The sequence below is a fragment of the Zootoca vivipara genome, chromosome 2, assembly GCF_965207765.1.
Source record: "Zootoca vivipara chromosome 2, rZooViv2.hap1.1, whole genome shotgun sequence".
Lineage (NCBI taxonomy): Eukaryota > Metazoa > Chordata > Lepidosauria > Squamata > Lacertidae > Zootoca > Zootoca vivipara.
Window position 1 is genome coordinate 17,359,792 of NC_142584.1, and position 72,089 is coordinate 17,431,880.

Below are 72,089 nucleotides of genomic sequence, written 5' to 3' on the forward strand. Positions count from 1 at the left end.
CATGTTTGTTATACCTGAGGGAGCGTCTCCACCCCCATCGTTCAGCCCAGACACTGAGGTCCATCTCCGAGGGCCTTCACTGCGAGAAGCGAGGTTACAGGGAACCAGGCAGAGGGCCTTCTCGGTGGTGGTGCCCGCCCTGTGGAACGCCCTCCCATCAAATGTCAAGGAAATAACCAACTATCTGACTTTTAGAAGACATCTGAAGGCAGCCCTGTTTAGGGAAGTTTTTAATGTTTGATGTTTTATCGTGTTTTTAATATTCTGTTGGGAGCCACCCCGAATGGCTGGGGAAACCCAGTCAGATGGGCAGGGTATAAATAATAAATTGTTGTTGTTGTTAGTTTGTTAATTTGTTTGTTGCCTATCCTTTGCCCTAAGGTCCCAGGTCTGTTCCGACTAAAAATCAGGAAGAACTTTCTGGCAGTAAGCGCTGTTTGAGAGTGGGACGGTCTCCCTCGGGAGGTTGTGGACTCTCCTTCCCCTGATTGGGACAATTTGCTGTGGCCCAAACTTTACGTCCTGACCTGGGTTCAAGATGGGTGGTACTTGGGCAGCAGTCCTCCCCGTGGTGCTCCAGATTCTACACACTCAGGTGGCCATGCTCCAGGCGGAAGTTCGAGCCCTCTAGACGTCTGCTACAGCAGCTGCGGCCAGCTAGTTCCAGCTGAAAAAAAGCCTTAAATATACTATTTAGCCCAGAGAGACTTCCGGGTTGACTTGCACACCTCTCTTTGCCCCATGATGTGGATCTCAGGGATGGATGGCATGGATTTAAACTACAAGAAAGAAGATTCCACCTAAACATTAGGAAGAACTTCCTGACAGTAAGAGCTGTTTGGCAGTGGAATTTGCTACCAAGGAGTGTGGTGGAGTCTCCTTCTTTGGAGGTCTTTAAGCAGAGGCTTGACAGGCATATGTCAAGAATGCTTTGATGGTGTTTCCTGCTCGGCAGGGGGTTGGACTGGATGACCCTTGTGGTCTCTTCCAACTCTATGATTCTAGGATTCTAGGATTCTATGACTTGCACTATCTTGCAAACTCAAAAGATGCAGATAAGAGACGGGTTCCTTTCCCTTGCTGCAAACTCATTTCAGCCACCAACTCATGCAAGCCAATGTGCCACCTTTGACACTGAATTGACATCTAGATGTGAAAGGAGTTCCTGGTGAAGATCTAACCAGGGCCACCCATTGTCGGATTCCTGGGCTTAGGTGTGTTCACCATCCACGTCTCCCAAGCTGCTATTTTCAGTAGCCGGCTAATCCATTGTTCCCTGCCCCTGGGTGTCAAGCAAGTTGCTCATGCGTTAGCCTTTGGACTGTCAATTTGGCACGAATGACATATTTTTGGTTTTATTTTTAGAGACGTGGCAGTGAGGATGTGTCACAACTTGCTGTGGTTGTGATCACATCTGAAGTGAATGTGCAATTAATCCTGCCTATCACCACCTCCTCCATGCTCCCCTTTCTCCAGTGATCGCGCATATGCACATGTACCATACCAGCAAGCAGAATACAGGGAGCATATTCGTACATCTCCAATAGATTAGCTGTTGGCTGCCTGGAAAGCTTCCAGCAACATCGCATTCTTATAAGCAGCTTAATCCCGAGGCTACGCCACCACTTGTGAACAATTGTAGCTCTACAGAAGAGCAGTAGGACTCTTGGCACCCCACTGTCATGTCCATAGGGATGCGGAGAAAAACATCCTGATGAGTTTTGCCTTCTGTGTGTATGTTTAAAAGATCTTCTCTTTTTCATTCTCATGCCAATGCCTATCAAGTCTCAACCTTGGCTGAGCTAAGGGCAATAAGATGAAAGTATTTGCACAATGTGGGCATTATCCCGCCTACAGTACAGGGTGCAAACATTTCTCTGCTGAAAATAGGGGTGTCCTATTCAATTGTTGTTGTTGTTGTCGTTGTTGCCCCAGCCACTCTGGGCGGCTTCCAAACTATATAAAAACATAATAAAACATTGAACATTGAACAACTTCCCTATACAGCAGGCATAGGCAAACTTGGCCCGCCAGATGTTTTGAGACTACAATTCCCATCATCCCTGACCACTGGTCCTGTTAGCTAGGGATGATGGGAGTTGTAGTCCCAAAACATCTGGAGGGCTGAGTTTGCCTGTGCCTGCTATACAGGGCTGCCTTCAGATGTCTTCTAAAGGTTGTATACCAGTAGTTACTTTTCTTCTTGGCTTGGGGAGTGGTACAACTCCAACATTTATCTGGTGAAAATAGGGAAGTCCTAAGAAAAAGTGGGACATTCCAGGATCAAATCAGAACCGGGACAGCACATCTGTAAGTCCAGGACTGTCCCTGGAAAATAGGGACACTTGGAGGGTCTGTCCCATTCATTTCCATGGAGGAGTAAATTACATGTTTTGATCTCTCCTACTAGAATAAATGGCAGTTTAAAGTACAGTGGCTGCAGAGTAGGTTCTCCAGATTCCACTGAACTCTGACCTGGGCTTGGACCTTCCAATCTCTCAAAACAAACTTTTATTGTAAGCACAACCCAATAATGTGGATTGAGCAAGACGCATTTCCTTGGCACTGTTTTCCTCCAGCAGATACCACTTAAGTCTGCCCCACTGGAACTGACACCACCGCCCTGTATTAAAATAGATATTAGCTAACTCAGATCTAAAGACTCCGGGCAGTTAATTTTTTTTGAAAGAAATCACCCTGTACAACTATGAAATATGACTTGAACAAAGGAGTTGGAAGAATTGTGGCATCACTGAGCATCACCTTAGGAACAATGATTTTCAATTAAATGCCAGCTCACATGCTAAGTAGGCAGCACAGTAGTCAAGTTTAGAAAAGAAAAGAAAAACAAATTAAGTTCATACAAATGTGAAGAAGTAGCTTCTAAACACTCCAAAAACTAACATCAATGGGACTTCAGCAGACATATATTAAGTACTAAGTCACCTTATTATGCTCACTAAAAGATATATAATCCGGACAAAACTTTTGAGCACGTAGCCCATAATGTCTTATTTAAAGGAAGGGCTGACACATGGTCAAGAAGTAGCTATGAAAACTTTCAGAGAGGCAGCCATGTTTCTCTGGCCATTGTGCCCAAAATCAAGAAAAGGTCATGTGCCACTTTAAATTATTATCAAATTTATTGTGGCACAAAGTGTCAGGGATTATTGGCCACTATATCAGATGCATGACATGTTGTCCCTTCAGTCAACAGTGCTCTCTCTCTCTCTCTCTCTCTCTCACACACACACACACACACACACACAATGTGGAAGAGCAAACCATTGTCTCAATTCGGGTCTAACTGAATGGAATAAAAACCATGTTAATTTGTTACCTGCTGGACAGCTCAGTTGGTTAGAGCATGGTGCTGATAATACCAAGGCCACAGGTTTGATCCAGTTGCATATTCTTACATTGCAGGGGGTTGGAGTAGATGATCCTCAGGGTCCCTTCCAGCTCTATGATTCTATCATTCTAATATTCTTATGTAAACTAATGGCTTCTTCTTCTTCTTCTTCTTCTTCTTCTTCTTCTTCTTCTTCTTCTTCTTCTTCTTCTTCTTCTTCTTCTTCTTCAATACCTGGCTTGTCTATGTATAGATGCTGAAATCTATCTGAAACACTTTGAGTTGGAGAGGAGGGGCAGTGACAAATAAAAGTGGATAGATGTGTCCACTGGTCATTTTAAACCCTATTTCCATTTCAAGGCTAGGCAATCACATCTGCTTGTAATAGATGGAAGCATTCCCAAACTGGTTCCATTGAGCACTGACTTCAACTCAGTTTCTAATTGGATTGGAGCTGTCCCCAGTTTAAGGTGGCCAACAGTGAAAATGGAAGGAATCAATGGAAAACAACTGCAAGAATTAAAACAACTGGCACCAGGGTAAAAGGGTAAAGGACCCCTGGATGGTTAAGTCCTGTCGAAGGCAACTATGGGGTTGTGGCGCTCATCTTGCTTTCAGGCAAAGGGAGCCAGCGTTTGTCCACAGACAGCTTTCCGGGTTGTGCGGCCAGCATGACTAAACTGCTTCTGGCACAACAGGACACCATGACAAGTGCCAGAGCTTTCAAACTGCTAGGTTGGCAGGAGCTAGGACAGAGCAACGGGAGCTCACTCCATCGTGGGGATTCGAACCGCCGACCTTCAGATCAGCAAGCCCAAGAGGTTCAGTGGTTTAGACCACAGCATCACTGGCTCCCACAAACACACCTCATGACCCTGAGATGTGTGTTTTCAGGGGCCACCCTATTCTACAATTGCAATCTGTTTTATTTACTGTATTTATTTTAAATACTGAATTATGAATTGTAACACTCTGTGGGACCTTGCTGCTGAAAGGCAAGTAATAAATGGAACAAATGGGGAGTCACTACAGAGAAGGCCCATTCCCGTGTTGCCACCCTCCGGACCACGCGTTGAGGAGGCACATGAGGGCTTCAGATGATGAAGGCAGAGTCCGTGGTGGTTTATATGGGGAGAGGGGGTAATTGAAAATAAATGAATTCTGGGTTGACTTGACTGACGATCAAAATCCCAGATGAATAAGACTCCACCACTTGAGTCCGCCTTCTTTTTGAAGATATTTTAGAATGCAGTAATACCGGGTATATACAGGTAGGCTCTGGGCATGCATTCACACAACCTTTGTGCACGCCATAAACAAAAAGGGGGGGAGTGTCATATTGCACTGCGGTTCCCGTGGTTGTCTGTGCTTTAAAAACATGGTGCGTGAATCAATCGCACGATATAGATCGACTTTGCTACTGCTCAGAGGGCGGGGCACGCGATTCCGAGGAGAACCCTGGATCTCCGCAGCTTTTACCACTAGGAGGCAACCTCTCCCCTTTCTTGCAGCCGAAAGGCAGTGAGACCGAAGCGCGGGTGGGGAGGGTGTGTGGAGAGAGAATCACCCTGCTCTTGAATGCTCAGATGGCAGCAAAGGGGGGCGGGCGAGAGGCGAGAGCGGGGAATACTGGAAACACGAAGGTGGTGTCAAGATTCCGCCCGAGGGAGCGCGGCATTCCGACGCGACTGTCCTGCCGGATTCCTCGCGAGGACCCAGCCGTGTGTCTCATGGAGCGCGGCGCGCAGGGCGTGAGCGCAAAGAGGCGCTCGCTCCTTTTGGATGGCGGGCGGCTCCACTTTGCAAATGTGCCAGGCGGAATTGCACCATCGGAGCGGGCTCCCTGCAGGGGGGTGGGGACCCGAGGGCGCTTCCTTAAACAGGCACCAGAAGGAGAGCGGGCGGAGGGAGGCCAAGCACGCCGCGATCCTCCTTCCTCCTGGGCGGCTGCAGTCGCTGCCGCCGCTGGATTTGCTGCTGCCGCTGCTGCTGTCGCCCAGCCCTGCCCTGCCCAGCCCAGCTGCAGCTCAGGCTTCTCTGCATGTGTCATCGAACACGTGGGGCTCTTTTTGCGCCGCGGAAACTTTCGAGGGATACTTGCTTCCAACTTGGACTCGCGCACGGCGACATCGGAATGGGGAGGCGCGGGGGGAGAGAGAGAGAGCTCTTCGATCTACTGCACCGATCCAGACGCCTCTTTCCTTGACGTGGTCGCCTCGCTGCCTTCCCTTTCTGCTCGCGCTTGGAATTGCGCTCCCGCGTCTTGAAACCGCGTCTGGACACGCCAACCCGCTTCTTCCTCCTGTCCCTTGCCCTCTTCTTCACGTGTGGGAAACGTGGCGTGCGTGTGTTTGGAAGGAATGGGCTCTGGGTATTGGGGTTTTGCTGTCTGTTGTTTTTTTTACCCCGAGTGGTGAACCTCGCCCTCCCTGCACCTCCCTCCTTTAGTTCCTTCCCCGGTCCGTTTTATAGTTTCGAGAAGATCTGGAAGGCCATGCAATTGACGCCCAGGAGACCCACTTCGTTTGCTTCCACCCCCCGGACCTAAGGTAAGCGGCGAGGGCTGGGGTGGAGGGAGCGTGTTTTGCGTGCGCATGTCAACTTTTCAGCTGCGTTCGCTTCGAGACTAGGCGGTCGTTGTCACTGCCCCGTTTGATCCGTTTCCTCGCAGCAGACGGCGATTAGGGAGACCGGGTCCCTTGCGAAGGGTTGGGCGATCAAGCGTGCGCACGTTCCGACGACCGGGGCGTGAGGAGACGCGATCGAGGACCGGTGTCTCGTCGGAATGCTCAGGGCGTGCTCGGCGAACCTGGCGCGGACGCGGGTCCTCCTTTCGGAATTAAAAGGACACCAACACACGCCCCTCTCTGACTCTGTCGCAATAGTGCTCTGTTTTGGAGAGCTGCCCGTGCCAATTCAATTTTGCCCCAAACACGTTTCCTAAACGGGGAGATAGCGAGTTAAAAATTAACACGCGTTTGAAACAAACCGAAACGAAAACAGAGTTGACCCCCATAACATCAGTGAGTTGCGCGAGGCTGGAGTTTGTCTCAAGTTCTCCAGAACTTCCTGATCGAAATATCTGGAGTTGGCCTATTTGTTTTTCTGCCTTGACTATCTTTCAATCGTTTTTTTTATTTTAAAGAACAACAACAGCAACAAAATGTTTCAAGACCTCCTGAAGGTGCGTCACGTGTGAACGATCGAGCGGCGAGTGAAATGGGGAGTTTGGGGCTGGGTCTTTGCGGGCGAGATGAGAAGTTTCTGCCTTCAACTGGCCTACAAAGTCCCATTTCTCGGCTCCCAAGTCTGCGCTCTTGTCTGCTGCCAACCTGAGGTCCTCTTCCCTCAGCGGCTGAAAGTTTTAAACGTGGGGAGCTTCCTAATATTACAGGCCGGGGTGAGAGGTGTGGGGGGGGGATCTAATGCATCTTTGCAAACGCAGATCCCCAAACGAGATCTCCCCTTCCTTCCCATCCAAAGCTGGCAATGGCTTGGCGTGCTTCTGCTCCAACCACCCTAACACTTGGGGCAGGGCATACAGTATTGATCAAGGACATGATCCAGCCACCGTGGAGCACTTTTAAGAGCACTTGCTAAGCTGTCAGTGGGTTTCCACTCCGCTTCGTTTTGACTCTAGTTTTAGCAAATGACCATAGCTGTAGTGACCGGCTCCAAACCAACATAGAAATCAAAGAAAGTATAAGAACAGATGCCAACGTTTCAGAGGTTACACTTAAAAAAAAAGTTTTAAAAAATATTTTAAATTAAACTTGCTCAGAGACCAGACTTGTTTTTTTTTTTTGCCCTGTAATTTGCTATTCAAAATATTAAGTACAGGACCAACAGGGTGTCGCTGTCAAATGAAAGTTCGAGGTTGTTTTCCGCTAAAACTGATTTCGCAGGCCCATGAGGAAAGATATTTATGTCTCCTCAATCTGCAAGTCATGCTAATCAAATCTGGTTCAAGGCCTTCATCTCTTTACCTATGCTTTTTTACTTTGTCTTTTAAAGAAACTCTTCTCCATATATATATATATATATATGAAAATAGAAATTAATTACTACACATGTTGCCTCCATATAGTTCTTTTGGCTAAAAGCACAAATGAGCTGATGATCTCACTTTTACGCCTAGAAAAATTAGGCCATCAAAACTTTATATACTGCCTGCGACAATGAATATCTTTTTGCTTACATACATACTGTATAACGTAAGTATTTTAAAAACAGAAAACCTAACATCCGATCCTTAAAATAGTTAAATTGCTTATTTTAAAGATTGTCTTCTTTTTTTTAAGGTTGTCTTTTATCATTCCTATTAATAACATGAAGATGATTTTTTTAAAAAAATATGCGGCCTGTATTCATAATGATGGTGGCTGTTTCATTTACGTATGTTTGTGTATCTGGTGCAATTTGGAAAACCTTTCACTGAAATGAAGTTACAGGCAACACTTCATTGCTATGGAGGAAAGGCAAAGGCTGAGTCCATGTGTGTTACGCAGAAGTAAGCCTCTCTGAGTTCAGTAGGGAATAAGTAATTGTACGTACGACAGTAGCATTTAAAAGTCTCTCTCTGAATTTAAACCCTGAAGCAAAAGCTACAAATCAGCACGATAAATTATTCTTACCATAACTAATGTGCTCATTACGGTATACTTATCCAAAGTCCCATGACATGTAACTTACATTATGTACATTACTTTTGTACATAAACAGGTAGATAGATGGATAAATAAATAATTTTCCTCAGCCTGGGAGTATTCCCCTGCCCCAAACCCCATCCCATCTTCAGTTAAATATTTCAAATTCCTGCAGATTTATTCTAAAACAATCTTGATGATTTTTCCTTTTCTCCTGTATCTTTATGAGCAATGGAAAAAATCCTGGCCCAATTCCCCTAGATCTGAACTCGCATGTTCAGATGACGCAACCGATGAAATTTGTATCCGGCCTTTGCTAATTAGATTTAAACTGGTGCGTTATGAATTCACCCACACCCCAATTCACGAATAAAACAAAATTAATGTTTCCCCAGCTTTTTCAAAACTAGTCCTCCTATTTGGCCTTCGCTTACCGTGTGTGTGTGTGTGTGTGTGCCCCTGTTAATCTGTTGCAGTCACACATTTCTTTGGGTAAATATATTTTTTTTTCAAGTCCTACACAGTTCAAGAGAGCCATTTATTGTTATGATTATTTTGCTAGGAAACAGTTTATAAATGTAAATAATAAATAATATGAATAAGTTAGTTTGCAAAGGCTTTTAAAAAAACCGTTGGGAGCTTGGGATATGATATTAAGAGTGTCCCATCCTCTGCCCTCCCCCCAAAAAACATAAGGCCAAGGAGCCATAAACATACAGAACGCCCTCTTTAATTAGGAGGCCACCAATGTGACGTTAAGTGGACATGTTTGGAAGACTAGGCCATTGAAATCACAGCAATTCATTTCCAAGTGACACATCACCTTTAGGATCAAAGTGCCAGTTTTTGATCCACAGGATGGAATTTAACATTCTCGTAACGAAATTATGCCAAACGATTCAAAAGCTCTAGATTCAGGTAGGTAGCCGTGTTGGTTGGACGCAGTCAAAATATTAAAAATAAAAATAAAAAATGTCCAGTAGCACCTTAGAGACCAACTAAGTTCTTGGTACAGTATAAGCTTTTGTGTGCATGCACACTTCTTCAGATAACAGATTCAAAAGCGGACTTGGGATACAATTTCTACGCCGTTTCTTTTGGCTTCCAAAGAGCTCCATTTTTTTTTTTTGCAACTGTTTGTTTCAAGTAACTTCTACTAAGATACAAACCTTTTACAGTATATCTTGCCTGTCATTACCTTTTTCAGATGAAGAATGCCAGCTAGATGTGGCAAATACATGCTTGGAAGAAAATCCCACTTTAGTCAATGGGACTTGATTCTGAGTCCACTGCCACAGAACGGCAGGCATGAAGCCCAATTCTATACATTTTTACTCGGAAACTCCCATCGTAGGGCAAGGTGCTGTCAGCTGCATTTAGGCCGCAATTCTAACCCTCTTGCCTTGAAGAAAAACCCCTAAAAATTCAACAGGTCTTCAGTAGACATGGTTAAGATTGTGCTGTTCCTTTGGAATGAGCTGCACTGAATTTATTCAGAAGTTAATAGGCTGGAACGACATTAAAAACATTGCTAGCTCATATATGTTTTCATCCAGACCCAGCGATATAGGTGTGTTCTTGTTCGATGGCCTTTCTTGGACATCACCGGATTGAAAGGCAGGGTGTCAATTTACTTAAATAAATTATTTTTAAAAATCCGAGTTGTATACCAAAGCTAAAGCTACTCGGTTCCAGAGTGGTCTGGAAATCTGTATCTTATGATGTCCCAGACTTAAATTATTTCACGCAAGTCATCTTACAAACGGCAACCAAAACTTATTTTCAAAGCCGTTATCGGCATACTTTAGCGACATCTTATTGAAATAATGTGTGTTCGCGCAGAGTGTCAATGCACAGAGTTGCATACCGCAAACTTATTGCAAAAGGGTCGCCTAATATGGCCTATACAGGGATACATTCCAATGTGTATGAAATGTCGACTATTTCCATTCATAGGCCCCCAGCCTCTCCCTGTTGTATGGACTAGGCATACAGGAAAATGACAGGGATTTTTGCTGCTGTCCAAAATAGCCAGATAGCCTTGTAGCAAAATCATAATAATAATTTCGACTTTTAAAAATCTGTTTCTCTTGCTTTCTTTCCCCCTGATTTAAGTTTTGTTGCTTAACGCAGAAGTGTCGCAGATGTGCAGAAAGGCAGGGGGTGGGTGAGAGAGAAAACGACACGAACTTGGGACACTTTTGCTGAAACACTTCCAAAAGTGTGGATTATAAATTCTCTTTAAATCTATAAGAATGGGCACCATTTATTACATTAGGAATTCTGTTTGGTTCATGCTGTGGTCACAGAAAGGGGAAATGTGCAATGGATTGGGCTGTTGATTATTATTATTATTATTATTATTATTATTATTCATCAAAATAAGGGCATGATGCAGCACATAGTTTACCTGTGTTTAAGTTTCTTTTAAAATCGTCTGCAGCAAACAGTAGGATCACCAGGCCATGGTACTGTAAACCACCCTGTGAGGTACATACATTTAATACAAAATACAGTCATACTTTGGTTGCCGAACACCTTGGAACTCGTACGTTTCGGCTCCCGAACGATCGAAACCCAGAAATGAGTGTTCCGGTTTTCAAATGATTTTTGGAATGCCGAATGTCCAGCGTGGCTTCCAATTGGCTGCAGGACACTCTTGAGTCCAATCAGAAGCCGCGTCTTGGTTTTTTAATGGTTCCGGAAGTCGAACGGACTCCCGGAACACATTCTGTTCGAGGACCAAGGTATGACTGTAAAATAACAAATAATAGGGTAGTGCTCTGGAGCCCCACTCAGCAGAATGAGCAGGAGACACTCCCCCTCCTCTCCCACCACATACAAAACAAGTCATTTATGAACATTACCATCTGAAGAGGGGGAATCCTGACACCCAGAGTCGAAAATTGCCTAAGTGCATGATGGACATCAGAGCAGAGTTCTGTTTTGTTCACTGGCTGCCTGCTTACATGCAGGCCCACTGGTGTGGGGTTTAGGGCCAAAACAGACATGGGGGGTGGGATCTGCAACTAACAGAGCAATCCTATACATGCCTAACTCAGAAGTAAGCACTATTGACTTACTCCCAGTGTGGTGTAGTGGTTAAGAGTGGTAGACTTGTAATCTGGGGAACCGGGTTCGCATCTCCGCTCCTCCACCTGCAGCTGCTGGGTGACCTTGGGCTAGTCACACTTCTCTGAAGTCTCTCAGCCCCACTCACCTCACAGAGTGTTTTTTGTGGGGGAGGAAGGGAAAGGAGAATGTTAGCCGCTTTGAGACTCCTTCGGGTAGTGATAAAGCGGGATATCAAATCCAAACTCCCAGGTAAGTACGTCTAGGATTGCAGCCTGAGGCAGGCACATTTACTTGGGAGTAAACCCTTTTGAGTCCAGCGGGGCTTAACTTTGGAACAAACATGAACAGGATTTGACTATGCACCTCTTTTTTATTATTAACTTCAGTGGCGCGCGCGCGCACACACACACACACACACACACACACACACACACACACAGAACTTGCATTTCCAGAAGAGTCAGGAGACGTTTTGCCCCACCTATTTATTAGATTTCTGAAAGAAATAATGGCATTTCATTCCATTCCTATTTTTCTCGGAAGCCAGTCCCGTTGGTTTTGATGGAATGAACTACCGTAAGCATGCTTAGGTTTGCAGCCTTATTTTCATTTCCAGTTTATGAGTCAGTTATAATTTGTATGTGAAAAGTGCCTTTCCTTGAAGTCACCGCAGGAGTCCAGCAATGGAGGGGGGAGGAGTTGCTTGCTCACTCACTCCGTATGTGGCCCATGCTAAACTTTGCAGTAGCCTCTGGTGTTTATACCTTTCCCACCTATGTTGTTTCCCCAGTATAGATCACCCACCGCACCCACCCCCCAAAATTTATCAAATAGAAATACAGGGACGATATGTAGATTCCTCACTGTGAAAAAAATAAACATATTCATTTGGAGTGATGTTCCTGAGAATGAGAGGACTTTGTGCACATACCGTGTTTCTCCAAAAATAAGACACCGTCTTATATTTATTTTTCCTCAAAAAAACCCGTGGTGGCTTATTTTCAGGGGATGTCTTATATTTTTTATTAAGTAGGGTACAGTGTAACCTACAAGGTTAAACTGCCTATCACTATGGCTTATTTTCGGGGTATGGCTTATTTTCGGAGAAACACGGCACTATCACTGGATCAGGGCATTTAGGAAGAAGAAGAAGAAGAAGAAGAAGAAGAAGAAGAAGAAGAAGAAGAAGAAGAAGAAGAAGAAGAAGAAGAGGAGGAGGAGGAGTAGTTTGGATTTGATATCCTGCTTTATCACTACCCAAAGGAGTCTCAAATCGGCTAACATTCTCCTTTCCCTTCCTCCCCCACAACAAACACTCTGTGAGGTGAGTGGGGCTGAGAGACTTCAGAGAAGTGTGACTAGCCCAAGGTCACCCAGCAGCTGCATGTGGAGAAGCGGAGACGCGAACCCGGTTCCCCAGATTAGGAGTCTACCGCTCTTAACCACTACACCACACTGGCTCTCTCAGGTAGATGGATGATCGATAGATATCACACATACACAGAAACATAATTATGACCACCGCTCCAATCAATGGGAAACTCTCTGATGGTCAAAATTACAGAAGATTTATCCATCCTCAGATCATCTTCTCCCGTAGAATAGAAGAGGATTCTCTCCCCTCTCTCAATTATTTCTTTGAAACATTACTTCTTTTCTCCCCTCCAGCCAAAAAGTCTCTCCCAAGCAGCTTACATGAAATCAATAACACTGTCTTGCTCCAGGCTGCTCTTCAGTGTTGGAATCCCTGCCTGGCAAATTTCTCCCTCTATCAGTTACACACAAGACTCTTAACTGGACTCTGGTGGGGGTTTTACTTTCTTTTATTTATTTTTTTAACTTCAGGCAGACGGGCCAAAGGCTTTCTTTATGGGGGTGACATTGCCTTTTGTCTGCTAATGCTGTTGGGCTTCATTCTCTTTCCGACAAACTGTATGTATAAGTTCTGCTTCGAAGTTCTCCATGTTATCGTTGTCATAGACATTGGTTGTAAATAAAACAGGCTGGTGAACCTGGTGGCACTTTGAAGACTAAGGGTGAGATCCAACGTTGTGCTAGTTGATCCCCCTCCCCTTCATCAACCCCTTGTGACTCCCCCCCCAATCTGTCGCAAAGAATGGCCCCCAACTCTCCGGACCAGATCTTGGGAGCGTAAGTCGTGTTTTTGTGCAAGTGAGATATTACAAATGGACATTGCCCTAACAAATTTTTAACATAGCACAAGCTTTGTCCATTTCATCAAATACAGGCAGGATTATACTTGCTTGCAAGTCCAGTGGTACCTTGTTTCTCAAATGCCTTGGTACTCAAACAGCTTGGAACCCAAGCACTGCAAACCCGGAAGTAAGTGTTCTGGTTTGGGAACTTTTTTCCGGAAACCGAACATGCTCCATTTTGAGAGTTGCGCTTCCGATTTGAGTGCCATACTTCCGTTTTGAGTGGTACGCTGAGGTATGTCTGGTTTTGCTTTTTATTTTGCGTTTTTGCTTTGGTGGCTTTTTTTTGTGACAGTGTGGAACGCAGTTCAGCTACTGATTGATTGTGTGACTGCAGTACATTGTTTACTGCTTTCATTTTATGGATCAATGGTTAAATTGCTGTTTTAGGGGGTTGTTTTTAAAAGTCTGGAACGGATTGATCCATTTTGCATTACTTTCTATGGGCAAGAGTGCCTTGGTTTTGGAACGCTTTGGTTTTGGAACGGACTTCCAGAACGGATTAAGTTTGAGAACCAAGGTACCACTGTATGTGGTTGCAGGAAAGGGGGGTTGTACAGAATAAGGTTTGAAGGAAATTAAATGTGGAAAAGGACAGAAGGTGATGTTTATGTCATTATCAATCATCATTGACAAAAGCCAGTTGCTGTTGATAACACAGGTATTCTGGCATCGGTATGCCCATTGACACATGCAGTATGCGATTTAAAAACAAACATAAAGCAACCCTTGTCACAGTTCTGTCCACAAGTGATAGAACTGAACTGCTTGACAAGTTATAGCGCAATAGTTTCATACAGTAGCCTCCCTTTGAAGTTTTGATGTACCAGTATAGCCATTTTAAGATCTGTTACAGGATGGGAGGCTGAAGTGTACGGTTCTGACACATCTTTTGATTCATGACATTTCTTTCTATTTCATACACAATATTCCTTTTGATTCAGATTTCTGGGGATAGTCAAGCTATTTTTATTCGTCGTGTAGTTTTCCACGGTATACTTGATTGCTTGTGGCACTTTGGAGTTGCCAAGGCCCAAATACTTTTAAGAAGTATTTTTATATCATGGGCTTCCATGTGTTCTGTATCACAAGCTGACTTGTCTGCGCGGACTGTGAATGTTTGGACAAAAGAGAAGGCTCTTACTATTAAGCGAGGTTTGCATGGGGGGAAGGTGCCAAAGGAGATCTGTAAACATACAGCGGGGGGCATGTTCCACACACTCTGCAGCAACAGTGCTTGCCATAGCTGAACGGGGGTTAAATTAGCATTTTCTGCAGCCAACCGGCAAAGTGTGAAAGGGAGAAGTGTGTTTCTGTACGACTATTGGACATGGCGGTTGGGGCAGATGGGAGACAGAGTTCATCTCAAACTAGAGGGCTATGGGATCTAGGGTTGCCAGACTCAATAGAGGACAGGACTTCTGTGCCTTTAATTGCCCTGCTCTCTTTTGAGTCTGGAAACCTTAAAGAGAAACCAGCAGACCCTTTGTATAATTTCCAAGCAAAGGGCCTGCTGGTTTCTCTAAGGTTTCCAGATTCAAAAGAGAGCAGGGCAATTAAAGGCACAGAAGTCCTGTCCTCTATTGAGTCTGGCAACCCTAATGGCAGGCACCCCCAAACTTCGGCCCTCCAGATGTTTTGGACTACAATTCCCATCTCCACCGACCACTGGTCCTGTTAGCAAGGAATCATGGGAGATGTAGGCCAAAACATCTGGAGGGCCGCAGTTTGGGGGTGCCTGCCTAATGGGATCCTCAACCCTGCAGCTAGCAATACTAGGCTAGATCTGCTTTCCCCAAGGTGACTGTGTCCTCTGGGTGACATTGGACTCCAGGGTCCGTCAGCTCCAGCCAGCTCCAGCCAGTTTTAGAAACCCAGATATATAAGCCAGGTGCCAAATGGTGTTACAGTCACCAAAATGGAATGTCCAGTTGCCATTTGGGGGTAAGACAACGGGTAAGACAGCGGGTGGTGCTGTGGTCTAAACCACTGAGCCTCTTGAGCTTGCCGATCAGAAGGTTGGCAGTTCGAATCTGCGTGATGGGATGCAGCGGCGGAGCTTCATGCTCCGCCACCGGGGGCAGAGAGCAGGCGTGCTGCCCCAGGGGCGTGGAGTGCATTTTGGGGGCGGGGCAGGACGCACGATTTGGGGGCGGGGCGGGGAGCTGCCATGGCGCTACTGAGATCGCGCCGCTCGGGGCAGCCCGCCCCCACTTGCCCCTATCTTCCTACGCCCCTGATGGAGTGAGCTCCCGTTGCTCTGTCCCAGCTCCTGCCAACCTAGCAGTTCAAAAGCATGCCAGGGCAAGCAGATAAATTGGCACCGCTGCGGGGGCAAGGTAAACAGAGTTTCCATGCTCTCTGATATCTGTCACAGTGTTCTGTTGTGCCAGAAGCGGTTTAGTCCTGCTGGCCACATGACCTGAAAAGCTGTCTGTGGACAGACACCGGCTCCCTTGGCCTGAAAGTGAGATGAGCGCCGCAACACCATAGTCGCCTTTGACTGGACTTAACCGCCCAGGGGTCCTTTACCTTTTTTTTACCTTTAAGATGGCTCTAAAGTCTTTTTTCCCCAGCTGACTGTGATTGATTCTCAGTTAAGCATCTGGCTAGTTCAGATGAGAACCTTGAACTAGCTTAAGAGCTTTGAGAACTTAAAGGAGAAAAGTTGTTTGATCCAGGGTCGGCCACATATATATTGGCCTATTCCGACATCTTTTTCTTAATGGTGACATGGATCATTCATAACGTGAGAATATTCTTCACAACTGTGTGCAGGGGAGTGGGGTGGGGGAAGTGAAGACAAGTGACAACAATCAACGATAATATTATTCACCACTTCTGCTCAGGCTGCACAGAAAAAGCATTTTGGTTCCTGGAATTCTTTCTGATGGTGCAGATAAAATATAAGCGATAGAATTCTACAGGATGGGTTATTAGTGTGTAAAAACAACCGTGATCCAAGGATCCCCAGATGTTGGAGATACCTGGTGGCATCCTGGCACCTGGGCATCTTCACTTGGTTGCAAGTGGCTGATAGCCAGTTGCAAAATGTGCTTGGCACCTGGCTAATTTTGAACACTGGTCAGAGATGATGTGAATGCAAGGTCCACCACTATCTTGTGGGCACCAGGTTGGAGAACATTGGGCTACATAGACAAAAGGTCTGACAAATAGCTTATTGTCCCTATATCATTGAAGCAAGCCCCAAGTAAAGTTGGGGTAGCAGTTAATTTGTCTTTGGACTTTACAAGGCAAACGCAGATCAGGCCAGGCTTCCCAGATCTGTGTGTAAGAGGGGTTTGCCTAGGCATGTCTCTCACGATTTCTATATTATCTCTGAGAAATAGCAATATAACACCAGGATGCACGCAGCAGTCATGTCTGCCTTGTAAACGGCGGAGCCATTCTGGAGAGGTAGCTTTCCTTAGGTTTTCCATATGTCTGGAATTAGCGTCTGGGGGGAATTTTTTGAAAAATTGGCAAAATGTCTGGGTTTTTGGCAACAGAAACAGGTGTTTGACTCTTTGCCTTTGGGGGGCAATTCCCCCCAAAAATGCTCAACAAGTTTTTGAGTGATTCCCCCCCACCAAAAGCCCAACAACTTTTGTGTCCGGATTTTTAGTTCTTGAAATGTGGCAACCCTATCTCAGCATGCTAGATGCAGGCTTTTGAGTCACACAGGGCTCTTCCTCAAGTTGCATGCTTTTGAAAGGGGGAGCTCCAAAAGCACAGGCGAATAGTGGCGACAGTCCTGCTCAGCTATGCAGCAGGCATAGATCGGCAAGGACTCTTGTAGACTGTATAATGGAGAAGCAGCAGCCTAAAAAGAAAAAAAGTTATTCACTGGAGTCATTCAAGCCCTATCACCAGGGTTTCATTTAAAATGAAGTATATTATGACTCTAGGGTGGTGGAAGTTGCACCTTCTGATATGAATGCCTTTCTGCCTTAGGCTTTAGTTGAGACGATGTTTTGCAGGTAGAGGCTGGTTGCGATTTAGGATGGGCACTTTGATGCGTGAGCAGAAAAAAAGAAGGACGCCGATTTGCCTGAAATTTGAGCATGCTCGTTTGTAAGTACAGATGACACTTTATCAGTAATAATTACTATAATTGAATAGAAATAAGTCTCTTGCTGGGATGCCGTGAGCCATGTGTCTGCTCAATCTTGCTCTTTATTCCGCTGCTAACTGTGGACGGGTAACATAAAGACGTCCTCTGCTTCCTCGCTTCTGATGCTTCTTTAAGAGTAGACAGGGGCCAAAAAGTCCTGCAGATAGAGGGCGGTCTTTTGCAAAGGACGTCACAAGCCCCTCAGCCCCAGTTGTGGTTCTTCAGCAGGGCTACCAATTGACCAGAAAAGAAAGCCATACCTGGCTTTGTTCCTGTGCCTCTCGACAGCGTCTTGATGTGCAAAACTCAGCAGGGGGAAGCTTTTCACAGCGCAGAGACACACATTACCTACATCTGCACGCCAAGCTGCCGTTTTAAAAAAGCAGAAATTGCGAGGCGAGGGCCAGCTGAAAAATGGCCAGCCCTGTGACTTAGTTGGCACCAGTTCAGGTATATTAGAAAACTCCTTCAGAGATAGCCGGCTGAGCAGAGCCACAAAGCTCTGATGCGCAATGCGTGGATATCGAGAGGAGTGTGGATCGGTACACAAGATGTGGTCAATATAGGGGCTGTTTGAGCTCATGCAAGCGTGGCCTTTGGGTGGCGGTGCCCTTTGAAACTTGGCTGCATTAGAACAGAATGATGAGCCGCCTCTCCTCCTCCCAGTATTGTGCTTTCAGGTACAAAACGTTTCATCCTCCAAGGAATGCAGTCTGCACATGCTCAGAGTCACTTCCTATCATCTGATGAGGCTGCCATCTTCTGTTTCCAGAACTCCAGCCGTTTAGCTTGAATGCCTCGTCAAATGTGGGAACACTGGATAGTTCAGTTGGTTGGAGCATGATGCTGATAACGCCAAGGTTGTGGGTTCGATCCTCATATGGGACAGCTGCATAATCCAGCATTGCAGGGGGTTGGACTAGATGATCCTCCGGGTCCCTTCCAGCCCTGTAGTTGCATTTTTCCAAGTTGCCTTGTCCTTTTTGTGATTATAAAGAAGCAAACCAGCATTGAAGCCCAAGTGCCTGTAAGCTTGTGCAGGGCCTTTCCCCCTTCTGACAAGAAGCAGTTTAGCGCATGATGCATTTGAGCATGTGCAGAGTGCACCCTCAAGGTACCACATTTCTCTTTACTTTAAATGCATCTTGTGGTGGTGGTGGTGGGGAAAAAATAAAACCAGTAACCAAATTTCCCCCTGGTTCTTCATCCTCCTGGGCTGGCAATCAGACTAGACAACTGGGGGTATTGGCCTACTGGTGTTGAGCTGGGGATTTTGGAGTTGTTGCAGAGCAGGAGGAGAGGACACAAATATCCCCGACAGCATCCCCCCCCCCGCTCCCATGGTGCAATGCCACTTTGGCCTTCTTGCCCTGCCTTTTCATTTCTCTACTTGTTAAACAGATTCCAGACCTCAGCCCCCTATCTCAGATTAATCCCCGTCATCCAGCTCGTACAATAAGGGATTCTTTCTCTTGAGATAAAGATGCAACCCGGAGTCCTTGGATTGGACCCGGAATGAAATCTAAATAAACAAATAACCTTGTGGTGCTGCAGTTCCCCCCACGTTAGAGCCCTTACGCAACCTGGTCCTAGTAACAATGTGGCCCCAGTAGCAGAATTAATACTGGCTGCTTAGCTCTCTAAACAACAACCAGGAGAATCAGGCTATTAGCTATGTTAAGTAAAATAAAAAAAAATCCTTCAGTAGCACCTTAAAGACCAACTAAGTTTATATTTTGGTATGAGCTTTCATGTGCATGCACACTTCTTCAGATACACTAGAAACAGAAGTGTCAGACCCTATATATATACAGAGGGTGGTGGGGGTGGTTGGGAATGGGTGATGGGCTGATGGGAGTGGTAAACCTGTAGATGGCTGTTAATGGCTGCTGATGGCTGCAATTAGTCCTGGGCTGAGGTGCTAAAGAAAGCTTGATCATGCATAATGAGATAAGAATCCGATGTCTCTATTCATCCCAAGTGCTTCCATGGTTTTAAGCTTGGTAATGATTTCCAATTCAGCAACTTCTCTTTCCAGTCTGTTCCTGAAATTTCTCTGTAATAAAACAGCTGCTTTGAGATCTAGAGCTATGTTAAGTGTTTCACAAAGGGAAGAATCCTAATTATTATTTATTTATTTATTTATTTATTTATTTATTTATACCTCACCCATCTGGCTGGGTTTCCCCAGCCACTCTGGGCGGCTTCCAACAGAAAAAGGAAATAAAATAATCTATTAAACATTAAAAGCCTCCCTAAACAGGGCTGCCTTCAGATGTCTTCTAAAAATCTGGTAGCTGTTTTTCTCTTTGACATCTGATGGGAGGGCGTTCCACAGGGCGGGCGCCACCACCGAGAAGGCCCTCTGCCTGGTTCCCTGCAACTTGGCTTCTCGCAACGAGGGAACCGCCAGAAGGCCCTCGGTACTGGACCTCAGTGTCCGGGCAGAACAATGGGGGTGGAGACGCTCCTTCAGGTATACTGGACCGAGGCCATTTAGGGCTTTAAAGGTCAGCACCAATACTTTGAACTGTGCTCGGAAACGTACTGGGAGCCAATGTAGGTCTTTCAAGACCGGTGTTATGTGGTCTCGGCGGCCGCTCCCAGTCACCAGTCTAGCTGCCGCATTGTGGATTAGTTGTAGTTTCCGAGTCACCTTCAAAGGTAGCCCCACGTAGAGCGCATTGCAGTAGTCCAAGCGGGAGATAACCAGAGCATGCACCACTCTGGCAAGACAGTTTGCATATTTACTCAAAGAAGTAGGTCTCACTAATAAGCAGGGGTGTAGGAAGGGGGTGGGGGGGGTGCGGGCCGCCCCGGGTGTCATCCCTGAGGGGTGGAAAAATGGCACACTGCAGGAGGTGGCACTTACTATGGGGCCTGCAGTGCACCCAAGCCACTCATCTCTCTTGGGAGTGACGCAGTGGCTCAGGGCCCCACACTGCCCGAAACAGCAGTGTGGGGCTTGCATCCGGCAGGCGGACTCCGTGGGCAGCTCGCCGCGTGCCCCTGGGTGGATCGCCGCCCCGCCCCCTGCACAGATCGCCCCGCCCCTGCCGCTCCGGGCGCCAGAGCAGTCAGCTACACCCCTGCTAATAAGCCATGCCGAAGCATTCAGGCATACTACTCTGGAAGTAAATGTCATTGAACTCTACATATTTTGGATATTAGCATTTTTTTTAAAAAAAAAAGAGTAAAATGGACTGGCTTCTTGCACAGCAACTGTGGGAATGAATGGATTGCACAAACAAAAGTGTGAATGTTAAAAGATTTATAATTGATTGATTTAAATGCAAACAGGGCGTGTTCGCAATGCCTCGCTCTCCCTGCTTTTTTAGCCCAGCATGAGTCACCTGTCTGAGTGCTGTGAGTGAGGGATAAAAAGTAGAATTGATCCTTGTATGGATCAACTATTCAAGGGGCTGCCAACAGGATGAGTCCCAAATGTTGCTGGCCATTCTGGCTAGAAGGTAAAGGACCCCTGGACAGTTAGGTCCAGTCAAAGGTGACTGTGGGGTTGCGGCGCCCATCTCACTTTCAAGTCGAGGGAACCGGTGTTTGTGCACAGATAGCTTTCCAGGTCATGTGGCCAGCATGACTAAACCGCTTCTGGCGCAACGGGACACCCTGATGGAAACCAGAGCACAGAGAAACACCATTTACCTTCCCGCTGCTGCAGTCCCTATTTATCTACTTGCACTGGTGTGCTTTTGAATTGCTAGGTTGGCAGAAACTGGGACAGATCAATGGGAGTTCATCCCATTGCAGGGATTCGAACTGTCAACCTTCTGATTGGCAAGCCCAAGAGGCTCAGTGGTCTAGACCACAGTGCCACCTGTACCCCATGATTCTGGCTAGAGTCTAGGGCTGGGTGATATATCAATATATTGTCCAAAACCAGTTTGAAGTCCATACAGTAGTACCTTGTTTTGTGACCGGGCTCCGTTCGCTGGCTAAAAAGGACGCTGGACAAAGTGCTGTGTCTGCGCACTTGCACAGAGCGGTTTGTGCTTCTGCACATGCATGAGCGGTGAACCCAGAAGTTCCGGTACTTCCGGGTTTGCTCCGGACGTTCGATGGAATGGGCGCTCGACGAGGTACCACTGTATTGTGATATCACTTTCCTGATTTTTGACCTGGCAATATATCATGATTATTTTGTGTGTGTGTGCTATACAAAAATTACAATGCAGGAAAAACCATGAAGCCAGCCAATGCCGCTACGGAGCTCCATCCTTATTTCAGACATCGTGATATATCGGTATATCGCGATGTTTAGCTCGTGATGTATCACAATGTTGAAAACCAGATATCGCCTGGCCCTACTAGAGTCCAATAACATCTAGACGGTGCTATATTGGTTATAGACTAACCATTTAGAGTGGTGCCTTGGTTCTCAAACGCCTTGGTTCTCAAACGCCGAAAACTCGAAAGTAAGTGTTCTGGTTTTCAAATGTTTTTTGGAAGCCAAACATCCGATGTGGTTGTTGGCTATTGTTTCCGGGGTGTCTGAACCAATCAGAAGTCTTGCCTTGGTTTTCAAACATTTTGGAAGTCAAACAGACTTCCAGAGTGGATTAAGTTTGGCGCTTTTGTTTTTGCTATTTATTCTGCGTTTTTGTTTTTGAGGCTTTTTCGGTTAATTGGTTTTTGTGACTGTGTGGAACCCAGTTCATCGATTGATTGATTGATTGATTGATTGGTTGATTGCGGAAATGGATAAAAAAAAAACCCATCCAAACAATGACTACCAGCATGCAGGTAAGGGGGGAAAAAGATTTTATCATCTACATTCTACAACACTGTCTTATTTATTTTATAGTACGGTACATTGATTATTGCTCTCATTTTATGGATCAATGGTCTCGTTAGATAGTAAAATTGATGCCAAATTCCTGTTTTGGGGGTTGTTTTTAAAAGTCTGGAACGAATTAATTCATTTTGCAGTACTTTCTATGGGAAAGCGCACCTTGGTTTTGGAACACTTTGGTTTTGGAACGGACTTCTGGACCGGATTAAGTTTGAGAACCAAGGTACCACTGTACAGTGGAATTGCAGATGCAGGGAATGCAAAATGTATGCAGCTGAACATTGCTTGTGAAACTGGCTGCCTGTCCAATGCCAGTGGCTCTGGTTGAATTGCGCTGCAGGCGGGACGAAACCGCCAATCACCTTTGATGGAGTATCTAAGAGTGTCTAAAACTAGCTCCCCCACCCAGTCCCGTTCTGAGCATCTAATTGGTGCTGCTGCTGATTAGTGGCCTGAGGCGATGCACATCTAGGTAGAAACGGAGAGATGCAGCGTGAATGAATGCCATTTCCAAATTGATGCATAAGCAGTAATTTATTCATGCTTATACTTCCAAACTGGCTCAGTACAAATAAATCTCAAAGGGTAATCTCCTCTCGTGACTGTTTTCCTAGACGTAGACAACCTTAGTGTACGGTAGGAAAAATGCATACTTTACTGATATTCAGCGTTTGCAGAACTGAGCACTTAGTTTCGCCATTTTAGCCATTAACGCTACTATAAAATACAGTGGTACCTCGCAAGATGAATGCCCTGCAAGACGAATTTTTCGCAAGATGAATGCATATTGCGATCTGACGGTGATTCGCCAGACGAATCCACCTTGCGGAAAAAATCGTCTTGCGAATTGCGGTTTCCCATAGGAATGCATTGAAATTTAATTAATGCATTCCTATGAGCAAAATAATAATAATTCAATGCACTCCTATGGTAAACCGCGATTCGCAAGATGGATTTTTCACAAAACGAATTGACTCGCGGAACGAATTAAATTAGTCTTGCGAGGCACCACTGTAAAAACAACCTACCCATCCATTGACAGCAGCTTAAAATCTAGTCCGTACAATCCATGATTACAAATCATCTTCCAGCTTCCCTGGAAAGGGCGATTCATGCAATTCATTTTTGGATCTTGCGAGCAGCCCTGGGCAAGCAGATTTTTTTACATGGTGAATTGTATTGTGAAGTAGGCACAATCGAGCTAAAGTCAGCGATTCGTAAAATCCCGTTGAAACCAGTGGGACTCAGATGAGTCCTCCTGACTATCTTTTCCCATGGCTTTCAGTGGACTCAGTCACAGCAAACTTTAGCTAGATGAGGGCTGTTCAGCAACAATTTCCATGTCATTTCCCCCCCAGCTTCCTCAATGTGTATTTCGGATGACCACCCACTTCACACAATTTATTTCCCAAGCACATGTAATACTCGGTTAGGGGATATGCAAGACACTTTGCACATTCCTCAAAATGAAGAATAAAATGTGTAGGGTAACCAAATGCGGGGAATAACCAATCAGTCATATGGCTTTATCCTGATCTATTGAAATAATAATAATAATAATAATAATAATAATAATAATAATAATAATAATAATAATAATACCCTGCCTATGTGGCCACACCTCCCCAGGTGATAGGACACAGCTCAGTCAGTAGAGCATGAGGTTCTTAATTTCAGGGTGGTGGGTTCGAGCCCCACATTGGGCAGAAACTCTGCAATTCTGTGATTCTAAGTCACTGGCTTAAATGTTGCCTGACAGTTATAGGATTGGCAAGATGACCTCCCTACCACTTCACAGCTATATACTTGAATGTTTTTAGCCCCTTAAACAGATGGCACACTGTTATTTGCACTTCGGGCGGCCTTTATTCAGCAAGCTTGCAATCTTCTTTGCCTTTTTTGCTGTCCATAAAGGAGTTTCGCTTTGTTTTCTCTTCAAAACATGACATTGCTTTTGCTAGTGAACAGGGAGGGAGGCTCCCTTCAGCAGCTGTGACAGACAGCTGCCACACCATAATGGTAAGACTTCGGGGGTGGGGGTGGGGTGGGTCAGCTCGTCCTCTTCTCCCTACCTCCAAAACTTAAAATCCTGCAAAGTTTTATTGTGCTGCAAAGGTGACATTTCCAACATTCTGAAAGGATTGGTAAATATTTGGCAGAGCTGGTTCACGGGATGCAGAGGGTGGAGTGGGGTACGGGGAAGGGTTGTATCTTATCTGCGATAAGAGCTGAAACAAAACTATCTGGAGTGATCCAGCGCTCAAATTGGCAACAGGACAGGGGGAGGAGAGGAAAGCTAGGGAATGAAATGTGTCAAGCTGCACAGCATCGATGGGAAAAAAAATTCAGGGGAAGAAAAACTATGGAACATGGAAGTTTTCAAATGCAGGAGAGCAATTTGTTGACTGTTGTGTTTGCTGTTTTTAAATCTCTCTCTCGTTCTCTTTCTCTTTCTCTCTCTCTCCTTCCACGCCTCCTCTTTTTTAAATATTAAGTTACCCTTGAACATTCTTCTGCTAAGTTCTGATATTTTAAAAAATTCCTTCAGTAGCACCTTAAAAGACCAACTAAGTTTTTATTTTGGTATGAGTTTTCGTGTGCATGCACACTTCTTCTGATTTTTAGAAAGTGAAAACAGCAGAGGGTTTATTTAGCCACAAGGTTTGAAACAGTTCCCCCGAGCAAGGGGGATTTGGGCCTCCTTTGGTATCTTTTGATGATACGGGTAAATCTTGAACAAGTCGCAGCTTCTGGCAGAGAAGCCCTAATTTTTTTAAAAAAAAGCTTTTGCATGAAAATAGCTCTTTATTTCAGGATCTCAAATATGTGTACGGCGTAAAATAATGGATGCCTCTCATATCGGGAAACGAAAAAGCAAAACAAAATCCCCATCGACCCCCCTTAGATTTTGAAACTTTGTTTTGGAAAACTTCACAGTAGGGATGCTTCCAGACAACCACTTGATTGAGAATTCATCCTGATTTGTTCTGACGGAGATTAGACAAGCATTTGTTCTGATTTGTTTTGGGGAGGTTAGACGATGATGCCTCTGAGCAACTTTCCCCGGGTACAGCTCCATCACTTTCACCACTGCGAAAAGTTCGGTATTCTAGGAAGCAGGTTTGTTGCACGAGGCCTTGCTATCGACTCTAAACGTGCAACCTGGATTGGCCAGTCTGTAAATCTATTGCAAATCTCAATGTTTTATTGGCAGGGCATGGGTCTGAAGCAGTGCTAGGCCAGCTGAATTTTGTGGGTTTCCACCTTTTTAAATAATGTTTCTTAGCTTTGAAAAAAAAACACCCAAAAATGTCATTTATCCAAATGCTATCAATTCAGTTCATTTTCTGTCTGAAAATGAAATTGTAACAGAGTTCAAAAAGTTTTTGGAAGTTCAACAATGAGATTACACAGCTTTAAAATAACACACTGTACCACATATTAGTTAGATTTCAATGTTAATTTTCTCTCCCCATAGAAGAAGCTTCCTTTGAATATAGGATTTCAAATTCAGAGTATTTCTAAGATAGAAAAAAGCTTTATTAAATTCAAAGTTAACTACAGGGTTAAATTCAAGTATGCAAGTGCAATAATGAAAGGAATAAATTCCAGAAACTGCTAAACCCTCGGCATTGTTACAGAACTGTGATGGGTTTGCCTTGTGCGGGAACATCTGGAATAATATTGTATTTCCACCAAGCGGAATTTTCTTCAAAAAGAGCAATGATGGGCTGAGATTTGAGGGATAAGAAATCCTGATTTATTACCCTTTTAAACTGAAGTACTTCAATTTATTCAGATTAAGGGTATATTCTCTAGCCCACCCTTGCATTCGTTACGTTCATTTTAGCACATTTTCATCACCCGTTTGTATTAACAATCCTGGTGATGCCTAAATAGTTGTGAAAGGGAACAGTAGTTATTCCAGACTACTAATTAAACCTGGCTAAATTAACATGGAGTTGAGGGCATTGTCTACGTCATGGCAGGAAAAAAACAACACAAGTATTTCTTCTTAATTAAGGCTGTGGGGTGATCTAGGAGTTGGGGAAAACCTTTTACATGCTATCAAGTATTGCACGATAGTGATGGTCTGATAAAATGCTCAGGAACGTTATTTTGTATTATTAAAAATGTGTTGCACATTGCCAAGACACCAATTTGGCAGAGAGCGTACCTCTCAAGTCTCCAAATCAGAACAAAATTAATTTGCACATAAAATCTCTTTGGTAACATCAGTGGATTCCAGGGCACGTTCCGACGTAGCAGCCCAAAGGAAGATAGTTTCATGACTCACAATTCAGCACTACTAAACCTAAAGTTTCACTCATTTCAGTCGCATTGCCCTTTTCCAAATCGTCCACTGGCCTGATGAAAGCACTGATGCAAGAATAATCAAACTTCCCCTGTGGCAGGGGTGCCAACTTGAATAAAATATTGGGGAGGGGGGCAGGTAAGCCCTGCCCGGTGTTGGATTAACGGATAAGCTAAACAAGTTATAGCTTAGAAGAAGAAGAAGAAGAAGAAGAAGAAGAAGAAGAGGAGGAGGAGGAGTTTGGATTTGATATCCCGCTTTATCACTACCCAAAGGAGTCTCAAAGCGACTAACATTCTCCTTTCCCTTCCTCCCCCACAACAAACACTCTGTGAGGTGAGTGGGGCTGAGAGACTTCAAAGAAGTGTGACTAGCCTAAAGTCACCCAGCAGTTGCATGCGGAGGAGCGGAGACGCGAACCCGGTTCCCCAGATTACAAGTCTATCGCTCTTAACCACTACACCACACTGGCTCTCCAGTGTTATAGCTTAGGGTCCCACTCTCTTGCCCCCCCCCCCAAAAAAAAAACTAAAGGAAAAAACCTGGATGTACATTTCCAAAATATAAGATAGAAAAAACAAATAAAGGTAAAATCAGCGTCTACTAGAAGGGATATCGGCTTTTGAATTGGCTGTTTCTTAGCTGGAATCTAGACACATACAGAAAAAACACTGTGAAAATGCTTTTTTTTAAGTGTTTGGGGGGGGGGAATGAATTTGCCATAAGCTCACCATGGCCATCTGGAGTTATATTTGTATAATGCAATCAAAACGCCCTTAAAACATTATATTTGCAGCTTTATAGCTGAGTCATTACCTTCTGTTCCTTAGGAACGGTATTTAAGAGACACAGATTCCAGACTTAGAAGACTTTCTTACAGCCAGGCTACATGGTCCATTATTGGAATATCTCATTGCCGGCTGTAGGTGTGGGATTGAATGTGTGAAGGCCTGTTTCTCAGGGTAGTGCGCGCGCGCACACACACACACACACACACACACACGGCATGTCAGAGGAAAATCTCTGCCCTTTGCTTGTCTGTGCTTTGCTTAATGTACACATTTTTGTAAGCTTTATTTTTGTTCATTATTTGCACTGCTGTATGCGTAAAGGTAAAGGTACCCCTGACCGTTAGGTCCAGTCGTGTCCGACTCTGGGGTTGCACGCTCATCTCGCTCTATAGGCTGAGGGAGCCGGCGTTTGTCCGCAGACAGCTTCTGGGTCATGTGGCCAGCATGACTAAGCCGCTTCTGGGGGACCAGAGCAGCGCATGGAAACACCGTTTACCTTCCCGCTGTAGTGGTACCTATTTATCTACTTGCACTTGACGTGCTTTTGAACTGCTAGGTTGGCAGGAGCTGGGACCGAACAACAGGAGCTCACCCCGTCGCAGGGATTCGAACTGCCAACCTATGGATCAACAAGCCCTAGGCTCAGTGGTTTAGACCACAGCACCACCAGCTGTATGCGTACTTCCCCCTAATGTACATATTATTACAGTATAAATTTTATTGCACACTAAAATTCATCCCCATCTCTTCCTCCTCATACACCATTTTTTGGGGTGCTGTTTTCTCCCAGCATGCCTCCAAAACAACATGAGTGTGATAGGCTGAGAGGAAAAGTGCTGGCGCAAGGGCGAACAGATCTGAGAAAGGGGGTTCAGTTTCTTTCAACCATGCATTCTTTTTTGTGTGTTAAAAAAAGAAAACCCGTCCTCGTTGCACTTCCCCAAAGGGGCAGGCATTGCTTGGTATGACCACATCTGTTGCTGCCATCCAGAATGCTGGATGTTGCCTGGGCAAACATGCAAACAAATTCCTGCATCATCAGCAAGCCATTTGTGTCACTGACACAATGAGAGTTAGTGTGGTCTAGTGGCTAGAGTGTTGGGCTGGGATCTGGGAGACCAGAGTTCAAATCCCCACTAGTAATAATAATAATAATATATTTATACCCTGCCCATCTGGCTGGGTTTCCCCAGCTATTATTTTGCTTCCAGCAAAATATTAAAATACAATAATTCATCAAATATTACAAGCTTCCCTAAATAGGGCTGTCTTCAGATGTCTTCTAAAAGTCAGATAGTTGTTTATTTCCTTGACATCTGATGGGAGGGCGCTCCACAGGGTGGGCGTCACCACCAAGAAGGCCCTCTGCCTGGTTCCCTGCAAACTCACTTCTCACAGTGAGGGAACCGCCAGAAGGCCCTCAGAGCTGGACCTCAGTGTCCGGGCTGATCAATGGGGGTGGAGATGCTCTTTCAGGTATACTGGACCAAGGCCGTTTAGGGCTTTAAAGGTCAGCACCAACACTTTGAATTCTGCTCAGAAATGTACTGGGAGCCAATGTAGGTCTTTCAGGACCGGTGTTATGTGGCGCTCCCAGTCACCAGTCTGGCTGCCGCATTCTGGATTAATTGTAGTTTCTGGGTCACCTTCAAAGGTAGCCCTGCATGTAGAGCGTGTTGCGGTAGTCCAAGCGGGAGATAACCAGAGCATGCACCAGTCTGGCAAGGCAGTCCGCGGGCAGGGAGGGTCTCATCCTGCGTACCAGATGGAGCTGGTAGACAGCTGCCCTGGACACAGAATTGACCTGCACCTCCATGGACAGCTGTGACCTTGGGCAGGTTACCACTTCTCATTTTCGTTGTCCCATTGTTAACTCCCATTCAACAGGTATATAGTTCAGACGAATATTCGCTGGAAATTTTAGCTTCGTCTGGACAGTTGTAATTATACAATCTGACACTTTCTCCCCAATCTTAGGAAGTATAGAGCACCGTACAAACGTATGTTTCAGGGAGGCACGAGTTGTGACGTCAGACCGACACAACCACCTTTGCTCTCTGCTTCAGTTTTGCCAAAGCACCAGCTCAAGTGATGAAAGCTGAAGCCCGTTTTCATTTGTCAATGGTCCAGCCACTGTGGTCTTTCTCTGGAGGAACCAGCTTCTCTATCCATCTCAGGAATCATAGGAGCAGCTGTTTCACTTATTAAAGCCTTAGCAAGCCAAGCATGGAGGGTTTGTGTGGGTTTTGTCAGAGAACATATCGAGGAGTTTCCTTTTTTGCCTGTTTTATTTTAGTAATGCAGCGTTGTCTATTTTATATTTTCTTAACGGATTGTTTCAGGAGTTCCGGTGGGAACATCACCACCCCAGATTTATTAGAGTGGTGTGTTGCATTGTTTCCATTTAATATAAAACTTAAATAAATAGAAAACAACCCTGTCGTGTGGGTGTGTTTGTGGGTGTGTTTGTAAGTGGCCCACTGCAAAGAAGGAATAATCTGCTGAAACAAACAGATCACTTCAGAATTTACTGGAGTGTACTAATATAGCTTCTAAAAATGGGGTGTGATCTGCTTCCTTTAACTTTCAAGTTTTCCTTTCTCCTTCCATAGCTGTTGCCTTCCACCAACACCCCGGCGGCTCAGGCAGTACAGGAAACAGTTCGCGAGAGTTAGTGAACCAAAGCTCATTTCCATATTATTTGCAAGAAATTGAGCTGCTTTATATAATTATTTGTGAGTAACTTCAGCAGGTGACATCCTGCCATTGATAGACATATTTGGCCTCTGTTTGTATAACCTGTACGAAAATGTTACCCTGAAAATATGACTCAGCCCTGGTAGAATCTTAACAGAATTTGTAAGAATAGAAAAACAATGGAAATATTTCGGCAAGGCCAGCTTTTAGGCAGCAATTTGTCATTTCAGGGAGATAGAAAGCGCAAAACCCCATTCTAAATCCAGAGTACAAGGTTTCGGTTGGGGTTGCAGATACAGGCAATGTAAAACAACGCTCTTTTTACTTTATTCTTCTTGGTTGCCTTTTAGTGCAGCGAATTTTGGAGGAATCATGGAGTTGTGGAGTTGGATGGGACCCTGAGGATCATCTACGGCAACCCCCTAGACCCCCATAGGACTATAACGTGGGCTGCCATTATGTTTGGAAACACCAAGTGGCAAAGTTATTTGAATGGACTTTGCCGCTTTTAGGTCAAATCATGGATGAAAGTATTGGTGCCTTCCGGCTGTTGGTTGCAACAGTGAGCAGCCTGTTGTTTCTGGGATTGGAAAGCCTACAAGCAGGAAGTTGAGGCAACAGCTATACCTTTTTGTTTATCCATCACAATTGCCCAGCGTATCTCTATGGTGTTTCTGGTCATGAGGACTAGAAACTTGGAGAAAGTTCAAAAATAGTGGCACTTTTTGTTTCCCTGGGGCTATATAGGTATGAACTGCAGAAACTCAAATGAGTTAGAGTGGAAAAAGAGCTGGGGGTTGCTACTTCTATGTCTTCTGGACCAAGGACATTGCAGTGTTGCTCAAGACTTGGACCACTGCAGTAATCTGAACTCTGCTGATAACCTAACAAGAGGCTACTTTGGTAGAAATATTAATTGTGTATACTGTATAACAAGAGGTCTTATGGAAGCAGACATAGGCATTTGGAGAGAGACTCTGGCCACGAGGTTATTCTGCTTTGAAGAGAGATTGTTGATCATATAATAAGCAATTTAGAAATTAGGAGAAAACATTAGGCTACAGTGAGCAATCTCTCTGGCAATGTGATCCCCCGCCCCCCGCTTTCTTGGCCTTAATTCTCTTCCATGACTAAAATGTGCCTTTTCATGAATTTATTGGCAACAAACAACATGTGATTGCTTGGGGGGATGGTTGTTTGAGGAGCAGCCACAATTTATCAATTAAGTTCATTCACAACAGCCAGTTGTATTAAAAGATGCTACTTACCAGCCTAGGCAGTGTGTATATTGGTCCTGGGCTGCCCAGACAACAAGACTCTCAGCCTCATTGATGTGGTCTGAAGGAAAACAGAGCAATACATTTGGCACCAGCTGGGCTGCAGGAGTCGCTGGAAGGAGGTGTACAAGGTGCAATCCAACCGTCTTCGGAACTCCACTCTGGATGTGTGTAGGGTTTACACTTTAGGGACGCGGGTGGCGCTGTGGTCTAAACCACTGAGCCTCTTGGGCTTGCCGATCAGACGGTCAGTGGTTCGAATCCCCATGAGGGGGTGAGCTCCCGTTGCTTTGTCCCAGCTCCTGCCAACCTAGCAGTTCAAAATCACGCCAGTGCAAGTAGATAAATAGGTACCATTCTGGCGGGAAGGTAAACGGTGTTTCCGTGCGCTCTGGTTTCCATCATGGTGTTCTGTTGCGCCAGAAGCTGTTTAGTCACGCTGGCCACATGACCCAGAAAGCTGTCTGTGGACAAACGCTGACTACCTCAGCCTGAAGCGAGATGAGCGCCACAACCCCATAGTCGCCTTTGACTGGACTTAACCTTCCAGGGGTCCTTTACCTTTTTAACTCCTTAGCCTTTTCTACTCCCAAATATGTCCCATAGGTAGAGGGCACAGATTTTTCCTTGGGGTTTACTCCTGAAGCCTTTCTTGAGTATAGGCCCGAGGCAGCATTTTCCTCCTTCTAGTTGGGCTCCCTTCTCAGGTGGACGAGCCCCCACCTGCCCCTCACTTCCCTCTACAGCACGTGCAGTAACCACTTTCTATCTTGACCAGGCATCCCCAAACTTCGGCCCTCCAGATGTTTTGGACTACAATTCCCATCATCCCTGACCACTGGTCCTGTTAGCTAGGAATCATGGGAGTTATAGGCCAAAGCATGTGGAAGGCCACAGTTTGGGGATGCCTGATCTTGACGGTTGGATTCAGTCTTGGTCTCTTTTGCTCAATCCACCAGAGCCTGTCTTTGCATGCAGATCAAGCTGTTTTTTGTTGCTAAGGTGCAGAAGCGAGAGCCAGTAAAAATGTGGTCTAGTGTCTTCTGTCTTCCAGAGAAATGAGAGTAGCCAAAGAAGGCTTTCTCCATGTACCCCTTAGGAGAAGAGGCATTCTCCCCAGTGAATCTGAATTTTAGGTTCAGATGTTACTTTAGGACTTCTTTTTAATTTACCCAAGGATTTCAGTATGTTTTAAATTTCAAATTGAGCACAGGGATTCCAATTGTAAATTTCCCTGATAATACATTACTAAAATTAATAGTTAATGTGTGGGCCAACAAACAACATGTGATTTCTTGGGGGGATGGTTGTTTGAGGAGCAGCCACAATTTATCAATTATTTTCATTCACAACAGCCAGTTGTATTAAAGGAATGCTACTTACCAGCCTGGGCAGTGTGTATGGAGGTCCTGGGCTGCCCAGACGACAAGACTCTCATAAGAAAAGCATTTGAACGTAACTCATAAAATGAGATCAGCATCGGGATTAAAACCATGGCAAAATATGAAAAAGCAAAAACATCAAACAGAAGAAGGGTAAGAACAGCACTATAAAGAAGCGGGATAATGTCATTCAAAATAAACACCAGTTTGCCACCATGCAACAAAGCCAATAGTTAAAGTGTGGGCGGTCAGAATTAGTGGACACAAACTAGGATCAGAACCAAGTTGCACTATTTTTACACGCATAATTTTTAAAGATTCAGTTATGATTTACAAATATAAATTGAATCCTAATTTGAATACATAATATCATGATGTATGATATCGTAATGTGCCTTATTATATATTTGGATAATTTGAATTATACCTATTTTTGTATTTGTTTTGCTTATATATACCGTATAAGGTAAAGGGTAAAGGGAACCCTGACCATTAGGTACAGTCGCAGATGACTCTGGGGTTGCAGCGCTCATCTTGCTTTATTGGCCAAGGAAGCTGGAGTACATGGTCATGTGGCCAGCATGACTAAGCCGCTTCTGGCGAACCAGAGCAGCGATACCTATTTATCTACTTGCACTTTGACGTGCTTTCGAACTGCTAGGTTGGCAGGAGCTGGGACTGAGCAACAGGAGCTCACCCCGCCACGGGGATTTGAACCGCCAACCACACACACACACACACACACACACACACGGCCCCCTAAGAGGCAAAGCAGTTGTTTTATTTATGTTTCAGTTTTCTTTTTGCTGATAGCAGTGAAGTTAACACCCGGGCAGGAATCAGAAGAAGCTTTGCCTCCCACCGACTGGCTGTTCTGCTGGGTGTTTGTGTGGAATGACTACAAAGAGCCAGTGAAGATTTGCAAAGGCTTTTTGCTTTGCGTTTAAAACTAGGCCGCCTAGTTATGTGGTATCCCCATAAACTTCCCTGCCACCCTTTTACAGGAATCCCCTCATGCCAACCCCTTCGCGCAACTGCGGGGTGGTGTTTAAAAAGTGTGGGACCACAACCTGTTAAAGTGTTAACTTCACTTTAGCCCATTTATTTGAGCCGGCCTTAAGCACGTTTCACGACTCTGCGGCTGGGGAATTTGGAAATGCAGCCAGCCATCTGCGGAATAGAAATCTATTAGTGGTTTAAAAGCAATTTTTGCAAAGAGCTCAAATAGAGGGGATGGTGGGAGTTTTGTCTGTTTGAATGTACAGCTGCCACTATCATGGAGAAAGAGGGGGGTAGACTTATTTTAAGTAAAATGGGGTTAACTTTCCCTGCCGCCACTTCCATGGGACATTCACCCTCCATTATGAAAGTGAAGCAGGAAGATACTTAGTGTTTTTTTTTCAGGGGGGTGGTTGAATTATAATATTTTGGGGGGGGGCAACCCATTAAATAAAAGCTATCAACCTGGGGTAGCTCAGTTGGTAAAGCATGAGACTCTGAAGCTAAGGGTTGTGGGTTCGAGCCCCATGTTGGGAAAAAGATTCCTGCATTGTAGGGGGTCGTTGGCCATCATGTTTCCTTCCACCTCTGCAATTCCCTGCGAGAAATGATGTTACAGGGAACCAGGCAGAGGGCCTTCTTGACAGTGGTGCCCTCCCTGTGGAACACCCTCTCATCAGATGTCAAGGAAACAAACAACTATCTGACTTTTAGAAGACATCTGAAGGCAGCACTCTTTAGCGAGGTTTTTAATGTTTGGTGTTTTATCACTTTATTATTATTATTATTATTATTATTATTATTATTATTATTATTATTGCGTGTTTAGACCCTTAAAGCTCCCCCTTAAATAATTTCAGACAAGACTCAATTTTTGCTTTGGTTTTTGGCAGAATTTAGGCCACAACTTTATTGATTGCAGCAAGCGAGTGGTTGCATAGGCTCTGGTTCGACTAGCTCCCTGCACCGTGGCAGGTAGCCCTGAGCTAGGTCAGCCTAGGGTGAGCACCCGGATAGGTGGAAAGCCGGGAACAGGCTATGTCCACCACCCAGATGTCCCCCTGGACTCAGGCATGGGCACAACCCCCTCACAGGGTTGACCAAACCATAGAGTCCCTGGATTCCTTTAATGGAATACCCTTCACATACGGATGGCGCGAGCGTTCCCCCATCCCTATCACCTGAACCAGAGCCTATCTGCAACCTTACAAGTTGTGACATTTTGCTATGCAGCAGGCAAAACCCGTGGCAGGTAGCGCTGACCCAGAGCTCCATCACAGGTCAACCTAGGGCGAACACCTGGAATGGCGGAAATCCGGGGACATGCTATGTCCACCACCTAGATGTCCCCCTGGACTCAGGCATGGGCACAACCCCTCGCAGGGTTGACCAAACCATTGAGTCCCTGGATTCCTTTAACGGAATACCCTTCACATAGGGATGGCAAGAGCATTCCCCCATCCCTATCACCTGAACCAGAGCCCATCTGCAACCTTACAAGTTGTGACATTTTGCTATGCAGCAGGCAAAACCCAAATGGCAACAGCCAATCAGCCAAGTGGGGGAAATTCCTGCCCTTCCCCTGTCCCAACGACAGACGACACACGACGGCATAGCAAGGGCAAGCGCAACAAAGCCCTAAAAGTAGGGAGAGGTGTGGGGCGGTGTTCCAATTCACGCACTGAAAGAGGAAGCTCTGGGTCACATGCATGGGTATATATAGGTCCCTTGATCCATTTTAGCCTGCGTCCCATTGGCCTGATTAAACCCTGCATCAAGGGACCTACCACTTGGGTGTTGTGGCTATTCAATCATACCCACCCACAACACAGGATTTGGTTGCCAGGTCTCACTGCAACATGTTCCCTCTTTAAGGGAGGACATGATTTATTAATATTCTGTTGGGAGAGGGTATAAATCAGGCATCCTCAAACTTCGGCCCTCCAGATGTTTTGGACTACAATTCCCATCTTCCCCGACCACTGGTCCTGTTAGCTAGGGATCATGGGAGTTGTAGGCCAAAACATCTGGAGGGCCGCAGTTTGGGGATGCCTGGTATAAATAATATAGTATTATTATTATTATTATTATTATTATTATTATTATTATTATTATTATTATTAGGTAGCACTGTTCCCAGAGGCATGAGGGAGAGATGGAAACCCTCTATTTTTCTGTTAAAGACTGAGACACACACGCAGAGAGCCTCTTTCTATGGGCTTGGTCAGTTTTGTGTTTGGAATGTCTCTCCCATCCTTAATTTGGTCCTTCAGTAGCTTTGCTGTTCATTCTGAAGGGCAGGAGGACGCAATGACTTCCCCTGGACAATTAATGGGTGCTGTTTTGTTTAATGTAATCTGAGTCACACGGGTACAGTCTCTCCTTGATTTGTCCCTCCTCTCGTGGTCTGCGAATCCCCCTTGCACATAAATAACGGTGAGATAATCACAAAGGGGTTGAAAGACTTCAGCAAGTTGCTCTTTGAATGACTGGCTCCGTTTTACAGCTACATGGAAAATCTGTGTAGTGTGTTTGATTTGCCATTCCTTCCAGGTTCAGAGATGCACTCTGAAGGATAAAATCAGCCCTAAAGATAGAAAAAAAACCCAATCAATCAATCAATCAATCAATAATTAGGGCTTTAAAGCTTTGCCAATGCTGGACAAATGTGAATCTATTGAATCTGAAATTTTAAATTCATTTCACAGGCTTTGTTGTGGTTGTTTAATTTGTTTAATTTACAAAATTACTGCATTATCTCTTTCCCCAGATTGTGAAGCCTTTTCTATGTTGTTGAAACTACTATATTTTCTCCTCAAATACTTCTGAAAGAAAAAAAAAATTCCCTTAAAAGGTCCAGTTTGGCTTACCAAAAACAAATTAGTAACCATTATCAGTTACATATGGGTGTCCGAAGTTTACCAGTGTTGACTTGTTCTACAATCAAAATGCAACTTTTTTTGTTTTAATTTTTACTGTTTAAGTATTTTCTTGCAGAAGCTCCAAATCCAGCAAAACAACAACAAAACAACACCAAATGGTAGAGCTTTATTTAGAAATCTAAACGGCTTCCACTATGTGTGTGTGTGTGTGTGTGAGTGTGAATGCAAGTTTCATGATTGAAAATGTTCAGCAACATCTACTGTGTCCAAGTGGTTTGCTGAGAATGCCATGAAACTGGGAGATTACTTCCAAATCACGAGCTATTTCCCGTTCCCCTTTTTAAAAATTCTGTTTGTTTTTAAGCATAGTTAATGGGTTTTTTCCTGCACCTAAGTGGCCTAAAAATGTGATTTCAAATCTAACACATCTAAGATGGAGACAGAGATGAATTCATTGCCTATGATGAAATGTGAAGCATTGGCCCATTTGCGAGGAGCCCTTGGGTTGGGTGTGATTATTGATTTGGCCTTGAGAACTTGGTTTTGGCCCTCCTTAATGGGAGCCAGAGTTATAGGCTTTCTAGTAGTGATGGTGTCTTGCAGCATCCCAAGCAACTTTCAGTTGGAAGGATGCTATGCCTCTCCAGACGTCACTATTTTCATTGGAGAAATGCTCAAGGGAATGGTATATAAGAGTGTGCTCCCTTGACTTTCCTTCCAACCAGGAGTTGCAAAACTGCAATGGCTACTTCCTGTTTGTTTGGAAGAAAATGTTGAGGAAGGCCAATATGACAAGTTGAAGGTTTGGGGAGAGGTTCAGATGAGCATGTGAGGGGCGTGTGGATGGTGGGAAGCAGCTGCGGAGCACCTCTCACATGCAAGAGCTTTCGGAATACACTCGTACCTCGGAAGTCGAACAGAATCCGTTCAGGAAGCCCATTTGACTTCCAAAATGTTCGGGAACCAAGGCACGGCTTCTGATTGGCTCCTGCAGCCAATCAGAAGCCATGGCAGACGTTCGGGTTCCAAAGAACGTTCGCAAACCGGAACGGTCGCTTCCAGGTTTGCGGTGTTTAGGAGCCAAAACGTTCGTCTCGCAAGGCTGATCGACTTCTGAGGTACGACTGTAATACCGGGGCTAAGCCTGACAACCTGGGCTGGGGGCTCTGGTGTAAATGTGTGGACTACCAACCAGCCAAACATGCACGCCGAGTGAAAAACATACCGCTCGCTTCGAATCAAAACAATTCTGGAATCCAAAGCAAACCTCTGGCTTTTGCACAATAAATTCTGGCAACTGGTCTGGAGAGCGGGGGGAAAATCCACTGGCTGCTTCTCTATTATCCCCCACCCCAGGCAGGGCTTGTTGGCAGGTCAGCTTGTTCATTCTGCCACTAGAAGCTACTCTTTTGCTTAGTGTGAAAATGTTGCTTGCTTGCTTGCTGGCTTTACTTGGACAAATCATGAAGGGATTGTTTGCAGATGTTCCTCTTTCCCCAAACCCAGCCCTAATATGGTTCAGCTCAAGAACTGGGCATTGAATACTCACCCTCTTGCTATGGATTTGGTGCAGTGGTAGCCAACAAGGTACACACCAGATGTTGGAGCCACCCCTGACTGCTGGCCATGCAACAACATCTGGGGGGCACCATGTTGGCTGTTCCGGCTCTACTCGCTCCATAAGCCATGGCTGTCGCAGACCAGAGCTAGCCGGGCAATGCTCTTCTTTAGACTGAATGCTGGTTTTAATGTTTCCTTGGAGATGTGCAGTATAATTTTTAAGATGATGAGCCTGATTGAGTTTTTAAAGAACAAATCTGAGACAAGGCTCTATTCATAAAAGAGAGTATGTTCTTCCCGTGGATAAATACCATAACTAACTGATGTTGGAATGCCTGCTTCACCACTGCCTCTCAGAATAGACACAAGAACTCTGAGCAGAAACCTGCACGGATTCTTTCTTTACGTGTGTGCATGCATGTGCACAACCACACTGTTTTGATTATGCAGTGGTACCTTGGTTCTCAAACTTAATCCGTTCCGGGAGTCCATTCAACTCCCGAAACTGTTCAAAAACCAAGGCTCGGCTTCCGATTGGCTGCAGGAGCTTCCTGCACCCAAGCAGAAGCCACATTGGACGTTTGGCTTCCGAAAAACGTTCACAAACCGGAACACTTACTTCCGGGTTTGCAGCATCCGGGAGCCGATTTGTTCTACAACTAAATTGTTTGAGAACCAAGGTACAGTCATACCTCGTGTTGTGAACGTGATCCGTGTGGGAGGCATGTTCGCAACCTGCAGCGTTCTCAGCCTGAAGCGATTTGGCACTTCTGCGCATGCGCATGATGTCATTTTTTAGTTTCTGCGCATGCGCGAGCGCCAAAACCCAGAAGTTACCCATTCCGGTACTTCCGGGTTCGGCGCGGTCCGCAACCCGAAAACGTGCAACCTGCAGCATTCGTAACCCGAGGTATGACTGTACCTCTGTATTCTGTCTTACTAGGGTTGCCATATTTCCAGAGGTAAATATCCAGAAAAAAAGAGTTGTTGAGCTTTTTGGGGGGTGATTGCTCTCCCCAAACCTGGACATTTGCTTAAAATTGTAAAAATCCCTCTGGATGGGCATGTAGAAGACCCCTCAAAAGAGGACATGTTCAGGATTTCCCGGACATATGGCAACCCTGGTCTTCCAGTCAGGTAACTCTCACTGATTCTGTAGTTCCTCCTCCTGTGTATTTTGTGGAGAACAATATAGTGTAGTCAGATATCTGTTCTGTGCCAATGTGTAAAAAAATCAAGCGAGATGCAGCCGTCCAATACACCGCCTGGGATTGCTCCTATTTCTGGAGACCTTGCTGGAGTCAATTACAAAGTCTCAAAAGAAGTCAATGTGATCGAGCAGGTAATGAGCTGCGCTTGTGTCAGAGAGGCCTGGCCTCAGCTGGATGGCCTAGGGTGACCCCTTATTTGAGTTCCTTGTAGGCACAATTATATATGAAAGACTCGTTTTGCAGGGTTGTTTGGAGGGTTAATGCACCAGAATGATATCTATGAGATTCAGGGTCCAATCAGGCATGCCCACCCTGCCAAACACACCAGGATGTCTAAGTTCAGAGTTTCCCAAACTTGGGTCTCCAGCTGCTTTTGGACTGCAATTCCCATCATCCCTGACCACTGGTCCTGCTAGCAAGGGATGGTGGGAGTTGTGGTCCAAAAACAACTGGAGACCCAAGTTTGGGAAGCCCTGGGGTAGAGCCTCAGCATGTGAAATGCAGTTCATGTAGGCAAAGCATGATTCCTGGCTTTTGCCTGGGAAGTTGGCTGTGGATTAGACATCCAAGGATGCCAGAGGTATGGAAGATAGTGGAGGGGAAATCTGAGCATGTGAAGCTGCCATAAACTGATTCGCACCATTGGTCCATTTAGGATTCTCTACTCTGGATTTAAGAATTCAGACAGTGGGACAGATATTGTGGCAAACATTGTCCCAATCTAGCACCAGAGATACAGGCAGACTGATGCATATTCATGTGCTGATGGGATCTACGTTGGTTGTGCCTACCAAGGAAAGATGACATCAAACTAGGATTAACTGAAAACATCGACTCAGTTCCCTGCAATAACTGAAACAGGCCAAATGAGTGCTAAAAATTCTTACTAGGAGAGGAACCAAAAATAAGACAGCGGCAGCCAGTATAATCCAGTTCTTTACATATATGGTACACCCCAAATGTAGAATGCTCTGTTCAGTAGTGATCACCCCATTTGAAAACAGGTATCTTAAAGTTGTATATTACAGAAAAGGACAGGTTGATTTTTTTGGGCTATTATTTATTTATCATATGCATTGACACCCCATCATTAAAATAGATTTCCAAGGCACTGTGTCATTATCAATGAGCTGGACTGGCTTCCCTCTAGGAAAAGGCAAAAGAGCTTGGGAATCTTTAGTATGCAAATAGACATGGGATATAATCAGAATGTGCAATTTTCATTTTCATTTTGCAAATGTTAGGAATCAGACAGGAGAAGAAATCTTGCTTCCTGCTGCAGTTAACCTAGCTGCTAACGACCAAACCCAGATTTTTTTCATGGCTGTTGGGTGCTTGGATTTTACATCCTTGGCTGTACTAGAAATGCATAATATTATGAAAGATGTGCATAGACTTGATCAGGCACCCCCAAACTTCGGCCCTCCAGATGTTTTGGACTACAATTCCCATCATCCCTGACCACTGGTCCTGTTAGCTAGGGATCATGGGAGTTGTTGGCCAAAACATCTGGAGGGCCACAGTTTGGGGATGCCTGGACTAGATGGAGACAAATATCCTTCTGCTATAGCACCAATTTACTTGCATGAGACAATTGGGCCAATGATCAGTAGGTTCAGATCAGACAGAAGGAAGCCCTTTTGCATACTGTATACAATGGGATGGGAGGAACTTTGGCCTTCTAGATGTTGGTACAACTCCCATTTATCCTAACTGTGAGTCATGCTGGTTGGGCGCTGACCAGAGTTGGGGTTCAACATTATCTGGTTTCCTGTCCCTGGAAACAACAGAGAGACCAGGTCCAGGACCCAAAGAACCTCATACCTTGGTGCCAGCTTCTGCTTACGGGTACAGAAGGATTCCCAATTTTGCGTTCCAAGCACAGCCTTTTATGCCACTTTGAATCCTGCTCCAAAGGACTTCTCAACCCTCAGCAGCTACATTTTGGTAGTTGCGAGGAGCTTCAGTGGGGAGGGGAGGCAAGAACGTCCCATCATGTGCCTAGAATTCTTTGGATCCAAGCCATAACGCATGTTTGTTTCGAAAATGTGGTAACGCTGCAGATTGGGTTGGCTTCTAAAAAAGGATTGGATACATCTACAGAGGGTAGGTCTAACAGTGGCTTGGTAGTGAAATAGGACCTCTGTGTTCAGAAGAAGTGGAACAGTGGCTGAAAATCACATGATTTTCTGCTTCTAAGCTTCCCAGAAACATCTGGCAAGGCACAGTTGGAAACAATGTGGATTGGATGGTTTCAGAATGATTGATCCAGGAAGCAGTTATGGCTTAATACGCTTTGTGCATTCAGAATGCTACAAAATTGTTTGATAGCAGCTCTGTCTGCAGTTACTGTTTTTGCAAGCTAGGGAGACTTGCTTGCCCTCCGTTTTGGGGTCACCACCTATTTTAGTGCATTCCTCATGTGTTCAGAACATTCTACCTGCTCCTGCAAATCTAAACCAGGGAACGGTGTTAAGTTTAACCAGGCATAGGCAAACTCGGCCCTCCAGATGTTTTGGGACTACAACTCGCACCATCCCAAAACATCTGGAGGGCCGAGTTTGCCTATGCCTGAGTTTAACAAATCCCTAATCCAGGAGGGACGCGGGTGGCGCTTTGGGTTAAACCACAGAGCCTAGGGCTTGCCGATCAGAAGGTCGGCGGTTCGAATCCCCGTGGCGGGGTGAGCTCCTGTTTGAAAGCACGTCAAAGCACAAGTAGATAAATAGGTGCCGCTATAGCGGGAAGGTAAACGGCGTTTCTGTGTGCTGCTCTGATTCGCCAGAAGCGGCTTTGTCATGCTGGCCACATGACCTCGGCCACATGACCCTGGTTCCCTCGGCCAATAACGCGAGATGAGCGCCGCAACCCCAGAGTCAGTCACGACTGGACCTAATGGTCAGGGGTCCCTTTACCTAATCCAGGATAGCAAACAATAATTTGATTGCTGGGTTTGTAAGTATTAGTTAAATCTATCAGTTTCCTGGTTGTCACAGGAGAAAGTGGTTTAACAAACCTTAGAAGTACAGTGGAACCTTGTGTTACGTACCATCCTCCTTGCGAACGCTGCGGGTTATGAGCTCCGCCGACCCGGAAGTAGATGCCCCTTGTTGCGAACTTTGCCCCAGGATGTGAGCGGAAGTCGTGCGCTGGCAGCGCGACAGCAGCGGGAGGCGCCATTAGCAAAAGTGTGCCTCATGTTAACGAGCAGTTTTGGGTTACAAACAGACTTCCAGAATGGATTAAGTTCATAACCGGAGATACCACTGTACTGTGTTAAGGTGCAGAAGAGAAAGTAGGCAGGGGAGGGAGGGAAGAGTAGGAAGCCTACACAAATCACATGGTTCATTTCTGGTCTACTAAACCGTAGTTTGTTGGACTGGGATTCATAGAATCGTAGAATTGGAAGGGTCCCTGAGTATCATCTAGTCCAACCCCCTGCAATGCAGGAATATGCAGCTGCCCCAAATGGGGATTGAACCTGCAACCTTGGCCTTATCAGCATCACAGTCTAACCAACTGAGCTACCCAGGCTGACAATTTGTTATGTCTGATCTGAACCAAAGTTTCATTCTTTATGAATCCGGTTATTCATGTAGATGACAGCATTTTGTATTGCTTCTCTTCATATGGCCTTAAAATAAAATAAAAAGATAATATTCCACAGTGCATGGCTCAGACTGAAGTTCATAAAAATAACTTCGTAGAAAATTCACACCACCACAAATTAATACTGATTTATACAACTATATAACTCTTATTTGTATCTTTCTAGTGGGTCTGCATGGCAGTAAAGTACATCTAAACAATTCCATGATTACTTTGATGATTAAATATTGCTACTACAATCATTTATTTTTTTACAAGCATTATACTGCCTTGTCGTGGCACTTTTTAAGGACTGTTTTCTCTTTTGCCAGAAACAATATAAGTGAGGAATAGTGGTGATAATCATGGCAGCAGGGGATGTGGTGGGTGTTTTAAAATAATGTGGCCGGGAAAAGAACAATGGAAGCCAGAAGATGCAATTGCAGCTGTGGCATCCCATTTACTTGAGCATTTGAGTCTAGCCACGTCCTGCTGCTACGCATGCTGTTAAAAGTGTGTGGTGTTTAATGAAGCAAATCAAACTTGATAAAGCACAGGTGAGCTTGATTAATTGATTCAGATGGTGGCATTGCAGCGATGGGCAATGTAGGCTTTCCCCATGCCTCTTGACACTAGCTTATATAGTACATATGTAATTTCAATATGCGTGCTTGCAGGAAGGGGGAGGGGGAAAAATCAATCTGCTCAGAGAACAGTGATTAGCAAATACCCTTGACTGATTAGTACGCTCTTGAGCAAGAAACAAACAAACAAAAAAATCTTTAAATTTAACTACAGTTTCACACAGCCGATCAGCTCAGTCTTTCGTAACTCTCAGTCGTAAATTGGCAAGCTGAGTGCTCCTTTCACCAGGAAAGAGATCTTCTCCACTAAAAGGTCCACTATGTTATAGCTAGGGCAACAGTCTTCCTGGAGGCTGCAATTTAAAGCAATCTTTGCTTATAGAAGACGATAGACGGTGGTGGGTGCTTTGACAGAAATTCTTGTTGTTGTTGTTGTTGTTGTTGTTGTTGTTGTTGTTGTTGTTTGTATACCACCCTATACCCGCAGGTCTCTGGGAGGTTTGCGAGATAAAATCACAATAAAAGGTAAAGGTAAAGGGACCCCTGACCATTAGGTCCAGTCGTAACCGACTCTGGGGCTGCGCGCTCATCTCGCATTATTGGCTGAGGGAGCCGGCGTATAGCTTCCAGGTCATGTGGCCAGCATGACAAAGCCACTTCTGGCAAACCAGAGCAGCACATGGAAACGCCGTTTACCTTCCCGCCGGAGTGGTCCCTATTTATCTACTTGCATTTTGACGTGCTTTTGAACTGCTAGGTTGGCAGGAGCTGGGACCAAGCAACGGGAGCTCACCCCGTCACAGGGATTCGAACTGCCGACCTTCTGATCAGCAAGCCCTAGGCTCAGTGGTTTAACCCACAGCGCCACCTGGGTCCCTAGCGCCACCTGGGTCCCTGGGAGGTTTGCGAGATAAAATCACAACATAAAACACAAAATCAATAATCAACATACAAATAAAAGCAACAAAATAACACCCCTTCTTCAAGCCTTTGGGCAAGCCCTGCTTTAAAATGTCTAGTTTTAGGGCAGACTGGAGTTGGGAAATCATATATCTTATATCAAAAATGAGATAAACATATGACAAAGAACCCAGATTTGAGGGCTGAGCCAAAATTGCTACAAAGAACTCCCAGCATCCCTGCAGTGGCGTAGTAATGGGGGTGGGTGAGTGGGTGTCACCGCAGGGGCAGCAGGCTGGGCGGGGCTGACCACCGCCGCCGCCGCCGTGCAAAGCGGCCGCTGCCATCAAGGAGAAACCCCGATGCAAGCGAGACTGCCTCACTCTGTGGTTTGCTCGCGGGGTTTGCCATGTCGCTGCGTCGTATGCCTCCTGTGTGCGCATGCATTGTGACGCGCGACGCATGTGCGTGACGGACACCCCGCCCCTCGGCGGGGTGCCTTCAGGTTTAGCGGCTAGCTATGCAGCTGCATCCCTGACCACCGGTCCTGCTAGCTAGGGATGATGGGAGTTGTAGTCCAAAAACGGCTGGAGACCCAGGGTTGGGAAGAGGCAGCAGCAGCATCCCACCCGTCCCTTCCCCCACTGTCAGCAGGGCCGGCCCTACGGCCAGGCTTGGTGGCGCAGGGCACCACGGCGCCGGCCCGCCAGGAGGGCTCCGCGAGCTGCGCTGGCCCGCCGGTCCGCCGCGCAGCTGCGCCTGTGGCAGCGGTGCTGCACGCTGCACCCACCCGCCCACCGCGCTGGGAAACGGGGCGGGAGGGCGCCAGAGAGATCCGGCGCACCATGGCGCCAGGGGCGCTTAAGACGGCCCTGACTGTCAGGAGGGGCTCGAAGAGACAAGCACAGTGACTACTTACCTGTAGGAGAAGTTGCAGGTTTCTTACCATCAGACGAAGTTTGCGTGTGGCAGTGGCCACACTGTGGCTCCAACAGTTCAGCTCAGGGCGCAAGTCTGGGGAAGGGTGCCAGCTACCTAATCACCAGAAACATGTGTGTGCATATTTACATTCAGAGGCTCCTGTAAGTTCACGCTTTGTCAGTAAAGAATTAAACTACAGTATCGGCCGTTTGTCCTCCTTGGGCTGTTCAACACATCGCTGTTCCTTTGTTTTCCTGTCTGCAAACAACGTCGTGCATTTTCTCTGTTTGCATTTGCTTTGTTTTTGCGCTGAAACGAATGGTGCGGAATAATATATCAGCAATGTAACCAATTCAGTAGATAATTATGTAAAATGATGCCACAGTGAGACAAATAGTATAGCTCTTGTCGGAAGTGAAACTGCAGCGGAAAGGAAACAAAGGTTGGAACACAAACCAATACCTTCTTACATCCCTAGGACTGCTGGAAGTTACGTGCAATGTGCGCACTTTCAGCAATGTTTCGAATGTGTAGACTTGCATATGGTTTGGGCCTCTGGGAGGCTCACAGCAATGGCAACCAAGAGATTACATGGGCAGGAGAAAAGAGTGTAGTGTTTCGTAGGATAGCTCAGTCAGTAGAGCATGAGACACTTAATCTCAGGGTCCCATCTTGGGCAAAAGATTCCTGCATTACAGAGGGTTGGACTAGATAACTTGCATGGTCCCTTCCAACTCTATAATTCTATGATTCTAGTAGTCTACCTGTTTGTTTGCTTACTCCAAGGGACAAACAGAGATATCTGCCTTGAAATTAACTGGCTCAGTTGGGAAAGTGCAATAATTCTTAAAATAAAATAAAAAAGATCTTGAACTTTGCCTTGTTTCCCATGTTGCAGCTCATTGCTAAATTCTGATGCAGGCTGGCAATGTGCAAAATGGCTGGGTAAATACCAAGCTCGCGGTCTCGTCATTGGCATGCCAAAAGAAAGCAAAATCTTTCAGCACTCCTAGCTCCTAGGGACAGGACGGACGGATGGATGAGAGGCAGCAAGAAAAATGAGGGACTTTCAGGGGCAGCTGTGTTTTACTAACCCAGTCATAATGCCCCTAAAAATCCTTATTGTTCTTGCAATGTTCAGCTGTGATCGTCAGCAGAAAGAGGCTTTCAAAGGTGAGTATCCAATTTTGGTATTTTTTTTTTAATCAAAGCTGGGCACTGGTTGGCCCCAGGAAGTCAAAGTGAAAAAGGAGCAGAAATCCTACCTTTAACAGCAAATAAAAGGCAAAAATGTCCCCCTTTAACTATGCCTTTGACTGATTGTGATCCAATGTGGGGGTTTTGGGGGGGGGTTATTGAGTTGTTATTTTGAATATGCATATTGTGGTTTTATATTGCGATTTCAGTTTGTGAACCATCCTGAGACCTCTGGGTATAGGGCAGTATACAAATTTAATTAATAAAAAATAAATAAAGATAACAAAAAGCCTCGAGTTTTGTCTTTATGCTTTGCTGTACTTGTTGCAAATTTCCCACCCGCTCCCCAAATTGTTTCTCAAAACCTTTCAATGGTAGACAGATATAATATTGAAAGGAGTCCTCTTCTTCTTCTTCTTCTTCTTCTTCTTCTTCTTCTTCTTCTTCTTCTTCTTCTTCTTCTTCGGCGATCACTCAAGATTGTCTTCCATAAACACAGTTTTAACAATGAGTCCATAAGTGACTGTGGAGGCCAATTCTGGATCTACACGTCCTTCCACAGTGGGGACATAGGTTACCGGGTGGGAGTTGATCATGGTGTGGATTTGCCAAGCGTGCCTTCCTCTTAGCACGTTTCTCCCTTGTGTCCTAAGTTTGAGTGTCTTCAAAGTCCATGACACCTTTGGCAAAGGCTGTTCTCCAACTGGAGCACTCGCAGGCCAGTGTTTCCCAGTTGTCGGTGTTTATACTACATTTTTAAAGATTTGCTTTGAGACAGTCTTTAAACCTCTTTTGTTGACCACCAGCATTACGCTTTCCATTTTTAAGTTCAGAATTGAGTAGTTACTTTGGAAGACGATCATCAGGCATCCGCACAACATGACCAGTCCAGCAAAGTTGATGTTGAAGAATCATTGCTTCAACACTGGTGATCTTTGCTTCTTCCAGAACACTGATATTAGTTCGCCTATCCCACCCGCTCCCCAAATTGTTTCTCAAAACCTTTCAATTGTAGACAGATATACTTATGAAAGGAGTGTGGAGCTCACTCAGTAGCATTCTTGTTGGATTTCATGCAAATTAGTCCTTTTTCCCTTTCAGGCTCCAGATTCCTTTTCTTTCTTTTTTTCTTCCTAAAACCAGTTTTTCAGGTTTCAATACTCATCTTTGGATATTGATGGTTGGCACGCACTTGTGATACCCAAATCCCCAGAGCAATGTTGCATTTTTTGGAAAATGTTTCTGTGTTCTTTATTTAATAAGGCACAGAAGGACCGGAAAAATCTGCACATATAGTGTTGTGTTCTGTTTTTAAGGCTTGAAGACTGCCGAAAATGTGGGGAGGAGCTGACCAGGCCTGGCTCTAAGGGTAGTCTCGGTGGCGCGGGCCGGCAGGGCGCCAGGCCGGCAGGGGGTCGCTGCACGGTAAAGCCGCGTGGAAGCCGTGTTGCGCGCTGCGCCCGCCCACCAAATTAGAAAGCTGGGGGGAAGTTCATGTCGTAGATGAAGAAGAATTTGCTGTGATTTCTAAATATTACCCCTGCCTTCGCCCTTACCTTCTTTTCCTTTCAGCCAAACAACACTAATTTCATATTAATTTGGGTTGGTATAAAATGTGACCCTTGGAGATATATACACATACATACACACCTTTTCATACACATAATGCAGGAGACCACATTGATTGATTATCATCCTGGATTTCCCCAAAGCTTTTCACAGATTTCAAAATATTATGATGTGAGACCCCCCCCCCCAGCTTTATTTCCGTGCTCACCAAGCTTTAAGTTTGCGAAGGGTGCTGCTAATCAAATAGTTACCCCGCTCATAAGGGGTTCTGATGCATACTTGGGCATCAATATATATATGCTGTGAAAATTGGTTTTTTGAAAAAAAAAGTTTTAAAATATATATGGAACTGCCAGTAGCTCACCAGCGCCACCTGGTGTCACATTTGTGTAATGCGCTTAAAATGTTATATTTGCAGCTGTATAGCTGAGTCGCAGGAGGTCCACAGGAGAGTGGGGGGGTGCCCTTTCCCCCTCTTCATATCCATCTTGGAGAATGCATCATGGAGCTCATCAGAAGTCCTTGTGTGCCTCATATCTACTGGGGATCGGGATTTGTCACTTGCTCATCATGGAAAGCTTCTACTAGTCATGAGGAGGGACAATGCAGGACATTGATGCCCTGCCCACTGACTGCTTAGAAATCACATGTCATTTCTTTCCTTGTGGCTTCTGCTTTTTGCCAGGCGGAGTCTGCATATTGTCATGCAATTTTGTAATCTTAAGGGCAAAGCCTTAGCATTTAAATTGTCAGATTCGTTATCCAGTACCATTTCTGGATTTGCATGGTGGTGATGCCTATAGCTTTGTTTATGATGTAATGTTAACAGGGAAGTCCCGGGAAATGCACATGATTTTGGGACTCTTCCTAGGCTTTTTCCAGAATCTAATCTGTTTTATCCTTTTTTTGGTCCACAGAGCCCATGAAACATTTATTGATGGTCAGTCTGGGAGATTATGCGGAGCATCGTGACTCACCTACCATGCCAGAGAAGTTACACTGCATGCGGGATGGTCTTTTTTGTATGCCATTGAATGTATATTGGGCTTTAATGTCTGAAAACTGGGTTTGGGTCCTGCAGTTACCTGCAATGAGGAAGCACCTGTAACAGAACGAATCCCGTGCTTCGTGGCTCATTCATCATTTAGCTGGCTATTAGCGGGAGATAGGGCATTCCTATTCCTGTTGCCAGCTCACAGATCAAAGTAGCTCTGTTCCAGAGGTATAAGGTCAAAACACTTCAGAACAGGTACTTTAGATTAGCCTAGAAAGCACTGTTGTCTTTGGCCACCACCACAAACTGTATGTGTATCATCTTGTCGGAGAAGTTGCTAAGCTGTTTAGGTTTTTATTTGGGAGAGGGGTATGGGAGGGAGCATGTTTCACCCCCCACCATTCCTACACAACTGATCTGGGGATGTGGGGACGCTGTGGTCTAAACCACTGAGCCTCTTGGGCTTGCCGATCGGAAGGTCGGCGGTTCGAATCCCCGCAACGGAGTGATCTCCGATTGCTCTGTCCCGGGTTCTGCCAACCTAGCAGCTCAAAAGCATAGCAGTGCAAGTAGATAAATAGGTACCGCTGTGGCGGGAAGGTAAACGGTGTTTCCGTGCGCTCTGGTTTCTGTCACAGTGTCCCGTTGTGCCAGAAGCGGTTTAGTCCTGCTGGCCACATGACCTGGATAGCTGTCTGTGGACAAACGCCGGCTCCCTCATCCTGAAAGCGAGATGAGCGCCACAACACCATAGTCACCTTTGACTGGACATAACCATCCAGGGGTCCTTTACCTTTACTATATCTGATTGTCTGATAGGGCCAAACATGTACAGCCTTGGCTGCTGGAAAGGGACTTGAGAACCACTTATGCAACATGACTCCCTATCGACTCAGGACACATGTGCAGAAACCTACTTCCTGGCATGTCTGACCACTAGCCATAACAGGGCAATAGTGTTGGCAATTGCCATGTGCCAAATGGCTTGAAAAGTACAGCTGTCAAAATAACTCTTTACCTTTTATTTAAAATAAATTTTATTTATTTACGCCATTGTCCCTTGCATTTGTACCTTGATGTTCCTCCAAGAAGGTTGGGATCACATATTTGGGGTCATTTGGCTCCCCCCCCCATCGCAACAACTACCCTGTGAGGTAGATTGGGGTTGCCAAGCTTTTGGGGCCGGTGGAATTTGGGAGAGAGCACCTCCTCTAGTTTCTTCTCTCGCTGCCCCTCAGTCCCTTTCAAACCCCCCATCTCACCCTTCTGACACAGAGAGAAAGAACATGCACACAAACACTGGTCCCATTTGCACGATGCATTTAAAGCAGGATCGTACCACTTTAAGCAGTCATGGCTTCCCCCAAAGCATTCTGGGAGCTGTAGTTGGTTAAGGGTTAAGGGCGCTAAGAGCTGTTAGGGGAGCCCTATTCCCATCACAGTGCTACACTTCCCAGAGTGGTTTAACATTCAATCCCTCTTTGCAGCACTCCTAACAACTGTGACACAGCATATGATCCAATGGTGGTTTTGAGGGGTTCCCCTGTGAAAATTTCGAGACTCCATAAGGAGCTCTCTTTTGTTCTGGGTTCCTTCCTTGTTCTCCTGCGTGAGGGGAAGGACCCTGTTGCAACAGCAAAAATAAAAGCTTTGCTTCTCAAACTTCTCTGGTTGGCCTCTGTTATATCCTCCGACCGATGGAGAACCCAATAAGGGCTCTTGTGTACCCCATAAGGGAATAAGGGCAGATTTTTGCTTATTACAGGGGGGAGGCAGGGAACTTTCCCCACCTGACTCTCTGCTGCATGAACCCTCTTGTACCTTGAGGGCACCTCCATATTTCCCCCTCAGCCTTCTGACAACACACCATGGGAACTCGCCCTATTGACCAAATGTTCTCACTCCTGAGAGCTTCTCCACCTACTACTGAATGGAAATATCTTCTCTTGGTGCAGAGGTGAGAGCCTGTTTTTCTTGGCAAGGCCAGTGGATATGATTAGCTTTATCTCTGTTTGGATTGTTGTCTTTAACACAGAGGAGAGGGCATTACCTCACCCTGGAGCAGGCTGCAGACCCAAAAGCGATTATGCCGGAATATTTTTAGTGCTCAAAACAGGAAAGGCCTGTTGTGGCTAAAAACATTTGGCGATTCCGCCCCCCTCCCCACTGCCCCTTTTCTTTCTCTCTCCGTGATCCCATTTTTATCCTCTTGTTCTAAGGCATCATAATGCCACGATGACTAGTTGTTTGGGGCGAGGGGGTTGAAAGAGGAAGTGCTTGTGTGCTGGGGAATGATTTTCCTCGGCTTCCTCTTGACAATAAATCATGCACGGCTGTTAAGACGAGGAGGAATTCCTGACATATCTCCTCTCAATCTAGAGCCTCGAGTTTCTCTCATGGCCTGTGTACTCAAGTCGCTGGTTTTTATCTCTGAAGTGTGGATCAGACACAGAAAAAAAAAACAGCAGACCTGGTGCATTCTTCCCTCCTGCCATGTCTCAGTAGCAAGTCCTCTTTTTCAAAAGCGTGTTTTCTTGTATATGGGCCCACTATAGGGTTGCCATATTTCGAAAAGTGAAAATCTGGACCCAAAAGTTGCTGAGCTTTTTTTTTTTTTTTTTGCCAAAGTTGCTGCGATTTTTCTGGCAAAATCTCGAAAAAAGGGAGAAGTTTTGAGCTATTTTTAAAGAACTTCACCAAAATCTAGACTTCCAACATGGGTTGGCATACATCCAGATTTCTCCTGACTGCTTCCAGATGCTGTATTCTGGCTATGTCCAGGTTATTCCAGATGCATGGCACATAGCTGTCAACCCTCCCGTTTTTTTGTGGGAAACCCCCTTATTTAAATCCATTTCCCACTGTTACCCCGGATTGTAAAATAGCCCGTAAATCTCCCGGATTTTAAAGGAAATCACCAAGGTGGGAATGTCAGAGGGACGGGGTCTGAGGAAAATACAAGGGAAATAAGAGTGGTTCAAAGCAAAAATGGTACTTCCTATGAAATGATTTGGGAGGCTTTGACAGCTAAAAATGGTACCTCGTGTGAAATGATCGGGGAGGCTTTGAAAGTGATAGAGCAGAAATGAGAAGGGAGAATGTAAAATTATTTAAAAGGCCTGGAGGAAAACATATAAAGATTTGAAGAGAATGTGGGAAATGGCAGTTGTTAAAAAAATTGAAGTTATGGTTTTGAGATGTACAAGACTTGATGGACTTATGGAACGAAAGACTTGGTTCCTGTATTTGAGAGTGGATGCCAGGCCAAGACCTACTAGCCTATATAGAAGGAAGAAACCACCGCCAAAGAAGATAAAGAAGATTGGCAAAATAAAATAATGAACTGTGCAGGACAAATTAAATAATATGAAACCCAACAAAGAAAGAGGACTTTGAGCTCAAAAAAGGGACAACTGTTTAATGTATATCTTTTAAACCTTGTCTATAGATCTCTACATTAGTTTAACTTTTAAAAGTCACTTGTCATAAGATGAAGAAGGTTTTAAAATTGGATTGTTAAGAATGTAAGGTTTCATGGAAGTCCATGAACAAGCACAAACAATGGAACCGAAAGAAGGAGTGAAGTCAAGCACAGAATTATGGTTTAAAAATTTGTTAATTTTTTTTTCTTCCTTTTTTGTTATTTTGGAAAACCTCTGGAAAATTAATATGAAATTCACAGCAAATTACAATATTAGAGAAAATACGTTAAAAATGAACCACAGATGGTATCTCACACCTTCAAGGTTGTCCAAGATGTATAAGAACATTGCGAACGTATGCTGGAGGTGTGGGAGAAATAATGGGGATTTATTCCACATGCGGTGGTCATGTGAAAAGAAAAAATGGTTCTGGGATAAGACGAGATAAAAAAAATTCTGGGAATTACTTTCCAAAAAAGACCAGAGACTTTTTTGTTAAGCATCACAGGGAGAGATATCCCAACGCAGCAAAGATAAATCTTCCTGGGTGCTACAGCTGCGGCTCGAATACTTGTGGCCAAAGGGTGGAAAGAAAAGGAGGTACCGAAAATCACGGAATGGCAGAGTAAATTGCAGGATTTTGCTGAAATGGCACAACTAATGAATAGTCTTAGAGGCAATTCAAAAGTTGTTTTTTTTAAAAAAATGGGAAAGGTATAAGAAATATGTTCAAAAATATAATAAAAATGTAATACCCATGACAGCTTTTGAGTGATACTAAAAGGAAATAGGGTTGAACTATAATTGTTAGGATGTAAAAGGAAATAAGAATGTATTAGAATAAGATCTTTAGAAGTTTGTACTACTGTAATGGTATTGACATTCAAATATAAAGATAAGTCCATACACGTGAAATTAACAGGAAGTCTAAACCCTTCCCCCCTTTTTTTCTCTTTCTTTTTTCTTCTTCTTTGTATCTTAATTTTATTTAAGGGTGGTAATAGCAGGGGGGAAAAAAGATAATCAATGATGGTTATTCCGTATTGTGTACGTCCTGCTGCGTATAATGTATGTGAGTTTATTGCATATTTTGTATGGTACGGTATGGGATGTTTTGTATGTTATATATATTTTGTATTTATGATGAATAAGCAATAAAAAGGACATTTTAAAAAAGGAAAATTAATAAAATGTTATAAAAAACAACAACAATAACAGCTTCCCCCAAAGAATTATGGGAGCTGTAGTTTGTTCAGGGTGCTGAGAGTTGTCAGGAGCCCCCTATTCCCCTTACGGAGCTACAATTACCAGAGTTCCTTGAGACAAAGGATTGTCTTCTAAACTATGGCAGGAATTTTAGTCAATAGAGATAACTGCAACACACACACACAGACACACCAACAAATCTCCAGTACAAAGTTTTGCAGCTGGAGTCAGTCAGGGCCCTGCCCTCCCAGGCCAGGTGGGAAAAGTCATACAGGAGAGGGAGTGGGTCTTCCAGGGCTCACAGCCAAGGTGGCATGTGCTTGCTAGTTCTCTCTAAGCCACTATCTTGCAGTGGGCTCGTTGAAACACATTTCCTTAGCTGCATGAGGATTTCAGCAATCATTCATAAGGCAGGGCTTTGAGTATTAAGCAACACCTTGCACAAGCAAGTCTGTAGGCTGCACACAGTGCTGATTAAATGATACGGAGGTGCCCTAATGTTCAGAACGTCATGTGAAATCATGGCATAGATGCCTTGCTCAAGCCTAGTGCAGATTTAATGATTTCTGTTTGAGGCCGACGGTGAAAACTGAAGGCGTCGATCTGCATGTCAACTAGCTCACCATCTGGGCTGAGCCTGTGCCCAACATCTTCTGATGCTCTTCCAAATGGTGAGGACAGGTCTGAGAAAGCAACAGCTCAAGGATTGCAAAGCTGACTGAGCCTTAGCTTCCACAGAGCATCTCTAAAATATGACCTGAAGCACTTGGGTTGCCTCTGTAGAAATGGTGTAGCAGCCATCAAGAACTCCCTGTTACAACTTGACCCCAGTGATCAGGACTACAGACCAGCCAACTGTCCTTATTTTCCAGGGACAGTCCTGGATTTACAGAAGCCATCCTGGTTTCTGATTTGATCCTGGAATGTCCCACTTTTCCTTAGGATGTCTTTATTTTCATCAGAGAAAGGGTGAAGGGCATAGGACCTCTGAGCCAAGGAGATAAGCAATGAACCAGCTTTTAGAAGACCTCTGAAAGTAGGGCTGCCATACACCTGGGATTATCCCAGACATTACCGGGATTTGTATGTCGGAAATAGCGTCTGGGTGAAATTTCAAAAATTGGTAAAAATGGGAAAACCCGGGCGTATGGCAGAAGTGTTGGTTTTTTGGTGAATTTCCCTTAACAATAGCTCACCTCCCAGCCCCCCAAAAACTCAACAACATTTGTGTCCAGATTTTCACATTTTGAAATATGGCAACCCTATCTGAAGGCAGCCCTATATAGGGAAGTTTTTTTATGTTTAATGTTTTATTTATTTTATTAATATGTTGGAAGCCGCTCAGAGTGGCTGGGGCAACCCAGTCAGCTGAGCAGGTTATTGTTGTTGTTGTTGTTGTTGTTGTTGTTGTTGTTGTTGTTGTTGTTGTTATTATCATTGTTGTTGAATAGGACATCCCCATTTTCACAGGAGAAATGTTGGAGGGTGTGGGACTACATAATAAGAAATGCAACAGGTGTGTTCTGCTGCCAATGTATACGTGCCAGAAAGTCTTTGTCAAACCCACATTTGCAAATATTTATGTACTGCATTAAAACGCCACATGATTCCCAACCCCTTGCATCTTGCCCTTTGAAATGTAATAGGTGAAGCTTTTTCACCAGAACATTAAAGCAAAACCAAAGCACCTCACCCTTTCATTGATTTAAGGCAGGGATGTCCAACAGGTCGATTGCAATCTACTGGTAGATCCCTGGGAGGTTTTGGTAGATCGCAGTTGATTGCTGGGTTCCTTTCCTTAGTGTTGGTAATATTGAATCCAGTCCCACCCCATCGCCCCGCCCTCCATTGTCGCACGATCTGCAGAATGGAGGGCAGAGTTTTCTCAGAGAGGCTGTTTGTTTCCCCAGCAATCTGTTGGTCAGTGTCTGTTCCTCCTTCTCCCCCAAAACCCTTAAAATTGGGGCTTTCTTCCTCCCAAAACAAAGCTCAACAACTTTGACTTGAACCCCCCCAAAAGGGGGTAGATCACTGCCAGTTTTTAATTCTGTAAGTAGATTGCAGTCTTTTGGGAGTTGGCCACCCCTGATTTAAGGGAAAGGAATGAATGGTGAACGGACTGAAATTTATCCAGTCGTGGAGTGAATCATTGAAGAAAGCAAAGTCCGTGGCCTGGGGCCCTTAACATCAATGAAGAGGCAATTTGTGTATTTGAGCACGATGGTTACTGATGACAGTTAAACCCAAATAAAGGCATGAAAAGCATTGTTCTTCGATTTGATCAGAAGCCCAGCGCTATCGTTCCCTTTCATGACATTTCAGGTTATTCATCCAGTCAAAGGGGAAACGCTCACGATGCCACATGATTTAAATTAATCCAGTGAGTGGAAATATCCAAATTTCACAGCAGAGACGGCTGGTTATTTCAAAGGAGCTCTTTATGATGAGGGCTCCAGCATATGGTTACACGACAGAGGAAATGAGCTTCTTTAGGAAGATTTAATATCATTAGCAGCTTAGGCACTTCTTTCCTTAGGAGAGGGATGAAATCCCAGTTGCTTAATCCGTTGTCACTTAACTGCCGCTGAGCTTCATCTCTTCATTTTTAAAATTGAAGCAGGCGTGGATGCTCCTGAAAACAAAACGATTGGATTCGATTCACAATGTGAGCATGGGAGAAGTGGGCCGGCCCTACCGTTGGGCTGGGTGAGATAGCTGCCTCAAGGAGAAGGTTTTGGGTGCTGTGCCACTGGCCAATAGTCCTTCCTGACAGGAAGGAAGAATAGCAATGGCAATCAATCCCAGGAGCTGCATGCTCCCTAAGGTAATTCCACCTCTACACCGGATAAATTGTAAATATGCAAAGCACATTTATTGGAGAGTAGATAATACTGCTTGATTAGCGACTAGGTGTTTCTAAAATGCGCTCAGTGAAATTAAGAGGCTGTGGCAAACAATCCACTTATTTTGAAGCACAGGTAATACTACTCTGGAGCAAACAGATTGAATATTGCAGCCACAGGCGATTATGGACAGGGCCGTCTTTACCGGGGGTGCAAGGGATGCAGTGCACCCGGGCATCGAATTCTGGAGGGCACCAAATGGATCGGCAGCAGTGAAAAGCAATGGAGCGGAAGTCCCCCCCCCCCGGTCGTTCTGTTATTCTGTAGCGTCAAATATTACAGACAAGTCAGGAAACAAAAGCAGCTATTTCCACTGCGTCGTCGTTACAGGTGAACTAAATTTGTGGGCGCTGGGCAGATCTTTGCACCCCGGCGGCACATATGATAAAGACGGCCCTGATTATGGACTTCGGCAATAACACCTTCATCTATCTCTATCTGTATTAATATGATCTCTGGGTTAAAGTAGGGAAGGGGGGAGGAGGAGAAATTCCTGAGCAAGGACAATTTTGTGCACTTTGGGTTGGTTTACAAGTGCATGTGTGCTATCATCGGCATAGCCAAGTCAGGTAGGGGGGCAGCTGCCCCCCCCAATCAAGTAAAACAATAGAAATACTAACTGACCAATAACGTCAGTTCTGCCTCCCGCCGCCCCCCCCCAACTAAACTCCTGGCTATGCCCATGTGTGCTATGATAGAATTTCAAAGCTTATAATATATCCAAATACTTTGAAAGTCATGGAGATTTCAATGTGGGATGTCATCCTTGTAGCAGTCAAATACAACATTCCTTGTTTGCCTAGAGTGGACACAGATAGGGGGATGTTGATACAGCCAGTTGAACTTCCTGTTCCACCTGGTCTGGAGCATCCTCCCCCTGCAGGTGGAACAGGGAGGTATGTGGACTTGAGCCTTGCAGACCTAACAAAAGGCCCAGTCATGCAGCCATCTCTCTTTTTGATGCCGTTTCTTCTCTTGAACTACACTGCTGGCTCTCTGCCAGCAGCGCATGGGCCCATCCTTACAAGGATGTAAGCCACACTGTATCTGTAACCGCAAGCTAAAGCCTGCCTTCAGGGATCATACTGTGAACTGAACATGAGTAAACTGTTCATTACTTATAAGGAAGACTCTTGTGTCTTTATTCTTTTAGGAGGGAATCAAAGGGGTCTTACCAGGAATATACTCCAATCTGGGCATGCCCGATTGAATTGCTTAACTAAAGAGATTCAAACGAATCTGCAACTAGCTTCTTGCTATGTAAAAGGGGAATAAGCTCTGCTATGCAGTGGTACCTCGACTTACGAACGACTCGACAACTGAATTTTTCGACTTACGAGTGGGGCAAATGGCCGCACGCTTACAAATTTCTCGACATCTGAACGGAAACAGCGGCGGTTTTAGATAGGGTTTTTTCGACATACGAATTTTTAGATGGGGTTGCTTCAACTTACGGATTTTTCCATTTCCAATGCATTCCTATGGGAAATCGTGTTTCCAATGGCACTTTTCGACACGAATTTTTCGACCTACGAAGGTGCCTTCAAAACAGATTAAATTCGTAAGTCGAGGCACCACTGTATATAACTCACTAGCATGAGTTAGGAAGAATGATATTTAATCAATATATCCTCGCCTACTATCCACAACATTGCCCCATTCGGGAGATTGCACAGAAACTCGAGTGATTGATGGGAAATCTGGATGCTTTTGCTGCAGACGGGTCCAGCGGTGAGTTAAGGTGATCCCTGGCTCAAAGTAAGCCTTGCCTTCCCAAGAGCTCTATCCTCCAGAAATGTGCAACATGTCATTGCAACGTGATGATATTGTTTCCTGCTTGCTAACAACCCCTAAATATACTCGGAGGTGCTGACAATTGATCAGTGGCTGGTGTGTGCTCGTCTGTCACCAAGCTCAAGTCTTTGTTCTGCAAATATGACACTGCCGGTGGTGTCAAGCACACATTGCTACTGAAAAGAGAGATTAATATTTAAGTGTGTATCCATATCCACACAGGGCCGACGGCCAAAATCTTTCCTTTAAACTCTAATCCGGAGGATCTGTCATGATGGCCCTGGTATATGAGCAGACCATTTTGCCTTCCCTTTTTTCTTGTGCGAATTCCCAAACCTCATTCAAAAAGTTAAGAATCATTAGATGGGGCTGGAAGTGTGAGAATGGGGTCACTCCAGGTCACTTTCGATTGGGCGTCTGCATACCTAACAAATCCTTAATATGAAATCGAATGCGGGTTGTTGTTTTTTTTACACCTGAGGCTTAAAGCATCTCTACATTTGCCCCAATGCTTCTTCACCTGAAAAATGCCCCTTTCCCATGGATTTCTTTGCATTGACAATGCTAAGGTATTGGTATACAGCCGTACCTCGGCTCCTGAACACCCTGGGAATCAAATGTTCCATCTCCCAAATGATCGAAAACCGGAAGTGAGTGTTCCAGTTTTCGAACTTTTTGTGGAAGGCGGACATCCGGTGCGCCTGCGCAATCGGAAACCAATCTGAAGCCACGGCTTGGTTTCTGAACGTTTCAGAAGTCAAACAGACTTCCGGAACGGATTCCGTTCGACTTCCGAGGTATGACTGTACTGTTATAGATTTGGGAGGGTGGACCCCCACCAAAAAAAAAAAACCCATTAGGAATTAATAAATGGTAGGATTTGGGTTATTTGGGATGTGAAGGGAGAATTACAAGCTGCAGAGAAATTCCTGGGCTAAGCCTATGCAAAACAACCTGGCCAAGCTAGGGCCATTAAGAAACAATACAGGGCGATTGGCAATGCAAGAGAATTGTCCTCCCCTCTGGCCTGAGGTGTGAACAGAGGGGGTGGGTGTTGGAAGGTTGCCATGGTAACTGGATGTGAGGTGACACGTAGGAAAAGAGAGTCTTGAGCAAGGGTTGCTGGGAAGAAAAAGAAGGAAGGAAGATGAAATCCATCTGGCTGCAGGCTAGACTTGGATTCCAGGGTTGCACTGCTGTGGTGTGGGACAAGCCCCTCTTGAAATGACTGTGCTGTGAGATCTGGACTCCCTCCATTTAGGCTGAAGGTGTAAATCAGGGGTCAGCAAAGTTTTTCAGCAGGGGACTGGTCCACTGTCCCTCAGACCTTGTGGGGGGCCAGACTATATTTTTTGGGGGGGGGAATGAACAAATTCCTATGCCCCACAAATAACCCAGAGATGCATTTTAAATAAAAGGACACATTCTACTCATGTAAAAACACCAGGCAGGCCCCACAAAAAACCCAGAGATGCATTTTAAATAAAAGGACACATTCTACTCATGTAAAAACATGCTGATTCCCGGACCATCCGCGGGCCGGATCGAGAAGGCGTTTGGGCTGCATCCGGCCCCCGGGCCTTAGTTTTGGGACCCCTGGTGTAAATAGCTGAATGAACTATAATCTCTGCCAATCGCCAGAGCAATTTTTCAGCTCTTTCCTGAAAAGGGGACAATGTGCTTGAAGATTGGGGGAGCAGCAAGACAGACAGTGGAGATCAGTGTTCAAACCACATCACTGATGCCGGCATCGAAGTGCATTGTGAAGCTGGGCTCACATGTTACAATGGGAGTTCTGTTAGTTAAAGGAAAAGAGAGTCTGCTATCTGTTAAAGGATAGCAGTGGGTGCTTAAGGAACCGAAACTTTGCAAATTCCTGCTGGAAATCATCTGACCTACACCTCTTGGACGAACGTGCAGAACAGAGCTTTCATACCCTCCAACATTTCTCTGATGAAAATAGGGACATGGGACCCAGGTGGCACTGTGCGTTAAACCACTGAGCCTAGGACTTGCCGATCAGAAGGTCGGCAGTTCGAATCCCTGTGACGGGGTGAGCTCCCAGCTCCTGCCAACCTAGCAGTTCGAAAGCACGTCAAAATGCAAGTAGATAAATAGGAACCGCTACAGCAGAAAGGTAAACGGCGTTTTCGTGTGCTGCTGTGGTTCGCCAGAAGCGGCTTTGTCATGCTGGCCACATGACCTGGAAGCTATACGCCGGCTCCCTCGGCCAATAATGCGAGATGAGCGCACAACCCCAGAGTCGGTCACGACTGGACCTAATGGTCAGGGGTCCCTTTACCTTTACTTTATTTTTATTATTACTACCGTATTTTCTCAAGTCTAAGGCAGCATCGAATCTAATGCGCACCTCGATTTTCAGAATCTCAAAGCCAAAAAAAGTATTTGCTGGCAAATGTAAATGTGCCATCAAATCTAATGTGCACCTTAATTTTCCACATAATTTGGCCAAAAAAGGTGAGCATTAGATTTGAGTAAATATGGTATATCATCATCATCATCATCATCATCATCATCATCATATACTCTGGGCAGCTTCCAACATATGAACATAATAAAACATTAAACATAAAAAAACACCTTCCCCTATACAGGGCTGCCTTCTTCTAAAGGTTGTATGGTCACTTATCTCCTTGGCTCGGGGGTCGCATAATTCCATCCTCTCCAACATTTCTCTGGTGAAAATAAGGACATCCTAAGGAAAAGTGGGACATTCCGGGATCAAACTAGAAACAGGGACGGCTTCTGTGAATCCAAGACTGTCCCTGGAAAATAGGGACACTTGGAGGGTTTTAGCTTTGCCGTCGATCCCATTTGGCACTTCTCTGTAAGACATAGTTTGACAATATGAATGCATCACAACACACATTTCAGGGAGGTATTTTAACAACAACAACAACAACAACAAATAAATAAATAAATAAATTTTTATTTATACTCCGCCCTTCCCAGTTTAAAAACCAGGCTCAGGGAGGCTAACAGCAAACGTAAAACATTGATTAAAATGCAACTTAAAAACAGCATGAAACAGCATAAAATACTTGGCGAGAGCGCTTATTTAAACTCGCACCCCAAACTCTTTGTTTAAAATATTCATTTGCAGAATTAAGTAGAAACAGAACAGAATGCTGGGTAAAAAAAAACATGCACCAGTGATGTGGCCCAGAAGCAGACAGATCTGTAGAAACCCATAGCTATCCCAAGTTCCCCGACCCCTTTCTAGAGAATTCCTCCTCATCTTCCAGATGTTTTCTAGTGGAACAAAACTGTTTTGATTAGAAGCGCTGAAGCATCTCTGGATTAATCAGAGTTATTTCGGCTTTGGGGAAAGTGTAGCTATCTTGGACGGCAATGCGCTCACCCAGACGGTAATATTACAGTACAAAGCAGGCTAATGCCACATCATGTTTTGCACATCTTGCTGCTGTGGCTTTTAGCGGATGTCTTGGATTTATCCTACTGGGGAGGAAAAGGAATGTGTGAGAGCAGGCCTTTCTAGTTGAAGCTTTGTGCAAATAATGTCCTGGCATGGAATCGATGGCATGCTCAATTTTGTGGCAAAAGACTAGAAACCGATATTATTATTATTATTACTATTTTTCTCATGTTAAAGTCTTTGAGGAACGGAAAAAAAGCAAAATCAGCCTTAGCACGGGTTCTAAAATATGACAAAGGTCATTGCAGGCTCTCTCCTTTACCCAACAATATCTCAAAGGACCTTTAATATACTTTATATTTTAGCCACTACCTATGTCAAACAGCTATTTCCTCAACCTATTTTCAGAGCCTCTTTTTTTTTTTAAACGGGTTGGCACAATGTGCTGCTGGGAAAGGGAAATGCCAGTGGAATAGCTTTCAACTTCAGCCAATCCCCGACAATTCACTGGATGTGTTAAAGTTTCCTTTGAGACCAATGACGGTGTAAGTAACACAGCACGGAACCCCTGTGACTCAGCAAGGCAAAAGGGAGGGTGTGAGAATTACTCACTGGGACGAAAGAGGGTTCGTTGCATTTAGCTATTTATAGGCAAAGGCAGCAAAAGGACCAATTGGATCCTGTACTTTCCACCCATGATTAATCCAGCCTGTAGATCCCTCTCAGAACCATTTTGCTTCCTGAATCCACAAACTGTGGATGTCTTGCATGGAGTTTAGGTTGGAGGAGGAGGAGGAGGAGGAGGAGGAGGAGGAGAAGGAGGAGGAGGAGGAAGAAGAAGAAGAAGAGGAGGAGGAGGAGGAGGAGGAGGAGGAGGAGGAGGAGGAGGAAGAAGAAGAGGAGGAGGAGGAGGAGGAGGAGGAGGAGGAGGAGGAGGAGGAGGAGGAGGAGGAGTTTGGATTTGATATCCCACTTATCACTATCCAAAGGAATCTCAAAGACGCTAACATTCTCCTTTCCCTTCCTCCCCCACAACAAACACTCTGTGAGGTGAGTGGGGCTGAGAGACTTCAAAGAAGTGTGACTAGCCCAAGGTCACCCAGCAGCTGCATGTGGAGGAGCAGAGATGTGAACCCGGTTCACCAGATTACGAGTCTACCGCTCTTAACCACTACACCATACTGGCTGCTGGAGCTATATGGTGGAGGCATTTTCTGCAGCAGGGGTCAGAGCAGTGGCGTAAATGTGGGGGGGGGGCATGAGGGCCATGGCCCTGGGCGCAAAATTCTGGGGGGTGCGCAAGCAGAGGCCCCCACACTGGCACCAGCTTCCACAGGGTTCCCCGCCCTGGCAAAGGTGGCAGAGTTTGGATTTGGATTTGATATCCCGCTTTATCACTACCCGAAGGAGTCTCAAAGTGGCTTACATTCTCCTTTCCCTTCCTCCCCCACAACAAACACTCTGTGAGGTGAGTGGGGCTGAGAGACTTCAAAGAAGTGTGACTAGCCCAAGGTCACCCAGCAGCTGCATGTGGAGGAGCGGCGACGCGAACCCGGTTCCCCAGAACCTGGTACCGCTCTTAACCACTACACCATGCTGGCTCTCATGGCCCACAGTGAGCAGGCACAGACAGAAGGGGGTGGGCAAGGGGCAACCCCAGCATGGCCCAGCCCAGTTCTGCTCTCCATGGATGTCAGAGGAATTTGCCTTTCAAGAGCCACATCGACCAATCAGGTTCCCCCTTGTGTGGGCAGGCAGGTGGTGCCGCACAACCCCACTTGGCTCCGGGGAGCCAGCAACCTAAGCTACACCACTGGGTCACAGCATATGAGGAGGTGAAAGTTAACCCCTGTAGGGAAGGGGCTTTCTGTTGTGATCCCTCCCCTCCCCAAATTCTCCACTCACACCAATTTGGCTTGGCTCCTATTGGCTCCAGTTGGCTCTAAGCCAAATGTTTGGGGTGTGTAGGATGTGAGGCAGGCGGTTTCTTCAGAGGGTGGTGGGAATTGTGGGGAAATTGAGCAGAGGCGTGACTGCTCCCCATCCCAGCCAACGAGTTTTGAATGCTATATATACAGTGGTACCTCTACTTACGAATTTAATGCGTTCCGAACGCACATTCGTAAGTCGAAAAAAATTGTAAGTCGAATCCCATAGGAATGCATTGGGAGAAAAAAATGTAAGTAGAAGCAACCCTATCTAAAATTTCGTAAGTAGATAAAATCCTATCTAGACCGCATCCAAGATGGCGGACAGAGCTCCGTTCGTAAGTAGAAACGTTTGTTAGTAGAGTTATTCGTAAGTAGAGGTACCACTGTATATAAAAAGAACAATATAAGGCGATGTAGTGAAATTTGCAAATAACTCTTTAGAACTATTATAATCACTTGTCAAACAAATAGATGTGCAGAGGAAGGAATTTCACTGGGGACTGCTTCCCTCTCTCCTCTTGCCATCTGCATAACATTATCATTATTTCGACTACTCACCCACCCTTCACTAGAAGGTCCCAGGTCAGGTTACAGCAATTTAAAAAGACATTATTAAAATCAGATGAGGACAAATTACAGTGAAGAGAATAGGGTGTCCAACGATAAAAAGAGACAAGCCTTTTGAAATTCCTTCTTCTACCCTGTTCCTTTGCCTCAAGATAATTTCTGGGTTCCCTTCCAGCTCTGTAATTCTGTGTTTCTAAGTCACCCTAATGTCGGCCTCCGATACAGAGTAAATAGTAGCCTTTTGGGGGGAACGTTAACTGGGAAAAGCAGCGACTCTGTTGTTGCAGTCCTAAGCACACCAACCAGGGAGCAAACCTCATAGGATACAATAGGGCTTCCTTCTGAATCAACAAGCAGAGGATTGGGTGGCCCATCTCATAAAGACTCGGTTTTTCAGGGCTCATCTGTCAAATGCAGCTGGCGCTGTTAATGCCCAACCTGTCTCGCTTGGACATGGCCCTGCCCTTGGATTTTATAATAAGAGAGTTCTGAATGGGGATCCTGTTCTCTTGCCAAGAGCAGCACACACCCAGCTCTGCTTAAGAGTTGCAGCTGGGGACCATTAATTTAAAACTCCATCTATGGTGACCAAAGTGGCAAATACCCAACCCACTGAAGGAGAGGGGCTGTTCACATGTCACGTCCGACATGTGCCCAACTTTCCTAGGGCTGTGATATCAGTGAGAGGTCCGGCCGCCAGCAGTACTTCCTTCATCATTAAATGCTTTTATAAGTTTACATAAAATGTAAATGACCCACGCCTGGATTAAGATGCACAAGAACATAGATATGTTCAAATATATATGTATAAAGGCAGAGAGAACTTAATAACAGAAGAAAGCAATAAATATTGTTTATTTAAATTTCACTTTTGCGGAAGAGGTGTAGTAAGTTAGATGTACTGATAAAGGAAAACGGTATCAAAATGAATGGAAGTTGTTGTTTTTTAATTTTTATTTTCCTTTTTCTGATCCCCTTTTTATTCTTTGTAAATCTTTTTTCTTTCTTTTTCCAATTTGTTTCTCTTTTTTGTTTGTTTAGGTGTGATTGTGTAAGGAAATTCATGATTTTCTGATTTCTGATTTTCTGATTTGGATATGAATTGTGTGTGTGTATGTATGTATGTATGTATTTTTTGGATTTATGATTTATGATTTTTTGATTTTGATATGAATTGTGTATGGGCATGAATGTATGTAAGCATTTTCTCTGGATTTATGTTGTTCCTTTGCTTTTTGGGGTGAGATAAAAAAAATAAAAAAAATAAAAAATGACCCACACCTTCATACCTTCTAACATTTCTTCAATGAAATTAGGGATGTCCTATTATTATTATTATTATTATTATTATTATTATTATTATTATTATTATTATTATATTCATACCCTGAATATCTGACGGACTGGGTTGCCCCAGCCACTCTGGGCTGCTTCCAACATATACAGTACCGTATAAAAAACATAAAAAAACATTAAACCTTAAAGAACTTCCCTATACTGGGCTGCCTTCAGATGTCTTCTAAAGGTTGCATAGTTACTTATTTCCTTGGCTCAGGGGTCGCATAACTCCATGCCCTCCAACATTTCTCTGATGAAAATAGGGGTGTCCTAAATAAAAGCAGGACATTCCGGGATCAAATCAGAAACTAGGGTGGCTTCTGCAAATCCGGGACTGTCCCTGGAAAATAGGGACACTTGCAGCTTTTCAAATGCTCCAGAAGTAATAAAACTTAAGTCAAGTCATTCTCTTTTTACTGGAATTCCATTATTATTATTTTCAAAACAGGCCGTCCTTTAAATCCAAACATTCTCATGGAGACTGGCCAAAAGTGCCATCTTTTATGGGCTTCCTATAGGTATCTGGTGAGCCAATGTGGCTAGATAGGTCTTTGGTCTCGATCTTGGTAGGTTTGCAACCATGGTTAGGAGCACTCAACTGCATCCTCCCTGCCCCATACTATCATTTGGACATCATTCTGCTTACTTTTCAGTCTGGAAGTTAAATTATGGTTTATCGGTTAATACAGTGGTACCTCGACTTCCGAAGGTTTTGACTTACGAAGTCGGCAAACCCGGAAGTATTTTTGCGTTCTGCGCAAGCGCAAAATGGACGCTTCGACATCCGAAGGTTTCGACTTACGAAGAGCGCCGCGGAACGGATCGCCTTCGTAAGTCGAGGTACCACTGTACAGTGGAACCTCAGTTATCGAACGTAATCGTTCTGGAAGACTTTTTGACTTCCAAAACGTTTGGCAACTGAGGCGCAATGGGCGGTTGGCAAATTCCATTGAGAAAAATGGAGAAATGCGCCTTGGAAGCGGTTCAACTTCCGATGCGCGTTTGGAAACGGAAACGGAAAATGGTACTCTCATTTTGACTCGAGAAAATCACCAGGAAAGGAATGAAGCTGCCATCGGAGGTGGCAACAACGAAACTGACCAATCACTGTGCTAGATTCCAACTCCTACTTCACACATTAAACGCTCGCTTCCGTCTGAGACTCAGGAAACACCGTGACAGGAAATGGGGCCGCCATTGGGGGTAGCAATGGAACTGACGATTCGCCATGCTAGAGAAGAAACTATTTTATTTTATTTTAAAAATAAATAAATTTATTCTCCCGTTAGATTCACAAAATGTTTAGGGGTATGTGTACCCCTGTGCCCGCCCCCCCAGAGAAAAAGCACTGGATCCAGCTGCCCAGCCTATCAGCTGTTGGGGAGGGTAAATATATCCCCACTTTTGGGTTTCACTATAATCCTGTCTAACGTTGGTGTCCTTAAATGAGTTCATATCACTCCCAAGGGCTTAGCTCAGTTTAACTTATTGCTCAATAAATCAGACTGGGTAGAATTCTGGATCTGAGTTTTCCTTCTTATTTTAGGATTGGGACAATTGGGCTGGGGGAATACTCCCCCACAGAAAGGGAAGGCTGCCATTGGAAGACAAAGAAGCTCATTCATTTCTATAAGCCTTTTATTTATTTATTTTTTAAAATATTTTTAAATTACGTTTCCATTTTGTCATATTTAAACACAACCTTATTATATCCCTTACTTATTTGCTCACTCGAGCTTCAACTTCCCTCCCTCCCGGTTTGTGGTTTTCCTAATTCCTTTTTACTTCATAGCATTTATACATTTTCCCATTTACTTTTCACTGCTTCTATTTATCACAAACTTTTAAATAAAGATAAAAAAGGTACCTATCTTTAACATTGCAAGTTTTCTTACAACAACCCTGGTAGTTTTGTTATTTGTTTACAATTCTCCTCCACTACAGTCTTTTTTGGAAAGCTTGATCACACTGGTTTCCGATTTTCCCAGTCAGCTTTGCCCAATTCTGCATTGTCCACCATCTTCTAACGATGGAATTTCCCGTTGCTTCCATTTTGGGGCTAAAAGAGTTCTTGCTGTAGTTGTCGCATAAATAAACAGTTTTAAAACTTTATCAGGCTGGACGGTGGTTAATGGATTGAATACCAAAAAGACAGAAGTACTGTTTCGGGGAGACAGGGGATACGTAGTTGTGGGGGACTCACTGGTCCTGAATGGGGAAAGTGTGCCCCTAAAGGACCATGTGTACAGCCTGGGAGTCTTTCTGGACTCACAGCTGTCCATGGAGGCACAGGTCAATTCTGTGTTCAGGGCAGCTGTCTACCAGCTCCATTCGGTACACCGGCTGACACCCTTACCTGCCAGCACATTGTCTCGCTGGTACCTGCTCTGGTTATCTCCCGCATGGAGTAATGCAATGCCCTCTATGTGGGGCTACCTTTGATGGTGACTTGGAAATGACAACTAATCCAGAATGCAGTAGCTAGACTGGTGACCAGGGGCGGCCACTGGGACCATGTAACACTGTAGTCCTAAAAGAACTACATTGGTTCCCAGTACGTTTCTGAGCACAATTGAAAGTGTTGGTGTTGACCATGGGTAGGCAAACTAAGTCGCCTTCTAAATCCGGCCAACGGACAGTCTGGGAACCAACGTGTTTTTACATGAGTAGAATGTGTCCTTTTATTTAAAATGCATCTCTGGGTTATTTGTGGGGCATAGGAATTCGTTCCCCCCCCCCTCTAAATATAGTCCGGCCCTCCACAAGGTCTGAGGGACAGTGGACCGGCCCCCTGCTGAAAAAGTTTGCTGACCCCTGGTGTTGACCTTTAAAGCCCTAAACAGCTTTGGCCCCTGTATACCTGAAGGAGCATCTACACTCCCATCGTTCAGCCCAGACACTGAGGTCCAGCTCTGAGGGCCTTCTGGTGGCACCCTCATTGCGAGAGGAGAAATTACAGGGAACCAGGCAGAGGGCCTTTTCAGTAGTCACACCCCCACCCCCTGTGGAATGCCCCCCCCCAGCAGATGTCAAGGAGATAAATAGCTCCGTGATTTTTAACAGACATCTGAAGGCAGCCCTGTTCAGGGAAATTTTTAGTGGGCGGTGTTATATTGTATTTTTACTGTGTTTTGTTGGGATCCGCCCAGAGTGGCTGGGGCAACCCAGTCAGATGGGGAGCATATAAATGATATTATTATTATTATTATTATTATTATTATTATTATTATTGGTTTAGGTCTTCGGAAAGGTAGAAGCTGGGGGGGGGGCATTACACATTCTTTCTGATACAATGTGAGTGAAGCCACTTCGCTGACACTCACAACTACTGAATCACTTTGGTGGGCAATGGAATGACAAACCTTTTCAGAGGCTCCTGGAAGAAAGCACAACGCCCCCCCCCCAAGTTGGATTGAACTCTTTGTCAATGGGGCACCGCCAGCTGAAAAACATTATGTGGATTTTACTGATCAGTAACAGAGCAGTGTCAATGGGTAAAAATCAGAACAGAACCAAACTTCCACCCACATTTCTGGGCTTCTTTCCAGTTATTTCCAATCACCCCTGGAAGCCCTTTCATAGAAGTCCTTTGGGGCATGAATCAGAAACACCTTCTTTGATATTTTCAGGATTTTTCCTTGACCCTAAACTTAAACTGCCTACAGGAACAGTACAAACCACTCCCAGGAACTTTACGTGAAAGATGTAAAAGTTCTCCGCAGATGATATTGTGAACCATTTTGAAACTACAGTGGTACCTCGGTTTAAGTACACAATTGGTTCCGGAAGTCTGTACCGGTACTTAACCTGAAGCGTACTTAACCTGAAGCGAACTTTCCCATTGAAAGTAATGGAAAGTGAATTAATCCGTTCCAGACGGGTCCGCGGAGTACTTAAACTGAAAGTACTCAAACCGAAGCGTACTTAAACCAAGGTATGACTGTATTTCAAAGAACTTACGGATGCTTCCAAAGGGTCTAGCACCTCCATGGAGATAGATGATTCCTCTCCTGTTCCCGGCAGGTGATGTCTTGGGCCAGTACACCCTCACAGGCACCTCATTTGAAAACCAGGTCCTTTATGATCAACTTTGAGTTCTTTATTGTTGGCATTGCATTGTACACAGCCCTCCAGATGATATACCTATGGCAAATGCCCAGTTTTTCCAGAAGCACTCCCTGTTTAAACCAAAACATTCAGAATTTGTTACCAGCCCTCAACCTTTGATATTTTTGCAGCAGCAGCAGCAGCAGCAGCAGCAGCAACAACAACAACAACAACAACAACAACAACAACAACAACAATTTATTATTATTATTTATACCCCGCCCATCTGGCTGGGTTTCCCCAGCCACTGTGGGAGGCTCCCAACAGAATATTAAAAACATGATCAAACATCAAACATTAAAAACTTCCCTAAGATGCCTTCAGATGTCTTCTAAAAGTCAGATATTTGTTTATTTCCTTGACATCTGATGGGAAGGCGTTCCACAGGACAAGGCACCACTACTGAGAAAGCTCTCTGCCTGGTTCCCTGTAACCTCACTTCTCGCAGTGAGGGAACCGCCAAAGCCTCTCCCAATCTGCCATTTGTTTCTTATGTCTCAAATCCTTTGCCCAGTGTATCATAAACGATTTAAATTATACATTTTTTGACAGATTTTCAATCTTACTTTCGCAAAGTTCTTTTTGAAATTTTGAACTAAAACCTTTCTTTTTATCTGTCTGAAAGATATCATTTGATTGTTGATACTGTAACCCAGGGGTGGCCAACTCCCAAGAGACTGCGATCTACTCACAGAGTTAAAAACTGGCAGTGATCTACCCCCTTTGGGGAGGTTCAGGTCAAAGTTGTTGAGGGTTTTTTAAGGTAGGAAATCCCTGTTTTGGGGGGTTCACGTAAAAGTTCTTGAGCTTCTTTAGGAAGGAGGAAAGCGACTGAGCTTTTTTTTTTACGAAGGAAAGCCCTGTTTTCGGTGGTTCAGGTCATTTTAGGGGTGCAGGACAAAGGTGTTGTGTTTTTTTAGGGGAACCAAAGTTTTTTAGCTTCTTTGGGGGGCAGCCACTGATCCACTAGTGATCTACCACAGACGTCCAGTGATCTACCGGTAGATCACGATCTACCTGTTGGACATGCCTGCTGTAACCGATCAGTTATACAGGTGCCTTTATCTCTTCAAATTCTTTTAGTTTTAACTCATTTTCAACTTCGATTAGCAGCTCTTTATAGGTCAGCCAATTACTTCTCGTATTGCTGGCCCTGCAAGACATCTTCATTTTTGTGATGCTCCCACGCAAAACACTTCTGCCACTCCCCCCCCTTGTGAGTTGGTTTGTTGTTGTTGTTGTTTAGTCATTTAGTCGTGTCCGACTCTTTGTGACCCCGTGGACCAGAGCACGCCAATATTACCAATGGGATGCTAGCCAAAATGGATCAAGGGACCTATATATGCCTATGCATGTGACCCTGAGCTTTCTCTCTTGGTCAGTGCATCAGAACACCCGCCCACCTCTCCCTATACAGTGGTACCTCTACTTACGAATTTAATGCGTTCCAAACGCACATTTGTAAGTAGAAAAAAAGTGTAAGTTGAATCCCATAGGAATGTATTGGGAGAAAAAAATTGTAAGTAGAAAAATCCTATCTAAAAATTCGTAAGTAGAAAAAATCCTATCTAAACCGCATCCAAGATGGCGGACGGAGCTCCATTCGTAAGTAGAAACATTCGTAAGTAGAGTTATTCGTAAGTAGAGGTACCACTGTATTTAGGGCTTGCACGCTTGACCTTGCTATGCCATCGTGTGTCATCTGTTGTTGGGATAGGGGCACGGCAGGAATTTTCCCCACTTGGCTGATTGGCTGTTGCCATTTGGGTTTCGCCTGCTGCGTAGCAAATCGTCACAACTTGTAAGGTTGCGGATAGGCTCTGCTTCAGGTGATAGCGACGGGGGAATGCTCTTGCCATCCCTATGTGAAGGGTATTCCGTTAAAGGAATCCAGGGACTCAATGGTTTGGTCAACCCTGCGAGGGGTTGTGCCCGTGCCTGAGTCCAGGGGGACATCTGGGTGGTGGACATAGCATGTCCCCAGATTTCCGCCATCCCAGGTGTTCACCCTAGGCTGACCTGTGATGGAGCTCTGGGTCAGGGCTACCTGCCACGGTGCAGGGAGCTAGTCGAACCAGAGCCTATGCAACCACTCACTTGCTGTAATCAATAAAGTTGTGCCCTAAATTCTGCCAAACACCAAAGCAAAATTTGAGTCTTGTCTGAATTTATTTAAGGGGGAGGTTTAAAGGTCTAAACACACAACTAAGAGGACCAAAACGTTAATAAAGAATGGGAATTTTAATTTTTTTTTATCTTGGAGACCTCTGTAAGCAGATGAAAACATAGCAGGATTGCAATAACACTCGTAATGTAGCAAATATTATGGACAAAACGGAGTGTT

General features: G+C 44.9%; 1 long non-coding RNA gene across 1 annotated transcript; it reads left to right on the forward strand.

Moving 5' to 3' along the window:
* The first annotated feature begins 4,943 nt into the window (after window positions 1–4,943).
* On the forward strand, window positions 4,944–53,510 carry LOC132591761 (uncharacterized). The gene is made up of 2 exons (XR_009557219.2): window positions 4,944–5,901; window positions 49,004–53,510. It is a non-coding gene; the product is annotated as an uncharacterized LOC132591761 (long non-coding RNA).
* The last annotated feature ends 18,579 nt before the right edge of the window (window positions 53,511–72,089 follow it).